This window comes from Rhinoderma darwinii, chromosome 3, assembly GCF_050947455.1.
Source record: "Rhinoderma darwinii isolate aRhiDar2 chromosome 3, aRhiDar2.hap1, whole genome shotgun sequence".
NCBI classification, from domain to species: Eukaryota; Metazoa; Chordata; class Amphibia; order Anura; family Rhinodermatidae; genus Rhinoderma; species Rhinoderma darwinii.
Genome location: NC_134689.1, coordinates 429,269,499 through 429,341,587, shown reverse-complemented (window position 1 = coordinate 429,341,587; position 72,089 = coordinate 429,269,499). Strand labels below are relative to the sequence as shown.

At 43.7% G+C, this 72,089-nt stretch overlaps 2 protein-coding genes across 2 annotated transcripts; both read left to right on the top strand.

Moving 5' to 3' along the window:
- Positions 1–5,682: 5,682 nt before the first annotated feature.
- On the top strand, positions 5,683–6,663 carry LOC142750764 (olfactory receptor 1468-like). Its single transcript, XM_075859742.1, has one exon. It carries the CDS (start codon positions 5,683–5,685, stop codon positions 6,661–6,663), a length of 981 nt encoding a protein of 326 aa, XP_075715857.1.
- Positions 6,664–21,083: 14,420 nt separating this feature from the next.
- Positions 21,084–62,693, top strand: LOC142750763 (olfactory receptor 5G26-like). Its single transcript, XM_075859741.1, has 2 exons — positions 21,084–21,188; positions 61,767–62,693. The coding sequence occupies exons 1-2, from the start codon at positions 21,084–21,086 to the stop codon at positions 62,691–62,693; spliced, it is 1,032 nt and encodes a 343-aa protein (XP_075715856.1).
- Positions 62,694–72,089: the final 9,396 nt, after the last annotated feature.

Sequence of the window (72,089 nt, the reverse complement as noted above, 5' to 3'; positions counted from 1 at the left end):
CTTACAGACTCCAGGCTTCTTAATAGGCTGCTTAGGCTGAGGAGTTTCCTTAAATAAAGCACAAAGAAGTGTCAAAATAAGGCAACTAACAGGAGAAAGTAAGAAGTCACAAAGCAAAATAACTTCAGTTCCCAACTTAGTTTAAGAAGGGAGGGAGAAGCATACAAGAAGGAGGAGGGACATACCGGGCAAGAGGCAACAACAGGATCTGCAGACTTGCGGGGACCTGCCACATCAGAGGAGACCGACATGGCTTGAGAGACGCTGGAATTACTTACCAGCAGACTTTTATTTGGAATCTGTTGCCAGTTCTTTAGGCTCCGCCTCCTGCTGTCTCAGCCAATCCCTGCAGTCCTCTGGGTAACAGCGTGATGACGCCACACACGCGTCATAGGTCCGCATCCCATGAAACATGTGACCGGAGACGCTGAGACCCAGGGGGAGAAGCGGGATTCCTTGCCAAAAGGAATACATGTCCGCCAGGTACCTCGTGCTGTTCCTTCCTGGCTCCCAAGGGAACCATACTCGGGGCTGCCTCCAGCAGAGTACTTCTGCCATAGAGCCGGAGGGAAACTGCAAGCCGCTCATAACCCCACTCACTCCACCAGTCCTCCGGACCTCACATTCGTTAGGGCCGGGCAGAGACAAGACTGGGCGGATAGTATCCCTTCCTGCTCTTCCACAACGGCAAGATGGCCATGCTTCCTAGAGGGACCGGAAACTTGATAAGGTATGGAGGAGAGGCCTTTTATTCCTGTGTCCATGCTGTTTCCTGTTCCTCAAGAGGCGGGGAATCCTCCTATGAGTACCGTTGTGGAGGTGCCAGGAAAAACTGCAATACCATTCATCGATCATTCGTAAACTTCACCTTTAGTGGTAAATTTCCAGAGTCAGAAACGACACCGGTCACTTCCCTGAAGATTTCATTTTTCACTTTCTTTTTTTGGATGTTGGATGCATTGTGTAAACATGGGGTTGAAGTTACTGCGTTCTAGCACCGCATAAAAGAAAGGTCAGGCTACTTTGTCAAATACCTTTCCCGTGTCTAAGATCATCAGCATCTTAATCTCTGTATATATTGTATAGTATAACTATCCTGCCTTATCTAGGCCTCCAGCAGTACAAAGGAGCTGCAATTAAATCCCCTGCTCTGCTGACCCTGTCCTAGTCTACACAGTTAAGTTAACAAGTGAGCTGCAGAAAACAGGAAATATCAGCTTGTTGTACGTACTTTAGTGTCCAATTATGGGTATGTTCACATGTGGCATTTACACTAGAGATTTTTTATTGCAGTTTTTTATGGTGTGGCAGAAAAATATTTATAAAAAATTCACAGAAATAAGGCAAAATGCTACAAAAACTATAAATGTGGACATATTACAAGCTACAGAGAGCTACACCTATACACAGAGAAATACATTTATTTATAAAATATAACATTAAACAATTCATCTTGATAATTTGTTCTTTTTTCTTAGCTTGTTCTTTGAACTTTTGGTAATCACCTCAGAGACCGGCATTGAGCTCGGCAGGGGAATGATTTATTTTTATTTTTTTCTGCAGGTTTAATTCACCAGATTATAAAAGGCCGACCATCAGTCATTGTATTTTCTACAGGAACAATTTCCTTCATTGAAGAGTCGGTTTTATTTTATTTTTCCTTTTGAGAACATGAACCTTGTAAGTATCAACTTCTGAGATGACGGGATTAGGTTAGTTCCTTTTTAAAAAATCAATCCACTTCATTCTAATAAAATAATTTACAAGTGTTGTCCCTCTCTCCTTTTCCATATTTTTGGCAGATTTTTTGAAGTCTATAAATGTAAAATGTCAAATTGTATATAAGGTTCATGCTGAAAACGTCTTCCAGGGACCAGTGGAATGGTTCACAATTCTCTTGTTTTGTTTTTTTTCAGACTTCCTTATATTTATTGTATTGTAATCCTGATTGATGTTTATTCTTAAATGTTTGTTTCAAGTTTAGAAATTTAGATTTGTTTTTTCTTTTTGTAATCAAAGACAGCACATGTGTTGTGTCTGGTTTTCACTTGAATGGGGCAATACAAAATGTAACCAATGGACAATAGAAAAACAAGCACACCCTATTTTCTAATCTCCGACATTCTCTTTGCATAAATTTTATGTTTTCTAATTATAAAACAATATATCATCTAAAGCAGATCTTAGTGCTGTGAATTTTGTCTTTGTCAATTTGCTAGAAAAATAAAAAAAAATCTAGTACAATTGTTGTTTTTGTTAATGTTGTTGTTGTTGTTGTTGTTGTTGCTTTGTTGTTGATTTATAAGACCACTGTTTCTAAGATAAATTCAGGAGGAAATTGACACATGATATTTTATAGAAATATTTTTGAAAGGAAATTCTTAGTAGTATTGCATTATTTAATAGTACAATTTTATTGGACTTAGTATAGGAAATATAAATGACATATAACAGTCAGTAAACTATTATACATAGCATGACAGATTGAAGTTTTAATTCTTTTTAAATAAATTATATAAAAACTTAGTGATTAAAACAGAAATGCTTCTACAGTGAAGGAAATAAGTATTTGATCCCTTGCTGATTTTGTAAGTTTGCCCAATGTCAAAGTCATGAACAGTTTAGAATTTTTAGGCTAGGTTAATTTTACCAGTGAGAGTTAGATTATATAAAAAAAAAAAAAGAAAATCACATTGTCAAAATGATATATATTTATTTGCATTGTGCACAGAGAAATAAGTATTTGATCCCCTACCGACCATTAAGAGTTCAGCCTCCTCCAGACCAGTTACACGCTCCAAATCAACTTGGTGCCTGCATTAAAGACAGCTCTTACATGGTCACCTGTATAAAAGACTCCTGTCCACAGACTCAATGAATCAGTCTGACTCTAACCTCTACAACATGGGCAAGACCAAAGAGCTTTCTAAGGATGTCAGGGACAAGATCATAGACCTGCACAAGGCTGGAATGGGCTACAAAACCATAAGTAAGATGCTGGGTGAGAAGGAGACAACTGTTGGTGCAATAGTAAGAAAATGGAAGACATACAAAATGACTGTCAATCGACATCGATCTGGGGCTCCATGCAAAATCTCACCTCGTGGGGTATCCTTGATCCTGAGGAAGGTGAGAGCTCAGCCGAAAAGTACACAGGGGGAACTTGTTAATGATCTCAAGGCAGCTGGGACCACAGTCACCAAGAAAACCATTGGTAACACATTAAGCCGTAATGAATTAAAATCCTGCATTGCCCGCAAGGTCCCCCTGCTCAAGAAGGCACATGTACAGGCCTATCTGAAGTCTGCAAATGAACATCTGGATGATTCTGAGAGTGATTGGGAGAAGGTGCTGTGGTCAGATGAGACTAAAATTGAGCTCTTTGGCATTAACTCAAATCGCCGTTTTTGGAGAAAGAGAAATGCTGCCTATGACCCAAAGAACACCGTCCCCACTGTCAAGCATGGAGGTGGAAACATTATGTTTTGGGGGTGTTTCTCTGCTAAGGGCACAGGACTACTTCACCGCATCAATGGGAGAATGGATGGAGCCATGTACCGTCAAATACTGAGTGACAACCACCTTCCCTCCACCAGGACATTAAAAATGGCTCGTGGCTGGGTCTTCCAGCACGACAATTACCCGAAACATACAGCCAAGGCAACAAAGGAGTGGCTCAAAAAGAAGCACATTAAGGTCATGGAGTGGCCTAGCCAGTCTTCAGACCTTAATCCCATCGAAAACTTATGGAGGGAGCTGAAGATCCGAGTTGCCAAGCGACAGCCTCGAAATCTTAATGATTTACAGATGATCTGCAAAGAGGAGTGGGCCAAAATTCCATCTAACATGTGTGCAAACCTCATCATCAACTACTAAAAATGTCTGACTGCTGTGCTTGCCAGCAAGGGTTTTGCCACCAAGTATTAAGTCTTGTTTGCCAAAGGGATCAAATACTTATTTCTCTGTGCACAATGCAAATAAATATATATAATTTTGACAATGTGATTTTTCTTTTTTCTTTTTTTTATATATAATCTATCTCTCACTGGTAAAATTAACCTAGCCTAAAAATTCTAGACTGTTCATGACTTTGACAGTGGGCAAACTTACAAAATCAGCAAGGGATCAAATACTTATTTCCTCCACTGTACTTATATTGTTTTTTTCCTAGTGCTTATGCCTTAAGGGGGTGCTCTCACTGTCACTTTCATGCTATGCTTTTAATACTATAGGTACAACACAGCCTTGGGGCTACAGCACTTTCATTAACATTATTCAAGCAGTTATGACTTGGCTTAGAAACACTGATCTAGTTGACCAAATGCCGACTACTGTAATACATTTTTCTAGATGAAGACTTCAATAGTCAATTGTTGTCTCTCAGTAGTGGTGACAGTATTACGATTATTCCTCGGCCTCAGAGCTCACTCTCTACTCACAGAGCTTGTTTGGATGACTGATGAGCTCAGTGTTACAAGAAGCCGTCATTCCTCAACGCTTTTGAGATTCTGGACTGTTTGGTACAAGCCTACATTTTTTAGCTTGATATAGCCGGCATGAGTATACCCGCTGGTGATGCCATGACTGGATGTTCTAAATGTTTACTTCTTGTTACAGTGTACAGAGAATCTAGTGGATATAGAAGTAGATTTCTTTGTTAAAACATCTGTTCTTTTTCCAGACTTTTTCGGTCTTCCTGCTGTCTTCTGTTCTTCAATAACATCTACAGAAACTTTTTGAAAGCAGCATATTTACCTGATTGTAAGAGGGCAGAGTTTTGTCAGATATATAGTCCATCTGTGAACCTATCCTATTTCTAAGGCCTGATTTACACGAGATTGTCTGATTTGCGTCCACACGTAATGGGCCATATTTTTTGCACATGACTATCCGTGTGGTTTCCGTGTGGTGTCATCTGTTTTTCTCCACCATGTTTCCCCTCTGCAAGCACATGACTGGTTCACTTTTCTTTTTTTTGTCTGCATTTCTATAGCAACTGTTGTCTGAAAAACGGGCGGCGCACAGATGTCAGTGTGCTGTCCGTTATTTTTTCATGCACTTTTACACTTTAATGGTCGAGTCTGGTCTGCAAAAACAGACCAGAAGAGGACATGCAGGGAGTTTCTCGTAACGGATACCCGCTCTGTGACAAAACATTGAGGTGTGAATAGCCTCATTGAATTGCGTGGGTCCGTGTGCTGTCCAGAGTAGAAACGGACAGAACACTGACGAGAAACACACTCTTGTGTATAAGGCCGATGTTGGGGATGGTGGGCACTCTGTCCTTTTTTTCCCATAGGCTTTAACACTTTCAATGAGTAAATCTTCTCTGTCTATATATATTATTATGCACAGTATACCGGATATTATATACTGCCATGTAGACATATGGCAGTACATTATGGTTTAAAAATTCCCTAATGGGACTAAAACAAAATACTATTTATTTAATACAATTAAGATGAAAAACAATAATCGAATAACAAACCAGTGCATAACATATACAAACCTGGTGTCATCATAACCATAACACATTATTAATGGTAATCTGTGCAAAAAATGTTTTATTTTTCCCCCATAAGAACTATAAACAAATAAATAATTGTAAATATTTGTATTTATTAATGTTTTGGTTTTAATCAATATCCGTGTTTTATTGAAAATTTCAGATTTTTATAGGGAATGGAAGAGAACAACATAACCTCAGTTCTTCTCCTTGGGTTCCCAGGACTACATAGCTTCAGAATTTTGATTTTTCTTCTAATTCTTATGATTTACTGTGTGACAATCTGTGGGAACCTCTTGGTCATCACCCTGGTGTCCTACAGCAAGAACCTCCACTGCCCCATGTACATCTTCCTCACACAACTCACTATGTCAGACATCATCCTGTCCTCAAATATTGTCCCGAACATGCTTCATGGTGTCCTGAACAATGGATCCTCTATGTCTCTATCTGGATGTATTACACAGTTTTTTTTTTTTGGTTCTTGTGAAGGCTTGGAATGTCTTCTATTGACCGTCATGTCTTATGACAGATATTTGGCCATATGTCGTCCACTACATTATAATTCTTTGATGACTCCTCTGGTTTGCCTCATGTTTGTTCTTTTATCTTGGCTCATTGGTTTTTCTTTAACAATAATTGAAATAATCAATATGTCCAAGCTTCATTTCTGCAGGTCAAACGTCATTGATCACTTTTTTTGTGACTTTGATCCTATATTAGATCTATCTTGTTCTAATATACTGACATTTCAGATTTATGCTCTATTTATTGGCTTTTTTGTAATTGTTTGTCCATTCTTCATCATTTCCATTTCTTATGCTTATATAGTCCATACAGTCCTCAAGATACAGTCCATCATCGGTAGACAAAAAGCCTTCTCCACCTGCGGTTCCCACTTAACTGTGGTGTCAATATTTTATGGGGCCCTATTTTCAGTTTATCTGACCCCAAGAAAGGGAAAATCTATTACTTTACATAAGACTCTGTCTCTCATGTACACTGTGGTGACTCCACTAACTAACCCTGTGATATACTGCTTGAGAAATAAAGACATCAAGGAAGCCTTCAGGAAGGTGTTTTTTTATGTTTTTTATGGTATGTATGAATCTTATAATAAGTTCTTCAGTATAAATATGGGCAATGTAGAAAGGTAAGGGGAATTATGGGATATAATAGTGGCTTCTTGATTATGGTTTAAAAAACATTTTATAGTTCAAAAAGGGACAAGAGTCCCATCCTTTGTATTCCTCTGTGAATGGCAGATAAATGAATGTCCCAAGAAGAGACAAGCAAATTGGTAAAAAATATTGTTATTTATCCTACTATGGAGACATATTTCCCTCACGTACTGCAATGGAGACTGAAATAGGGATCTATATTTATAGTATCTCAGCCTCCATTGTATTATATATAGTAAATATGACTCCGTAGTAGGAAATTTGTCATCCAAACTGTTTAACTGTGTAAATTGGGGCAGAAACAGCAGAGGATTTAATAGCAGTTCTATTGCACCGCTGAAAGCCCAGTTAAGGAAGGATAGTAATACTCTACACACACACAAACACACACACAAACACACACACAAACACACACACACACACACATACACACATACACACATACACACATACACACATACACACACACACACACACACATACACACATACACACACACACACACACACACACACACACACACACACATGCAAACAGTATTAGGAATAATTTAAGTCTCTTTACTCTCTGTGAAAACATGAGGGAACAAATATATTAGCTAGAAGAGTAGAGGGTGTGGGAACAATTCATTCTTTTTGGCCTAATATAATATTGAATTTACTAGAAATAATGGTAGTAAGATCAGAGATGTTAAGCTATGATTAGAGATGAAAGAAAGGTTTGTCCAAGCTTAAGATTTGTGATGTTTGTAGAAGTACAATATTTTTATATTTTCTACTTTGAAATGGTTGGTCTCGCTCCATTTTCCGCCCAGCGAGGACTCTGACAAAAGCTTCGCTTTGGTCTGCTGCTGCTCTCCTGCTTCTAGGACATGTTTGCTAATCTGTGCTTCTTGCGACGAAGAACTAGGCAGCACAAAAAACACGAAACATTCTAAATTCCCAGACATATGCCATAATATACAGAAGATAAATATATATACACTTTGGTCAAAGGTAGGTGGACACTGCACCATCTCAGCTATATTGTTGGATATCCCATTTGTGTAATAATATGGAGTTGGTTCCCACCTTTGTGGCTATCACAGCCTTCACTTTTTCTGGAAAGGTTTTCCACTAGATTTTGGAGTGTGTCTGTGGGAATTCGTGTTTATTGAGCCAAAATGCATTTCTAAGGTCATTCACTGATGTTGGATGAGAAGATCTGACCCACAATTGCCTTATCAATTCATCCGAAAGGTTTGGATAAGGATAAGGTCAGGGGTCTGTGCAGAACACTCAGGTTCCTCAACACTAAACTCCTTATTACAGGTCTTTATGGACTTTGCTTAGTGCACAAGGGCACAGTCATGCTGGAACAGGAAAGGAACTGTGGCCACATAACTGTCTAAAATGTCTACAATTAGCTAAGATTATTCTACACTTGAAAGAAGGGGCCAAAGCCCTAAAAAACAGCCCAAGGTCATTATCCCTCCTCCACCAATTGTTAGAGAAGGCACTTTGCTTTTCAGTAGCGTTCTTCTGGCTTTCTCCAAACCCAGATTAATCTATCAGAGTGCCTTTCAGAACACACTGCTCCAGAGTCCAGTGGTGGCATGCTTGGCATTGTGCATGGTGATCTTAGAAATGTGTGCAGTTTCTTGACCATGAAAAACAATTGTATGAATCTCCGATAGCACAGTTATGGTGCTAATGTATCTTCCAGAGACACTTTGGATCTCTGTAGCGAGTGATGCCACAAAGGATAAGCTATTATTGCACACCACATGCTACAGCACCCGGCAGCCACAATCTTTGAATATAAATGGTCTTCTGCTTTGTAGCTGAGCTGTTATTACTCCTTCTACTTCACAATAATAGCACTTACAGGTGACCGGGGCAGATCTACCAGATAATGACATTTACAGGTGACCAGGCAGATCTAGCAGATAATAATAGCATTTAAAGGTGACCGGGATAGATCTAGCAGATAATAAAAGCACTTACAGGTGACCGGGATAGATCTAGCAGATAATAATAACACTTACAGGTGACCGGGACAGATTTAGCAGATAAAATAACACTTACAGGTGAACGGGACAGATATGGCAGATAATAAAAGCACTTACAGGTGATCAGAATAGATCTAGCAGATAATAATAACACTTACAGGTGACTGAGTACATCTAGCAGATAAAATAACATTTACAGGTGACCGGTGCAGATCTAGCAGACAACAATAACTTTTACAGGTGAAGGGAAAGATCTAGTAGATAATAATAGCACCTGCAGGTGACCAGGGCAGATCTAGCAGATAATAAAAACATTTACATGTTATCGGGGCAGTGCTAGCAGATAATAATAGCACTTACAGATGACTAGGGCAGATCTGACAAATCAAAAATATCACAAAAAGACTTGTGGTAAAGGTGGCCTCCTATAACAGGGCCTTGAGTAAAGTTGATGAGCTCTACAGTATGACCCATACTACTTCCCATTATGGTATTTGGAGATTGCATTGCTGTGTGCTTGATTTTATGAGCCTGTTTTATGGATGTGGCTTACACATGAGTCAAGATTGACAGAAAAAGGCCTTTATATACCTCCATATGAAATCAGAAGCATATGAAGATACGGTATGGCCTCATACACTTCTATGGTTGGCATATTACAACTCAGAACTTGTATAGAGACATAATATGGCTGTAGGTCTGAGACCCCATAAGTCAAAGCCTAATAACACAGCCCATAAGAATAAAGTCGTGTCCAAGCTTCCATGTATAGAATTCATGATATATCGGGGTAGAACATTTTTTTCTTTTACTTTTTTATTAACAATGTGTTATTTTAAACTTATCCTATGTATATTGATGATGATAATTGTAATGATTATATATGTATATGATATAATGTAACTATTATAGTCAGTGTGATATGTATACAGCGACCACCTCACAGGTAACCCCGCAGTTGTCCAATAGCTCACAGCTCCGCTCTTTTCATCCCTCCTGTGATTTTGCTCCCCAGTTTACTCGGCTCATTGGGGGTGCATGTTCTGTGTTTCACGTCATTAAATGATTAGATTTAACACTTATACTGTCATGGTGGGAATACTTATCTTGGATTATTTGTTCTAATAACACAAAAATAATGATGATGTTGTAAAATGTAAATATTTTCTTTAATATTAAACATTAATATTTCATGTTATTTTGTCTCTTTGTCATATCATTAATATTCAGATTTGTGGTTACCAATCACTGACTCTTGTATATGTCCGATTCCCATTAAGCGGCTGAATATTCTGCTGTATAGACCACCCCATCTACTCGATGACCCCGCTCCCCCTTTACTCAGTGCCGCTTACTACTAGTGTAGATCTTATTTTCTCTGACTCAGATTCTCATAGAGGACACAATATTCCTGATGTTATAATGGTTTACACAATTTTACTGATAATGATATAATAATAGCAGCAAATAGAAGCAACCAACATCACTACAACTATTTTTCTCGGATTGCCAGACCTCCATAGTTTCATAATTTTTGGCCCTATGTTCTGCTTGTAACCACATATCCCACAACCTCAAATATTGTGTCACTTTCTTCTATTATTTCATAACAAATTCTGTGATTTATCTGAAAGTCATAATAATATCCTGGTTCTATTGGTTCTAGTCCATGTAATCCTCAAGATCAGGCCAATCACCAGAGGACACCTTCTCCAATTATACAATTATATTTTGTATTTATTTGATCCCAGAAAAGGCTTCAAAGATGAACTCCTTTACATGCAAAATATCTCTCCTCCAGAAGGAAGAAAACGATTTATCTAGTGCTACCTGTAGGTAACCACTCTGTAAGTCAATCTCTAACCCTTTATAAAGCCTACCAACATTTTCCTGGTTAGTAGCCAACCAGAGACCCCATCTGTGGACAGCGCTGTTTTGGAGTTGTTGTTCTTCATCAGTACAGAATCAAGTTCTTGTTGGCTGAAGGTGATTCCTTTGATGCAGATCTTGAAAGGTCCTGATTCTCCTTGCAGAGATTCAGCTAATATGGGGTTTTTAAGGTAATTCTCCTTGGGGGAAAAAAGTATGGTGTTTCTGATTAGAATATTAACCTAAGTCATATTTCAAGGCTCTATGATGGGCTGGACATTGACATACAGGATAGCTCCTGTACACTTATAGGTGGCACTAGATAGACCGTTTTCTTCCTTCTGGAGTACAGCTATTTTGAATACTTTTTCCCAGGAAGCATTGCAACATGTACTCACTGGATCTCCACAAGGAGATTCAGTACCTTTCAAAAGCTACTCATTCATAGCAGCTGTCATGGAACGGCCTCAGGACAAGCAGAGGACAATCATTACAGAAACACAGATGAGGGTCAGTGAAAGCAGTGGTAAGAAAGTGAAGGTCAGAAAACAGGCTGGGTCAAATCCAAATAATGTGAACATAACAAAACCTATACAATCAAGCAGGAACCTTGTTGCTCGGGCCAGGGTCAAGTGTCAGAGGTAGGAAAAAATAGTAAGGGATGCTCATCCATAGGGTGAACGGATGCCAGAGAGGAAGCTTTAGGGTGAAGTTGGCACTTATATCTGCTTGACCTGTTGAAAACAAAGTAGATCTAAGAATGCCTGCGATTCACTATTGATAAATGTCATGTATACCGGAAATATTAGTGCCAATGAATATAATTGGATTTCACAATTTTCCACATCTTATTACAGGTGGTCTTGCTGTGTCTGACCCCATGCAAGCTTGGAGAAATTTAATCTAAGACCCTAGGTTAAAAGCATATCCCAAAGATCATACATATCGAAATCCATACAAGGTTGTGGAGCAGTTCCTTCCCAGAAAATATGCTACTGTCGCTTTAAATGGATATATGTAAGTATGGTTAACCTGTTTTTTTTCTCAACAGATACAGAACCTGGAGACAAGGAGTGTTGCAGAAGTCATTTATGTAGATATTTGTATTTGTTTATTTCATGGTCATATACCTTTATATGCAGGTAATGGTCACTATATGTAGCTGTGTGATGTAGCGCCAGAAAAACACGGTCCGTATACCATCTTTAGTATATTTTCTTTGCTAATAGCAGTGTGAGGATGCAACTAGCGTAGGGATAGAGTGCCTTAAGATTCATAAAAGGCGACCTGGCCTAACGTTTCCTACCTTAGGTGATGTTTCCCAGGAAGCAAATGTTTGTTTTGCAGTGTAACCTTATTTTTGGTGGCAGGTGGAAGGTGTGGCCCTTAGTTGGTTGTGTGAAAACCTGATGCAGGTGTGTTGGGGCAAAGATTATACAAAGCAGATGGTATGTGGCAAACTACACTTTTATTTGACCGGCATTGATGTTGCACATGGCCAACAAGAAGACTTTAGAACTTCTCAATATGAGAGGCACAGAGATTGGAAATGGCTCAGACTTAGTGGATGATGGGTGGCTGTTTAGTAGTTACCATGCACAATGCCAAGGGTGCCCTTCCATGATGCAGGGGTTCGGTCTGGTAATCTTAATTGCTTTCTGCTTACTTGCTGTCATGTCGCAAAGGCTCCTGCCCGCATCCACCACTGCTCCCCCAACTCACACTACTACGGAAAAAATCCTGCTTGTCATGCGCAATTCTCCCCAGGACCACAGGACCAACAATGGTGCCGTTGCTTCTCAGCAGCTTCACAACACACAGCTCTTCAGCAGGTCTCCACAGCAACACTCATTTCTCATGACCCAGCTCAGATCACTCCCAGTCTTACATCTGACACTGTACACAGCTTGGCAGGAACACCGTCATTTTATAGAACAGAAGCCGCCACCAGTGCGACAATGCGGCATGGCCAGCCAAAGTGGCATCTGGGCCATTCATCCTGGGGCCAAACAATCACCTATCAGCAAGCCAATTATCACCACTGTTCCGCAACAGACAATATAATTACATTATGGTGCAAGCTTTCCGCTTCCAGCCATCTCCGACACTCCTCGGACATTTTATGGGCACACATTCTAAAAAATCCTGCAGTAGTACAGCGAAGGTCTCGGCATTGGGTGACCCATAAAAGTTCCTAGATTCTCTGGTACTCACCCCAGGTAATATTCAGCCCTCTTTTGGCCTCCATTGCAGCTTGTCTCTGTTTTGCCATGCGATCAGCTTCCAACTGATACTCCGGAGTAACGACTGGTCCCAGAGCTGCCATTTTCTCCTCGTACCACACCAACCAGGGATGCACCTTCCATGAGGCGAGTTGAGCCTCTGGCTTCAAGCGGCACACTGCAGAGTCTCAGAGGGGGCGGCATTACAGAGCTGCTGGCCCACGTTTCCACCACTTTTCAGCAGCTGCAAGATGTGCTGCCTCCTTAAGAGAACATTTCTCCTGTGCCACCTTAATAGCCCCCCACCTGAACCCCCACCCTGCTCTCCACTCTTCTGTCCCTATCTTAACATGATCCTGCTCAGTGTCGGGACGGAGAGGGTGGCGCGCAGCGTGTCTGAACTGCACTGCTGCCGGCATGAAGGGGCTGAGGGGAAATCCTGCCATGGACTCCGATCCATATAGGCAGCAGCCTGCACGAAAGGTAAATGTAATGTGTATGTGTAGTGGGTACTGTATGTGTGATGTTTGTGTGATGAATGTATATATATATATATATATATTTTGTGAGGGTTTAGCATCAGGAGGGGTTGGTACAGCGGTTTCTTTGTAGCCAGAGACAGGGACACCGTGCATTAAAGTTCATAACAGGGTTTTGCCTGTGTTTTATTCTTGTTAAAGAAACAGCCTCTTGTACAACAAGGCAAAATACAAAAATAAATCCTGCTCGGCTGAGCACTAACTAAACAAGATATTATCTAACTATACCAAGTGCCTTCCTACCAGGCACTGGGCACAAAGTAACACAGGTCTTTACTCACATAGAATACAGGCTTCTCCAGACTTACTAGTCTCCGGTCTGAGTCAGGGGTGAGACTGACACACACTGTGTCTGCACCTTTTTATACACAGGCTGCAGGTGCAGCTAATTGAGCAGCAGCCTTGTCCTACAAACAGAGATGGACTAGGGATTGGGGAACCCGCCCTGCTCTTCCCCAATCCAACTCCAGGCCCTTTTTCCGGCTTTTCCTTAAGCCGAGATTGGAAAGCTAGAGCTTTCTATTGCAAAAAATACTCATTCCCTGGAGCCTAGGATATAATGACAGGATTCTAGGGGAAATGTACTTTCCCACAATGACCTTTACCTGTCACTGTCTCACATACCCTCTTCCTCTGTTCGAGCCCGTGGGATCGGACACATTTAGCTACAAGGCAGTGTGTCCTAGACAAAGCGTCAGCATTGCCCTGCAGTTTTCCTGCTCTGTGTTCCACAGTATATTTGAAGTTCCGCAAAGTAAGGAACCACCGTGTAACTCTTGAATTTCTCTCTTTAGCTTGACACATCCACGTAAGAGCAGAGGGGTCTTTAACCAACCTAAACCGACGACCCAATAAATAATATCTCTCGCACTCAAGTGCCCACTTAATGGCCAAAGCACTCACGTTCAACTATGCTATAGTTTTTCTAAGCCGGGGTAAGCTTTCTGCTCAAATAGGTCACAGGTTGTTCCTCACCACCCACCTCTTGTGACAGAACTGCTCCGAGCCCCACATCAGAAGCATCAGTTTGGACAACAAACTCCTTTTTGAAGTCAGGAGTGACTAAGACTGGTTTGTTACACAGGGCCAGTTTCAACTCGCGCTTTCAGCCTTCGTGTCCCACTTGACCATGACAGACTTACTTCCCTTGGTAAGATCTGTCAGGGGTGCTGCTGTGCTGGCAAAGTTTGGAATGAACCTGCGGTAATAACCTACAATTCCTAGGAAAGCTCTGACCTGCTTTTTGGTTGAGGGCTGGGGCCAGTTTTGGATAGCCTCAACTAGTACTGCTTGTACTTTTGGTAAGTGGCTTTCCCAGTAATCACTAAAGATTATAATGTCGTCCAGATATGCTGAAGCATACCGACGATGGGGTTTGAGGACTATGTCCATTAACCTTTGAAAGGTCGCTGGAGCCCCATGTAGCCCAAATGGTAAACAAATATATTGAACAGACCATCCGGGGTGATGAACACAGTTTTCTCTTTGGCGTCCTCCGTGAGGGTTACTTGCCAATAGCCTTTGGTTAAATCAAGTGTTGAAAAATACCTTGAATGGCCCAGTCTCTCTATTAACTCGTCAACTCTTGGCATTGGGTATGCGTCAAACTTTGACATCTCATTTAACCTGCGGAAGTCGTTACAGAAACGTAATGACCCATCTGGTTTCGGAATCAATACAATGGGATTGGACCACTCAGTAATAATCCCAAGGTCTAGCATTTTCTTGACCTCCTCAGATATGGCTTGTCTGCGAGCTTCAGGGACTCTGTAGGGTTTCAAGTGGACCCAAACCTGAGGCTCGGTCACAATGTCATGTTTTATTATGCTAGTCTGTCCTGGCAGTTCTGAAAACACGTCTGTATTTCTCTGCACAAACTATTTTGTCTCCTGTTTCTGTGGCTTTGCGAGGGATTCTGACACATACACATCTTGGTTACTTTAGGGGGTACTTACTGCCACGAGGGTCTCCCTTTCTTTCCATGGCTTAATTAAGTTTACATAGTATAACTGCACTGTCTTCCTTTTACCTGGTTGGTAAACTTTATAATTTACATCCCCCACCTTTTCAATTATCTCATACGGCCCTTGCCATCTAGCAAGAAATTTGCTTTCTATGGTTGGCACTAAGACCAACACTCGATCACCAGAGTTAAAATTTCTAACTTTAGCAGTTCGGTTATACACCCTGCTCTGAGCATCCTGTAATAGCTCCAAGTGTTCCTTAACTATCGGCATGACCGCAGCGATTCGGTCTTGCATCAACGTGACATGCTCAATTACACTCTTTTTTTTTTTTTTTTAAACATTACATTTTTATTGATTTTAAACATAGAAAACATAGGAAACATTTTTGTACAGAAGCAAATAAATTATATCATCAAAAAGATGTTCACCAAACAGAGTAATATTATCCTGTACAACTGAGGTAGGCAACCTGAAAAACCTTATCTCGTAAGGGAAGGTGGGGAGGAAAGGGAGGGATAGGGAAACAGGGAAGGCTTTCTCAGAACATTCTCATATCCTTTAATGTGTTCCACCATTATTATTAACCCCTTCTCCTCTTATTGCTTTGTAATCCACGTGTGAGTCCCCATTGTACCTTCGCCTGTCCTAACCTGGGAACATGTCAGTCCACCTTTGCCACTGAGCTTCGAATCTATTCATTCTATTCTGACGAAGTGCAAATAATCTTTCATATACACAATGGGATGAGACCTCTTCTATAATTTCCCTCAAAGACGGGACCGAGACTGACTTCCAGTTTCTGGCCACCAATAATTTAACCGACAGACAAATATGGCAAAACAAGGCTCTATCTTCTGGTGAAATTATTCCCATATTTAGAGACAAAAGGGCTAGATCTGCATTTGGTGTCACTTGAACCTCCAACAGTCTGGAGGCCAGATTGAACACTGAAACCCACACCGGAGCGATAATAGGACATTCCCCCTCCAGCACTCCGCGTTAGCCCCTGGGTATATCTTGGAGATCTGAAGGGGGGTATAATACCATCGTAACACCAGCTTATGATATACTTCCAGGAGGTTCGAGTTCACGGTGGAAAATAACGTCCACTTAATGGCCCTGGACCAATCCTCTATGGTATAAGTAGATCCCAAATCCCTCTCCCATTGTAGCACATATTTATTTTTGGCCATCATCATATCTCCCAATAGTTCTTCATAGAAGGACTTTGTTAAGCTAGATTCTATGACTGATGTCTCGAATAGCAGATGATGTATCTTAGAGGGGATGCAAACCTGTGCGTGTTCCCTTGTCGGGAGGAGATGTCGAATCTGCAAGTATTTAAAGAATTCGGAATGAGCCAAGGCAAATTCTTCTCTTAATTCTGAGAAAGGTTTAATGCTATCTTCTCCATAAAGATCTGCCAGCGTTGTCACTCCTAACCTGACCCAGTTACGTAGATTCAGATCAGGAATTAACAGTTCAAGAGCATCTATTGGTAAAAAGAGTTTGTACCCCGGATTAGAGGAGGGTGTCCCTGTCAGGATATGTCTCCATGCTTGTAACGATACTCTTACTGTAGGAAATTTAGGAAGTACCTTCCTTGGAAACTTTGCATGAGCTAATAGTAGCGAGGTCAGGGGAATATCCCCTATCAAGTGTTGCTCAATCGTCGGCCAACTAGAGCCAGAGGATGCAGTGCACCAGTATCGCAATTGTCGTAACACTATGGCCTTATGGTAGGCCTCTAGGTTCGGTACTCCCATCCCTCCTCTCTGTCTATGTATGTATAGACTTTGTCTGGCTACCCGAGGTTTCTTATTTTTCCATATAAACCGCATCAACTGATCTTGTAACTTACGGAGAATAAAAGCCGGTATAGGCGCCACCACTGTCCTAAACACATAGAGTATTTTGGGGAGAATAAGCATTTTATACAGGATTATTCTGCCCATCCAGGATGGTTCCGTATCTGACAAACGCTTTAATTCGTCTTGCAATTTATCCTGAAGAGGAAGAACATTAATATGAGCCAATTTAGATGTTGGCGAGCACAATTTTATGCCTAAATAAGGGATCGACATCTCCTCCCAGCCAAACGGAAACTCCCTCTGTATATCTTTTCGCAGTGTCCATGGTATGGCCAATCCCAATATCTGAGACTTGGAGGCATTAACTTTATAATAAGACACGTTGCCAAATTGTGCTAAAATCTCTGCTACTCTGCGGAGAGAGGACAATGGTTCTGTGAGGGTCAGTATGACATCGTCCGCAAACAATCCAATCTTATGCTGTCTATGTCCTACAGAGATTCCCCGCACCCCCATATCCATCCGTATCAGTTCCGCCATCGGCTCCATTACCATAGTGAAGAGCAGAGGAGATAATGGGCAGCCCTGCCTTGTTCCATTGGTGATACTAAATGGCTCAGACAGCATCCCATTAGCCAACACCCGGGCTGAAGGTGCAGAGTACAGGGCCCCGATTGCTCCTAGGATGGCTCCCGAAAAACCAAATCTCCTCATAGTTTCAAAGGCAAATCCCCAGTGTATCCTATCGAACGCCTTTTCTGCATCCAGAGTAAGGAGAACAGAGGGCGTTCGACTTGCCTCCACCCTGGAAATTAGATTTATAATGCGCCTTGTGCCATCTGGCGCCTGTCTCCCCTTAGTGAATCCCACTTGATCGTTATGAATCACTGTGGGGAGTATTGTCAAAAGACGTTGGGCCAATATTTTTGCATAAAGCTTTGTGTCGCAATTTAACAATGAGATGGGTCGGAAATTGGCTGGGATAGTCGGGGATTTCCCCTGTTTAGGTATTGTTACAATAGTAGCCTGCAACATCTCGGCCGGGAGGCTTCCCCTCTCTATAGCTACATTAAAAATACGAGCTAAGTAAGGGGTCAAAATAGATTTGTTAAATCTGTAATATTCGGATGAAAACCCATCCGGCCCCGGGGCTTTACCTAGTTTAACTAATTTTATAACTTTGGACACTTCGCCTGGTAAAATAGGAGCGTTTAGCTGCTCTAGTTGAAGAGAAGTTATTTTTGGCAACTGAATCTGATCTAGAAATCTATCTATTGCCTCTGCTGTAGGTGGCACTATACTGGGGTCTCCCCGCAAGTTGTATAATTTGGAGTAGAACTGGCTAAACCTATCCGCTATCCCTTGGGGATTCGAGATTTTTGGCTCACTTCCTTCCGCTATCAAAAACGGTATCCTCGACTTCTGCCGTCTTTGTTTCACCCTGTTTGCCATATATTTACTCGCCTTATTGTGTGAGGTGTAGTATGTCATGCGAAGGGAGGTCAAACTTTTATCAAAGTCTGCAATCAGTACTTCTCTCAATTCCCGTCTTAGTTTAGTCAGAGCATCGTGAACCGTAAAAGACGGGGAGGATTGCTGTTGCATCTCCAGGGATTTAATCTGTGCTAGTATGCGGTCTGTGTTCAGCTGTTTTTGCTTTTTATAATGAGAGCTTTGTTGGATCAACAGCCCGCGTATCACCGCCTTATGGGCGTTCCACAGCACAAATGGGTCTATGTCCGGTGAATCGTTTAGGTCAAAATAGTCCTTTATCTGGGAGGAAATACGCCCTCTATACTGGGTCAAGGCCATCAGAAAAGTATTGTTCCTCCATGACCTATGCGGGCGACTCCAGGGTGACAACGCTACCTGCATGGAGACCGGAGCATGGTCCGACCACGTAATGTCTCCCACCTCAGCTTTTATCACCGAATTCAGCAACCACTTATCTACCAAAAACAAGTCTATCCTAGAGAAAGTATGGTGACAAGGCGAGTAAAAGGAGAACTCTCTTGTCGAAGCATTGTGACATCTAAACACATCATATATGTCTTGTTGCTGAATCCACCCTGACAAAGTAGGGAGAGACCTCTTGCTCCTACTGGTAGAGTCCAAAACTCTGTCTGGAATGATATTGAAATCTCCACAGAAAATAAGCTGTCCCTGTTGGATTTTGCGAACTTTCTTTATGGTTTTGTTTAGAAATCTAATCTGAGAGACATTAGGAGCATATATATTGACTAGTGTGACTAGGGTATCATTAATGGAGCATATCAGAGCAAGAAATCTCCCCCCCTCATCCACCCGGGAGTCCACCAATTTAAAATCTATCGTATCTCTGATAGCTATCAAAACTCCCGCCTTTTTTTTCCCCGCATTAGACATAAAAACATGAGGAAATTTAGCATTTGTAAAGGCCGGACAATTCGATTGCTGAAAATGCGTTTCCTGCAGACACATAATGTCTGCCCCAGATTTCAAAGCCTCCTTCCAGGCTGACGACCTTTTGAAAGGGCTATTTAGACCTTTGACATTAAGAGACATTATTTTAACCGCCATAATCCCTATTACAAAGCTGCGATATAACATACATAAGGCACTGAATCATTTTTACATTACATCTTTGGACTGTACTGAAAAGGATATTCTTGAAAAAGCTGCTTGGATAAAACAACCGGGAAGACAACCGGGAAAAACAGAAACATAAAAAAATGCATTCTTTTTTGAAGAACAACATTCTCCGGAACCAGGAACAGTTCCAGTAGGATCCCATCGACCTTGGCGATCCCGTAAAGGTTTCGGGGGTGAAAGTTCGGCTAGATGAGACTCGACCTCTCGTTTAGCCAATAAAGCCAGTCTTTCATCTAGTATCTGTGCTCCTTGACCACTCTGGGGAGATCCTCGCCGGTCCCCTAGGAGATATTTTCCGCTGTGGACCCGGGAGCAGGAACCCCCAGTCTGACATCAATTTTTCTCCATCAGCAGGTTTAAACAATACATGGGTGCGTTCATCTTTCCTTATCAACAGCTTCGTAGGGAAGCCCCACTTATAAGGTATTTTCTGATTCCGAAGTACCAGGGTTACCGGAGAGAAGGCCCTCCTTGCTTGGAGCGTAGCTTGCGAGAAATCCGCATATAAGTGGACCCCTCCAAATGGATCTGGTAAGGGCTGCCTTTTCCGCGCAGCGAACATCAAGGCCTCCTTGACATGATAAAAATGAATGCGGGAGATCACGTCACGTGGTATGTCCGCCGGCAAAGCTTTGGGTTTAGGCAGACGGTGAGCACGATCAATAATCCAATCCGGAGGATGGGTGTCGGGTAATAAGGTTTTAATCAGCTTCTGGAGATACCCCTGAAGATCTGCTTGTGCCACCGATTCCGGAATGCCTCGAAACTTAACATTGTTCCGTCTGTTTCGGTCCTCCATATCCGCCATTTTATTTTTTATAGCTTCCCCCTCCTCTTCTAACACATAGTGCGCATCCACCAGATCATTATGGGCCTGTGTGAAATCACCCATCTTGTTTTCCACGTGATCCACTCTAGTACCTAGATCTTCTATGGAGGTATTTAGTTTGGCAGTGATTTTGGCCATATCCTGCTGCAAAGATCCTCTGAGCGCCATTACAATGTCCTTAATAAACTTCTCTGACACCACCTGATCTGTGGTGGGCAGATTAGATATGGGGTCACCGTCCCCTGCAGCCCCTTCCTCCAAAACCCCTAGACTCTGTCTGTCAGGGTTTGCTATATGCCCGTCTTCCTCTCTTTCCAGCCTCTGATCTTCTGCCCTGTCAGCATGCGATATTGGCCCAGGGCTAGTTGCAAGTACCCCATCTCCTTCTCTCTCCTTAGATCTCTGTCTGGGGCACACCGGAGTGTGTGGTGACTCACCCAGAGAAGCTGCAGGAGAAGCTGGTCCGGAGCCTCTGCCACAGGCGCTGGAGTCTCCTGGAGAAGTCTCGCCGGCGCCATCTTGGATCTCTTCCCGCCTCATGCTGCGGGTGGAGAAGAAGTCCGTCAGACGCTTCGGGCCGGTTTTATTGCCCCTCTTCCTGGTCATCATCTCGCCTGCACTCCGGGACTCCGGTATAAGTCAGGTAAGTCGGCTTTCTGTCGCTTATTTAGTGTCGCTTAGAGGTCTGAGGACGGAGCTCCGAATCAAGCGTCCGCCACAGTCAGCATCCAGGCCACGCCCCCTCAATTACACTCTTATAAGGTGTGGACTCTTGCTCCCAGGTTTCCTTGGCTATGTCCAGGAGACCACGGGGTTGTCTGCCGTATACAAGTTGAAAAGGAGAAAACCCTGTGGATGATTGAGGAACTTCATGTACAGCGAACATCAAATAGGGCAGAAGACAGTCCCAATCCTTCCCATCCTTACTAACCACCTTCCTCAACATGCCTTTTAATGTCTTATTGAATCTTTCGACAAGACCATCAGTTTGAGGGTGATATATAGAGGTACGCAGGGGTTTAATTTTCAGCAGTTTACATAATTCCTTGGTGATTTTGGACATAAAGGGAGTTCCCTGATCGGTAAGGATTTCCTTAGGTAAACCAGTACGGGAAAACATGTAAAACAACTCTCTTGCAATGGCTTTTGAAGAGGAATTTCGCAAAGAGACTGCCTCAGGGTAGCGTGTGGCATAGTCCAACACCACTAGAATATATTGATGTCTTCTAGAGGATTTGACTAAAGGGCCGACCAGATCCATGGCAATTCTTTCAAAAGGGATCCCAATGATAGGCAAAGGCACTAGCGGACTCCTAAAATGTGGCATAGGAGCCGTTATCTGACACTCCGGGCAGGACTCGCAATACCTCTGAACTTCCGTATATACCCCCAGCCAGAAGAATCGTTGTAAGATACGCTCTCTGGTCTTTTCGTAACCTAGATGTCCACCCAGCATGTGTTTATGAGCCAGGTCCAACACCGTTCTACGATACGGTTGGGGTATCACCAGCTGTTCAACAACCTCCCCACGTACGTTATCTATCTGATACAGCAAATGTTGAGGCACTCCATTTAATACCTTAGTATTTTCCCTGGCTTTTACCAATGTGGGTTCGCTAAGTTGAGCAGTCCCAAAATTGTTACGTGATACATTTAACTCTGGTATATCAGAAATTTCCTCCTGCTCATCTGTTTCACCAGCAAAAAAAGCCAGAGGAAATTTATCAGGCTCAGTGGTCACCCCTACTGCTGGCACCTCAGCATCCTCGTTAAAGGGTTCTGGGCTAATCACAGCGCACACATTAATACCATCATTAACATTTACAGTGGAGGTTACATCTTTCTTCCTCCACAAGTCCCAGAACACTGGGAAGTCTCTCCCCAGGATCACACTGTGCATCAGGGACTTGACCACACCCACTTCAAGGCAAGCGGTTCCACAGGAAGTCTCTAGAGTGACCAAAGCGGTGGGATATTCTTTAGTCTCCTCATGAATGCACAGGACCCCTATACTATGTCCTCTGAATGTTCCAGGGTCTATCAGGCTGGCATGCACCAGGGTAACCAGACTCCCAGAATCCAGCAAGGCACTCACAGTACACCCTTCCACTTTTACGACACACATTTGTTGTTCAGTCTCGTAAACCATCTCAGCAGAACAAACAGGACGTGCAAACAAGGATATTCACCTTGCTGCATCACACTCCATTGGTTCAGTAGTCAGGGGATAATTGGCAGCAATATGCCCAGGTCTATAACACCACCAGCACTGTATGCGGCCCCGGTCCCCAACTTGAGACCCTGGTCTGGCCTTCAGTGTCTCTCTGGGATTTCTTCCCTCCGTCTGATCCCCTTCTGAGCCACCTCCCTTAAAGACATTTCTCACCCCTCTAGTAAATGGAACAGTCTTACCGGGTGCTCCGCACGATTTGCTGTTACTGGGGTTAGAACATCCAGGCGGTACTTCTTGGAGTAGATCCTGAGTAGCTCTGTACCTTTCAATCAGGTTCACCAGCTGTTCCGCATCTATAGGATCTCCTTGACCGACCCAACGCTGAACCTTCGGTGGTAAGGAGCGGATGTATTTGTCAAGCACCACTCTCTCCACGATCTGCGCAGGGGTTGATTCCTCTGGCTGTAGCCATTTCCTTGCAAGATGGACAAGATCATACATTTGTGATCGGGCAGGTAGGTGTTCCACAAAAGTCCAGTTGTGCACCCGTCGAGCACGCACATTCATATTAACACCCAGACGGGCAAGGATCTCACCCTTCAGCTTGGAGTAATCCTTGGCATCCTGCTCATTGAGATCAAAGTACGCCTTTTGCGGCTCTCCGGTTAGGAAAGGTGCCACCACTGCTGCCCACTGATCTGAAGATAACTTCTCTTGTTCTGCCACTCGCTCAAACACCATGAGATAGGCCTCAACGTCGTCGGTGGGTGTCATCTTCTGCAGAGATGTCTGTACCGCTGTACGAGTGGTTTGGCGCAAACCATGAGGCCCCGCTGACCTCTCCACTGAGGCCTGAATTTTGTCTTGCAAATAGCGATTCATTTGCTGCTGTTCTTTTAAGGCCAGTCTGTGGGCTTCACCCAGCAGAATATTGGTTTCAGCCTGTGCACGCATGGCTTCCTCATGCACCATTCGCTGAGTCGCGCTGGCTTCTTGCAGAGCTGTGCTTATCTTCCCCTGGTTGATATTAGCCTGAATCAGCTGTTTAAGTATTTCATCCATTTTAACAGTCTCTTTTAGCCCTGTTGCCGCCTTCACCCAAGACATACACTTCCAAGCACTCTCGGGGAGAAAAAACTGTGTTGTTGCCCCTAGCAACGATTTTCCACTTGGAGCAGCAAAAGTCCTTTTAAATAGGTGTATGTCTCTTTAAGACCGTGCCCGCATCGGCCACCATATGTGAGGGTTTAGCATCAGGAGAGGTTGGTACAGCGGTTTCTTTGTAGCCAGAGACAGGGACACCGTGCATTAAAAGTCATAACAGGGCTTTGCCTGTGTTTTTATTCTTGTCAAAGAAACAGCCTCTTGTACAACAAGGCAAAATACAAAATAAATCCTGCTCGTCTGAGCACTAACTAAACAAGATATTATCTAACTATACCGAGTGCCTTCCTACCAGGCACTGGACACAAAGTAACACAGGTCTTTACTCACATAGAATACAGGCTACTCCAGCCTTAGTAGTCTCCAGTTTGAGTCAGGGGTGAGACTCACACACACTGTGTCTGCATCCTTTTTATACACAGGCTACAGGTGCAGCTAATTGAGCAGCAGATTTGTCCTACAAACAGAGATGGACTAGGGATTGGGGAACCCGCCCTGCTCTTCTCCAATCCAACTCCAGGCCCTTTTTCCGGCTTTTCCTTAAGCCGAGATTGGAAAGCTAGAGTTTTCTATTGCAAGAACTACTCATTCCCTGGAGCCTAGGATACATATGACAGGATTCTAGGGGAAATGTACCTTCCCTCAATGACCTTACCTGTCACTGTCTGTATGTACTGTATGTTTATATTTGTGTAATGTATGTGTCACGGACACAGGGTATGTGGACCCACTAGACCGCTCCGCCGTAGCGGGGAGGCAGCTGATCCGGTCACAGTCTATGCGAAAGTCAATGGCAGACAGTAATGCTTGGGTACCTAAAATAGTCCGGACGGTGGCTGTGGCTACAGCACGGATGGAGGCTGGTGCGGCAGGTGGCGCGAGACGTATGCGATGAAGCAGACGACACTGGACGTGGCAGACGACACTGGACGTGGCAGAAGACACGACTCCAACGCTGGTAGGCACAGGAACTGGAACAATACGGATTACAGGAACGGGTAACAGGGCATGGGTAACAGCTGGAACGGGAAACACTAAGGGATCATTTGCGAGACAGACTGGGATAGACTAACAATGCTCAGGTAAGGATTAGAAGGCCTGGGGCCTTCTTATAGACCAGTAAATCGTGGTAGTTGATGATGATGACGACTTCCTATTTGCGCGCGCTGGCCCTTTAAGCCCGGGCGCGAGCGTGCACCCTATGGGACACAGCCGAATGGAGCGGAAGTGAGCGCTGGCGTCTCCTAGGAGGGAGACGGGGACCAGCGCTCACGGATCCATGGCTGCGGGCGTCGGGAGGTGAGTAAACCCGACGGCCCGCGACCATGGACGCTACAGCATCCCCCCTCTTATGCCCGCTCTTCTAGGGGCCAGAGCGAGAGAGGAATTTTTTAATCAGAGCAGGAGCGCTGAGGTTCTCTTCTGGCTACCAGGATCTCTCCTCAGGACTAAACCCTCTCCAGTCCACCAAATAGAAAGTCCTTCCTCCTACCCTTTTGCAGTCCAGGATCTCTTTTACCTCGAATACATCAGAAGGACCGCTGGGGGCAACTGTGGAACTAGAAGTCTTGCTGTAGCGGTTCAGGACCACTGGTTTCAGGAGGGACACATGGAAGGATTTAGGGATTCTTAGGGTAGGAGGCAGCCGCAGTTTATAGGAGACAGGGTTGATATTTTGCAGAATCTCGAAAGGACCAAGGAACCTGGGAGCGAACTTGTATGAGGGTACCTTCAAGCGAATGTTCCGAGAGGACAGCCAGACTTTAGTGCCCGGAAGATATTGAGGCGGCTCTCTTCTCTTAGTACCTGCCTTTCGCTTCATGCGATCTACTGCCAGCAAAATAGAGGACCGGGTTTGTTGCCAGATTTGCAGGAAGTCCCCATATGCAGAGTCAGCAGCGGGTACCTGAGATGAAGTCGACACAGGAAGAGGGACTCTGGGATGTTGACTGTACACGATGTGAAACGGAGTGGAAGTGGTGGACTCACTTGTGTGGTTGTTGTATGAAAACTCGGCCCATGGAAGAAGCTGTACCCAGTTATCGTGCTGTGAAGAGATGAAGTGGCGGAGATAATTTTCCATGATCTCGTTGATCCTCTCAACTTGCCCATTGGATTGGGGGTGATAGGCAGAGGAAAAGTCCAAACTCACATCCAGGAGTTTAAGAAGGGCTCTCCAGAACTTAGAGGTAAACTGAACTCCCCGGTCGGACACAATGTGAAGAGGCAAGCCATGCAAGCGAAAGATGTGTAGAATCAAGAGACTCGTCAGTCGGGGAGCAGAAGGTAGGCCGGTCAGCGGGATAAAATGTGCCATCTTAGAGAACCGGTCCACCACCACCCAGATGGTGTTGCATACCGCTGAGGGAGGAAGGTCTGTGACGAAGTCCATCGCGATGTGCTGCCAGGGGGCACTGGGTACAGGCAGAGGTTGAAGCAGGCCAGCAGCCTTAGAGTGAGTCACTTTGTTAGAGGCACACACAGAGCAAGCAGAGACAAAGTCCAGAACATCTTTAGGTAGCGTGGGCCACCAGAAGTGACGGGCAATCAGGTTTTGGGTTTTACGGACACCAGCGTGCCCAGCTAGTTTAGTTTGTGTCCACAGCGGAGAATTATTTTTCTGTCTGCCAACCGAACAAAAGTCCTCCCCGGAGGGATATTTCTAAGCTGCAGAGGATTAGCGGTGACAATGCAGGATGGTTCTATGATAGTCTGAAGGGACTCCACCGTGTCTTCCGTCTCAAATGATCTAGACAGGGCATCGGCCCTCACATTCTTGTCAGCGGGACGGTAGTGGAGCAGAAATTGGAAACGGGTGAAGAACAGCGACCACCTGGCTTGACGGGGATTTAGTCTTTGAGTGGACTGAAGGTAGGTGAGGTTCTTGTGGTCGGTGAAGATCAGGATGGGGTGAGCATCGCCCTCCAGAAGATGTCTCCACTCCTCCAGGGCCAATTTGATAGCCAGTAGCTCCCAATCTCCAATGGAGTAATTGCGCTCAGCAGAAGAAAACAGTCTTGAGTAGTAGCCACATACAACTGCCTTTCCTTTGGAGCTCCTCTGGAACAGAAGTGCACCTGCACCAACTGAGGAGGCGTCCACTTCTAGTGAGAACTGCCGAGACACGTCAGGGTAATGGAGGATTGAAGCTGAAGTGAAGGCTTTCTTGAGGCTAATGAATGCGGACTCTGCCTCTGGAGTCCACACCTTGGCGTTCACACCCTTCTTGGTAAGGGTAGAGATGGGAGCCGTCAGAGAAGAAAGGTTCGGAATAAACTGGCGGTAGAAATTGGCGAATCCCAGGAACCGTTGTATGGCCCTTAAGCCTTGAGGACGTGGCCATTCCAGGACAGACTTTAGTTTCTCAGGGTCCATCTTAAGGCCTTGATCTGAGATGACGTAGCCCAGGAAGGGCAAAGACCTCTTTTCAAAGGTGCACTTTTCCAACTTGGCATACAAGTGATTCTCTCTTAGTCGCAGAAGAACTTGACGAACATGCCTCCGATGGGTCATCAGATCTGGGTCGAAAATTAAAATATCATCGAGATAAACTACAACACACATATAGAGGAGATCTCGGAAGATATCATTAACAAACTCCTGAAATACTGCGGGAGCGTTACACAGTCCGAAGGGCATCACTAGGTATTTGTAGTGCCCATCGCGGGTGTTAGATGCCGTCTTCCATTCATCACCCCGGCGAATCCGGATTAGATTATAAGCCCCCCGCAGATCTAGCTTAGAAAAAATGTTGGCTCCTCGTATGCGATCGAAGAGCTTGGAAATAAGTGGCAACGGGTATTTGTTCTTGACCGTGATCTGATTGAGACCACGGTAGTCAATGCATGGTCGAAGAGATCCATCTCTCTTTTTAACAAAGAGGAAGCCTGCCCCGGCCGGGGAGGAAGATTTTCGAATAAAACCCCTCTCCAAGTTCTCCTTGATATAGGCTGACATCGATAAAGTCTTTGACAAGGAGAGAGGATATACTCATCCACGGGGAAGAGAAGCATTGGGGACCAATTTAATGGGACAGTCATAATTCTGATGAGGAGGCAACGTCTCAGCATCTCGTTTGCAAAATACATCCGCAAAACTGGCATACTGAGATGGTAGACCAGAAAGTGACTGAGGCAGAGGGGGCACAACTGGACAGACTTGTGACAGGCAATGGCTATGGCATCTGGAACCCCATTGAAGAAACTCTCCAGAATTCCAGTCAAGTGTCGGGGCATGTAGACGGAGCCATGGCAGATCCAGCAGGATAGGATTGATAGCCTTGGGTAGTACCAGGAAGGTGATCTGTTCAGAGTGAAGAGCTCCGACCCGTAGTGTCAATGGCTCTGTGATGAGCATGATCGGATCAGGCAATGGTAGACCATTCACGGAGGCAACAGCCAGGGGTCTCTCCAGACGGACTGTGGGTAGACGAAAACGATCCACTAGATCCTGCTGGATGAAATTAGCAGCCGCTCCAGAGTCAAGATAGGCGGAGGAAGGATGTGATGTCTCTCCGGTGACGATGGCCACAGGAATCGATAATCTGTAAGAGGTTTTAGCGTTTGGAGACGTTCCACCTAGAGTTGCCTCTCTAATCAACCCTAGGAATTGGAATTTCCCGGTTTCTGTGGACATTGGCGCACAAAATGACCCTTGAGGCCACAATACATACATAGTCCAGATGACCGTCTGCGCTGCTTCTCCTCTGTCTACCTGCATGGGTTCTTAAGGAGTGGACAATAGTGGTCTCTGGACTGATGGTGCTGGTCTGTGGACCCGGCTCTCCTGTCGAACCTCTTGAGAGCGCTCCCGGATTCTCATATCAACCTGGCTGGCTAACAGGATGAGGGCATCCAAGGTAGAAGGAAGGTCGCGGGCTGCCAGTTCGTCCTTGATGTGAGATGACAGTCCCTGCCAGAAGGTCGCCACCAGTGCCTCATTGTTCCATGCCAGCTCGGCTGCTAGGGTACGGAAGGAGATAGCATACTCCCCTACAGTGGAGCCTTCTTGCTTGAGGGTCAACAGAGTGGCTGCGGCAGAGGATGTTCGACCCGGCTCCTCGTACACGGCACGAAAGGACTGCATGAACAAGGCTAGGTCCGCGGATACAAGTCCTTGTTGCTCCAAGATTGGGTTCGCCCATGCGAGGGCCTTTCCAGCGAGGAGGGAGATAATAAACGCCACTTTGGCTTCCTCGGAGGGGAAGAGATGTGGCCGTAGCCTAAAATGCACCGTGCATTGATTGAGAAATCCTCTACATGCTCTGGGGTCACCGTCGTAGCGAGGTGGAAGAGGCAGAGGAACTGTGGATCCGGGACAAACAGGAGGAGCAACGGGCAGTGGCACAGCAATAGCTTCAAGAGGAAGAACCGGAGGTGGAACAGCGAGTCGATCCAGTCGGACCAGGATAGAATTCAGCACCTCAAGGAGTTGATCCTGACGTGTGCATAGGTCATGCATCTCTGTCTGAACCGTCTTGGGCTGGCCAGCGGGTTCCATAGCCTGAGCGTACTGTCACGGACACAGGGTATGTGGACCCCGTAGCGGGGAGGCAGCTGACAAGGTCACAGTCTATGCGAAAGTCAATGGCAGACAGTAATGCTTGGGTACCTGAAATAGTCCAGACCGTGGCTGTGGCTACAGCACGGATGGAGGCTGGTGCGGCAGGTGGCGCCAGACGTGGCGGGCAGTATGCGATGAAGCAGACAACACTGGACGTGGCAGACGACACTGGACGTGGCAGAAGACACGACTCCAAAGCTGGTAGGCACAGGAACTGGAACAATACAGATTACAGGAACGGGTAACAGGGCACGAGTAACAGCTGGAACGGGAAACACTAAGGGACCAGGAGGGAGGGAGGTCAATGTAGAAAAAAAAGGGGTAGCTAGGTTAGAGAGGGGTCAGACTATATTGGTGGGGGGAGAAACAGAATGTGGGGAGAGGACTAGACAACAAGATAAGGAGATCCTTTCATTACAAAACATCAGTGTAAATAAAAAGGCCCAATTAATGTCAAATCACATTTCTGATAATAAAAGTGAAAAACTGACAGGCAAGTTAAAGTGTATGTTCACAAATGCCAGAAGTCTAGCAAGCAAAATGGGGGAGCTGGAGGCCTTGATACTGGAAGAAGATATAGATATAGTTGGTGTTGCTGAAACATGGCTAGACTCTTCACATGACTGGGCTGTAAATCTACAGGGTTTTACACTTTTTCGGAAAGACAGGACAAATAGGAAAGGTGGTGGTGTATGTCTGTATGTGAGAAATTATATGAAGGCGAGTGTGAAAGAGACAATAGTGGGTGAATACTGTGAGGAGGTTGAAACCTTGTGGGTGGAACTAGAAAGGAAGGTAAACACTGAAAAAATTACCTTTGGTGTAATCTATAGACCCCCCAATATAACTGAGGAGATGGAAGTTCAGCTATATAAACAGATGGAGCGGGCTGCACAGGCAGGTACTGTAGTGATAATGGGAGATTTTAATTTCCGGGATATTAATTGGTGTCATGGTTCAGCTTCAACTGCAAAGGGGAGACATTTCCTCAACCTGTTGCAGGAAAATTTTATGGGCCAGTTTGTGGAAGACCCGACTAGAGGTGAAGCTCTGTTGGATCTGGTCATTTCTAATAATGCAGAGCTTGTTGGGAATGTCAATGTTCGTGAAAACCTCGGTAACAGTGATCATAATATAGTTACATTTTACCTATACTGTAAAAAACAAACACAGGCTGGGAGGGCAAAAACATTTAATTTTAAGAAAGCCAATTTCCCCAGGATGAGGGCTGCAATTCAGGATATGGACTGGGTAGAACTAATGTCAAATAATGGAACAAAGGATTAATGGGAGATTTTCAAATCTACTTTGAGTTATTATAGTGCAAAATTTATTCCTATAGGTAACAAGTATAAACGGCTCAAATTAAAGCCCACATGGCTTACATCTTCTGTGAAAGGGGCAATACACGACAAAAAAAGGGCATTTAAAAAATACAAATCTGAGGGTACAGCTGTAGCCTTTGTAAAATATAAAGAGCTTAATAAAATCTGTAAAAAAGTAATAAAATTAGCAAAAATACAAAATGAAAGGCAGGTGGCCAAGGATAGTAAAACAAATCCCAAAAAATTCTTCAACTATATAAATGCTAAAAAGCCAAGGTCTGAACATGTAGGACCCCTAGATAATGGTAATGGGGAGTTGATCACAGGGGATCAAGAGAAGGCAGAGTTACTAAATGGGTTCTTTAGCTCTGTATATACAACAGAAGAAGGAGCAGCTGATGTAGCCGGTGCCAGTGCTGTTAATATATCAGTTGATATACTGAATTGGATGAATGTAGATATGGTCCAAGCTAAATAAAATAAAATAAATGTGCACAAGGCCCCGGGACCAGATGGGTTACACCCTAGAATTCTTAAAGAGCTTAGTTCAGTTATTTATGTCCCCCTTTTCATAATATATTTAGAGAATCTCTAGTGACTGGTATAGTGCCAAGGGACTGGCGCAGCGCAAATGTGGTGCCTATTTTCAAAAAGGGCTCTAGGTCTTCCCCGGGTAATTATAGACCAGTAAGCTTAACATCCATCGTGGGGAAAATGTTTGAGGGGCTATTGAGGGACTATATACAGGATTATGTGACAATAAATAGCATTATAAGTGACAGCCAGCACGGTTTTACTAAGGACAGAAGTTGTCAAACTAACCTAATCTGTTTTTATGAAGAGGTGAGCAGAAGTCTAGACAGAGGGGCCGCTGTGGATATAGTGTTTTTGGACTTTGCAAAGGCATTTGACACTGTCCCCCATAGACGTCTAATGGGTAAATTAAGGACTATAGGTTTAGAAAATATAGTTTGTAATTGGATTGAGAATTGGCTCAAGGACCGAATCCAGAGAGTTGTGGTCAATGGTTCCTACTCTGAATGGTCCCCGGTAATAAGTGGTGTACCCCAGGGTTCTGTGCTGGGACCACTATTATTCAACTTATTTATTAATGATATAGAAGATGGGATTAATAGCACTATTTCTATTTTTGCAGATGACACCAAGCTATGTAATATAGTTCAGTCTATGGAAGATGTTCATGAATTGCAGGCAGATTTAAACAAACTAGGTGTTTGGGCGTCCACTTGGCAGATGAAGTTTAATGTAGATAAATGTAAAGTTATACATCTGGGTACCAACAACCTGCAGCATCATATGTCCTAGGGGGAGCTACACTGGCGGATTCACTTGTTGAGAAGGATCTGGGTGTACTTGTACATCATAAACTAAATAACAGCATGCAATGTCAATCAGCTGCTTCAAAGGCCAGCAGGATATTGTCGTGTATTAAAAGAGGCATGGACTCACGGGACAGGGATGTAATATTGCCACTTTACAAAGCATTAGTGAGGCCTCATCTAGAATATGCAGTTCAGTTCTGGGCTCCAGTTCATAGAAAGGATGCCCTGGAGTTGGAAAAAATACAAAGAAGAGCAACGAAGCTAATTAGGGGCATGGAGAATTTAAGTTATGAGGAAAGATTGAAAGAATTTAACCTATTTAGGCTTGAAAAAAGACGACTAAGGGGGGATATGATTAACTTATATAAATATTTTAATGGCACATACAAAAAATATGGTGAAATCCTGTTCCTTGTAAAACCCCCTCAAAAAACAAGGGGGCACTCCCTCCGTCTGGAGAAAAAAAGGTTCAAGCTGCAGAGGCGACAAGGCTTCTTTACCGTGAGAACTGTGAATCTATGGAATAGCCTACCGCAGGAGCTGGTCACAGCAGGGACAGTAGATGGCTTTAAAAAAGGGTTAGATAATTTCCTAGAACAAAAAAATATTAGCTCCTATGTGTAGAAATTTTTCCTTCCCTTTTCCCGTCCCTTGGTTGAACTTGATGGACATGTGTCTTTTTTCAGCCGTACTATGTAACTATGTAACTATGTAACCATTTGCGAGACAGACTGGGATAGACTAACAACGCTCAGGCAAGGATTAGAAGGCCTGGGGCCCTCTTATAGACTAGGAAATCCTGGTAGTTGATGATGATGACGACTTCCTATTTGCGTCTGCTGGCCCTTTAAGGCCGGGCGCGAGCGTGCGCGCGCACCCTAAGGGACACAGCCGAATGGAGCGGAAGTGGCGTCTCCTAGGAGGGAGACGGGGACCAGCGCTCACGGATCCATGGCTGCGGGCGTCGGGAGGTGAGTAAACCCGACGCTACAGTATGTATGTATGTATGGACACTATGGCCTTCCGCACACAACCGCATTTTCACGGCCGTAATTTATCTGCATATTTGCGGATAAATTGCGTATCCATTCATTTCTATGGCCCTACGCCCACAACCGTAGTTTACATGGATCCGTGTGGGGGTCGCAAATCCGGACCGCAAATCCGGACCGCAAAAACTCAAAACAAGGTATTTTACGGTCCGGATTACCAATATTGGTGAATTGTTGTGAATCCGTGAATCATAACGATACACGAATGCACAACTAGCCAGTGCGGTCCTGTGCATGTGTAATGTGCGTGTGTGCGTGTGTGTGTGTGTATATATATATATATATATATATACAGTCCAATGGTAGATGAACACAGCACTCCAATGATTTCCAAAAAAATCAGGCCATGTGCTCGTTACCTGGGGGTGAATCAATTCCCCAATAAAATAGAGAAACACACATAGACCACAGCAACGGCACCAGGACTTCAGAGTAGATGAAAGCAAAAAGTGGATTTATTCACCTCAATACAGCAACGTTTCGGTTCAACAGGAACCTTTCTCAAGCCATAACAAACTAAACAAAGTGTCCGGTATTTATAGGAAGAGTATACATAAATTGGCAATCACACAATTAAATGCATAATACCATCAAAACATATACATACAAATGTGTCAGTTATATAAAAAGACATATAAAACATGTGCATAGTTCTCCCACTGTAAAGCATATAAATATCATGAAATACATACAACAGTGTAGTGATAGACAAACAAAGTGCTATGATTAGGGGCAATAATGGATGATTGGAAGCAGGCAGAGACTCATTAAATCTAAGTAGAAGTGTACTTACTGTACAGACGTTAATCCATGCCGAGAATAGGGAATTGCGCCCGACACACACGTGTGTCAACTACGCATGTCCCAAGATAGCGCCCAAACCGGATATTAAGTCCTGTGGAACGCATCTGGCAATAAATCCCCACTGCGCATGCGCCACATCGGAACATGCGTTCCACCTCTATTGCGCATGCGCCAGCTGGGATCTATAAAAAACGCAGAGCAGAGATTGCTTAGTATTAAGAACAAGCCTATTATTTGTCATGATACACATGATATCGTGGATTATCAGGTTCAACCCCCACAAAGTTATATGGGTTTTGAACCAAATTTCCACACATCGGGAGATTTGGATAAAGGGAGCTGAAAGGACACTACTGATAGTGTACTCTGGCGCCCCCTACTGATAGAAACAAAAAATTGTATGTCATAATGGATCACTATTGTTAACTATGATCACCAATGGGGTAAAAAATGAAAATATTGTGCTATAAGGAAGGTTAGCACTCAAACAGGAATAAAACACATTCCCACGTGAGTGTCACCTTCAAGGAGAAACGCATCTGTCTGAATAAGACAGTATGCGTTAAATATAAATGCTGCACCCACATTTTGAAAAAATAATAAGACATAGATATAAAATGCAGATACGAACGTCCACAGTATAAGGACCAAAAAATCCAAATATATAATTCTCCACGACCCATGTTATTTTTAATAAGCTATCTCATATGGCTCAGTACATATATATAATCCAAACATGAATTTGTCGTTTTTGTAAATAGAAACAAGAAGACTTCTGCCGCTTTCCAATATCTCTCAAAAATTGCTTGACATGTGATTGTGTATCTGAAATATACAAGAAGGAGATACACAATGTATATGACATATAAAAACAAATTTAAAAATGCATGTTAGAAAGAGGTCAAAATAGGACCTCAAAAAACATACAACAAGAACACACAATTACACCTTTGAGGACGTCAACCAATCATATCTCTATCGATCTTAGGGAGAGAATAAATGGCCCATCCTTATATATGTGGACCACAAGGATATTCTATATTCAATCCCTTAGGAGACATGGTCTCTAATTTAAAGATCCACTCGACCTCTTTTCTTTTAAGCATCCGGCCCCTATCACCGCCACGTCTCAGCTGAGGCACAGAGTCAATGACTCTGAATCTCAACTGTGACAGGCTGTGTCCCTTCTCAACAAAGTGTCTCGACACTGGTAAATCCTGCCTTTTAGTCTTGATGTTTGATTTATGGTTTCTCAACCTGAGACGTACTTCTGTAGTGGTTTCACCCACATAGTGGAGCCCACATGGGCAGGTCAGCAAATAAATGACATATGAAGACTGACACGTAAAAAAGCCTTTTATGGTAATTGGTCGACCCGTTTGGGGCGGGAGGAAACATAGGAGGAAGAATGAATGCCAACAGAACCCGAGGCAGATCGACTCCAGCACGGGGGATACAGCAATATCCGACCAGGAAGAAAAACCCCCAGACCTAGTGGTGAATATTTCGTCATGTATATTATCTGACCCACAGGTCAAAGTGCTTAATCGTGGTCTGTCTTTTTGTCCAAATAACCCTATAGATTGGTTTAAATTAAATTTAGATCTTGAATGTTTTTTTAGGTCATTGAGACTTAAGGTACATTTTTCTGAACAGTCTCCACCTGGCAATGATATCTCTATAATTCCAGTTAGTGATATGTTTCATCTTAGGGATTATGGGTTGTATAATAAGAGCAAATTTCAACCTCCCCAAAATATACATGCTGTTGAAACATATATCTCACTTGTTAAAGAACAGATCAAATCATTGCGGGAAGTGCAGAGGGGTAGTTTCAGTCAGAAAAATTTGACACGTAGAGAACACATGGCACTTAAAGAACTAATGGATAATAAGGATCTTACTATCAAGCCGGCAGATAAGGGGGGTGCCATAGTAGTTATGGACACCTCCCTTTATCTGGAAGAAATGACAAGACAACTGAATGACATTAATGTTTATGCTGTTCTGTTGGGTGATCCTAAGTTCACGTATTTACGTGAATTGGATAACCTAATAGATAATGCATTTAAGAGCAAAATCTTTCTAACATGCATTTTTAAATTTGTTTTTATATGTCATATACATTGTGTATCTCCTTCTTGTATATTTCAGATACACAATCACATGTCAAGCAATTTTTGAGAGATATTGGAAAGCGGCAGAAGTCTTCTTGTTTCTATTTACAAAAACGACAAATTCATGTTTGGCATCATATACAGGGAGGCTGTGTGGCATCATATACAGGGAGATGTGTGGCATCATATACAGGGAGGCTGTGTGGCATCATATACAGGGAGATGTGTGGCATCATATACAGGGAGGTGTGTGGCATCATATACAGGGAGGTGTGTGGCATCATATACCGGGAGGTGTGTGGCATCATATATGGGGATGTTTGTGACATCATATACAGGGAGGTGTGTGGCATCATATACGGGGAGGTGTGTGGCATCATATATGGGGAGATGTGTGACATCATATACAGGGAGGCTGTGTGGCATCATATACAGGGAGGCTGTGTGGCATCATATACAGGGAGATGTGTGGCATCATATACAGGGAGGTGCGTGGCATCATATACAGGGAGGTGTGTGGCATCATATACAGGGTGGTGTGTGGCATCATATACAGGGAGGCTGTGTGGCATCATATACAGGGAGGCTTTGTGGCATCATATACAGGGAGGTGTGTGGCATCATATACCGGGAGGTGTGTGGCATCATATATGGGGATGTTTGTGACATCATATACAGGGAGGTGTGTGGCATCATATACGGGGAGGTGTGTGGCATCATATATGGGGAGATGTGTGACATCATATACAGGGAGGCTGTGTGGCATCATATACAGGGAGGCTGTGTGGCATCATATACAGGGAGATGTGTGGCATCATATACAAGGAGGTGCGTGGCATCATATACAGGGAGGTGTGTGGCATCATATACAGGGAGCTGTGTGGCATCATATACAGGGAGGCTTTGTGCATCATATACAGGGAGGTATGTGGCATCATATACCGGGAGGTGTGTGGCATCATATATGGGGATGTTTGTGACATCATATACAGGGAGGTGTGAGGCATCATATACGGGGAGGTGTGTGGCATCATATACGGGGAGATGTGTGACATCATATACAGGGGAGCTTTGTGGCATCATATACAGGGAGGTGTGTGGCATCATGTACGGCAAGGTGTGTGGCATCATATACGGGGAGGCTGTGTGGCATCATATACAGGGAGGCTTTGTGGCATCATATACAGGGAGGTGGGTGGCATCATATACGGGGAGGCTGTGTGGCATCATATACAGGGAGGCTTTGTGGCATCATATACAGGGGGTCTGTGTGGCATCCTATTCAGGGAGGCTGTGTGACATCATATAGAGGGAGCTGTGTTGCATCATACACATGGAGGCTGTGTGGCATCATATACACGGAGCTGTGTGGCATCATATACACGGAGGTGTGTGGCATCATATACAAAATCATATACAGGGAGGTGCATCCATTACTAAGGCTGGGGCTTAGTCTTAGCCAGTAAAAAGGCTAGCACCAACCTCCCATTATTACCCCAGTACCCACTGCTATCAGGGGACCAGGAAGAGCCGGGTACGATCCAGGACCCGACATCTGTAGGTGCCTGGCCGTCACTTCAGATGTTCAGGTATTGGATTGTACCCAGCTCTTCCCGGTACTTCTGGTGGCGTTGGGTACCGGAGTAATAATGGGAGGTTGGTGCTAGCCTTTTTACTGGTTAACAGTAAGCCCCAGCCTTGGTAATGGATGATGTCAATCAGATAGCGGCCATTACACTGGCGATAATAATGTATTAAAAAAAACAGATGGACATAAGAAACATTTTTTAATTGAAATAAAAACTCCCTCACACAACCCACTTTCACCATTTTATTTAAAAAAATTAATTAAAAAAACATAGATCGTGAAAGTAGTCTAATAAATCTACGGCGTAGTCCAAACGACTTATTGAAACCACCCGGAAAAAAAAAAAGTGTATGAAAAAGAAAAAAGTATACACTTTCCTTCTCCCCTGCAACGCACTAGAAACTAGAGGTCAAAGAAAAACAATACCCCATCATGTAAGTCTGCTACCTGTCAACTGAAAAGTCATTTGCCAGAGGGAAAAATTTATATTTCTACTGTCTGTATGTGAGTTGTGTCTTTTGTACTATTATGTGTATTGCCCAACTATTGTCTGCCACAGCCAGGATGAGGACACAGTGGGGGGGAGATAATTGGATCTGCTTGGTTTGCTGGTCTCTAGCTGAGTGAAGGTGGTGCCTCCTGATGATCCCCTGTGGAGACTGAACAATGAGGACACTTTATGTCTTGTGGCTGCACCTCTGACTCATCTGATTGTCCATATGCTGCAGACCTGTGGTACCTCATTACAGAATCATTCCTCTCTGCTGAGGGCTCACAATAAACCACACATAATGCACCTCACCTCCACCTTAGGGTATGTGCACACGATGAGAGGCTTTTACGTCTGAAAAGACAGACTGTTGTCAGGAGAAAACAGCTGCCTCGTTTCAGACGTAAATGCTGCTCCTCGTATTATGCGAGGCGTCTTTGACGCCTGTAATCTTGAGCTGCTCTTCATTGACTTCAATGAAGAACGGCTCAAATTACGTTGCAAAGAAGTGTCCTGCACTTCTTTGCCGAGGCAGTCCATTTACGCGTCGTAGTTTGACAGCTGTCAAACGACGACGCGTAAATGACAGGTTGTCTGCACAGTACGTAGGCAAACCCATTCAAATGAATGGGCAGATGTTTGCGACGTATTGTAGCCCTATTTTCAGACGTAAAACGAGGCATAATACGCCTCGTTTACGTCTGAAAATAGGTAATGTAAACCCAGCCTTACATGTCTTGAGCTGCTTACTCCATTTCCTGACCACGCAGCATTTTTTGCGCGTTGCACTTCCATGTGTAATAAGTGTTTGGTGCGTGGCTGAGTGATTTTGCGCATATGGCATCGTTATGACACTCTGTTTTTATGTTTAGAAATTAAGGAGGTGCTTTTATTTTTCCATTCATTTCTTGAACAACTGTTGCGCGAATCACGCGCAGCACACGGAAGTGCGTCCGTGTGCCGCGCGTGATCTTCACGCACCCATTGACTTCAATGGGTGCGTGATGCGTGAAAACCGCTCAAGTATAGGACATGTCGTGAGTTTTACGCAGCGGACACACGCTGCATGAAAATCACGGAATGTCTGAACGACCCCATTGAGTTACATAAGTCCGTGCGACGCACGTGATTTTCACGCGCGTATCACGGAAGTATACTACGCTTGTGTAAATAAGGCCTAAGGGAGACACATAAGAGTGGGAAAAAAATGTCCGGGCTCCTGTATTCCTACACCCTGAGAAGAACATCAATTACTGATTTGAAACTGAACCATGGGTTCCGATGGACGCGAGCTAGGCGTCCATTCATTCACCTTACAGAGCCGAACAATATGACACCTGACTAGGTCATCTTTTCTAAAAGGGTACACCTCTTTTGCCCAATAAACATGGTGAAATTCCCTTACTTTTTATTAAAAAATTAAGATCTCAAAAACTAACTGTGAAATATCTGATATATTTATTACACCACCGATGAATGTAAAATAAGTGCAGTATCGATTGCACAGTGTTTTTTCACAGATCCATCTGAAAACAGATTTGACACCGTATTATCACACAAGAAAGCTATTTAAAGCCCCATGGCACATATAGCACCCAGAGTGCATTTTTTGACATGTCGGGGTAGTGACCCCAAAATGTGAGTCAGTCGTCCCCCCCTAGTCTCTTGTGAGGGTTCATAACACTTATTTGAGTGTATCCCATAACAGGGCTTAGGGAGGGGTGTTAGGCATGCATGTAAGAGCTGTTTGGATGTGGATTTTTGAAATGACCGTTTTTCTGGTGAAACATCACTGATGAATGTAAAGTAAGTGCAGTATCAATTTCACTGTGTTTTTTCACAGATCCATCTGAAAACAGATTTTACACTGATTTGAAACTGAACCGTGGGTCCGATGGACGAGAGCTAGGTGTCCATACGTTCACCTTGCAGAGCCGAACAATATGACACCTGAATCGGTTGTCTTTTCTTTTGTGCGACGCGTGCTTAGCCCAAAAAAGCCTCATCAGCAACTCCTGTTTTTACGCATGTTCAGACCGGTTTTTGGTGAAACACCACTGATGAATATAAAATAAGTGCAGTATCAATTTCACAGTGTTTTTTTTCCAGATCCATCTGAAAACAGATTTGACATGGTATAATCACATGAGAAAGATATTTAAAGCCCCTGGGCACATATAGCACCCAGAGTGAAAGTTTCCTGTGAGGGCTGAGATCACTGCTGTGAGTATACCTCATCAGTCATGTATCAGTGGGTACAGTTTTTAATCACCTTTATGTGCTATTTTACTGTGAGCTCTATGTGAATCACCGGAGATCCATGAGTGAACCTGGTAGTTAATAATAGGAGAACTGCTCGTTCCAGTGCTTCAGAACTTTCATCCTGTAACCATCAACATCTGTTAAGGATCTGCCAGGCACAGCATCTGTATCCACGCCCATAGGTAATCAGTCTGCACCTGCTTCTATGTCTGTGAGACTGACTCCATTTTCCACCACTCAGGATGGCAGGCTTAGGAGTGGGAGAGCCTATCACAGCCTGGCCAGACTGAGCTAGCTCCCGCCCTCTGTCTATTTATACCTGCCTTTCCTGTTCCTCCTTGCTTGTGATTCTTGTTTTGTTTCCTGGCCCTGCTGCAGCTTCTTGTACCATTTGACCCTGCTTCATATTGACCCTGGCTTACTGACTACTCTCCTGCTCTGCATTTGGTACCTCGTACACTCCTGGTTTGACTCGGCTTGTTCACTACTCTCCTGCTCTGCGTTTGGTACCTCGTACACTCCTGGTTTGACTCGGCTCGTTCACCACTCTTGTTGCTCACGGTGATGCCGTGGGCAACTGCCCCTTTTCCCTTGCTTCTGTGTACCCTTGTCTGTTTGTCTGTCGGGCACTTATTGAGCGTAGGGACCGTCGCCTAGTTGTACCCCGTCGCCTAGGGCGGGTCGTTGCAAGTAGGCAGGGACTGAGTGGCGGGTAGATTAGGGCTCACTTGTCTGTTTCCTTACCCCCACCATTACATAATCACAAGCCCATATACCTAGTCTACCCTGGTCCCTCACACTACCATGGACCCCCTTGAGACCCTGGTTCAGCAAATGCAGGGTCTCTCCCTACAGGTCCAGGCCCTGGCTCAGAGGGTGAACCAGCCTGGTGCTACCATGGTAGTGCCCCTCCCCTCACCTCTTGAACCCCACCTCAAGTTGCCTGACCGGTTCTCAGGGGACCGGAAGACTTTTCTCTCCTTTCGTGAGAGTTGTAGGCTCTATTTTCGTTTAAAGCCCCACTCCTGAGGTTCTGAGAGCCAGCGGGTGGGTATAATTATGTCCCGGCTCCAGGAAGGGCCCCAAGAATGGGCCTTCTCCTTGGCTCCTGACGCCCCTGAACTTTCCTCCGTTGATCTTTTCTTTTCTGCTCTCGGACTCATTTATGACGAGACTGACAGGACTGCCTTTGCCGAGAGTCAGCTGGTGACCTTACGTCAGGGTAAGAGACCTGTTGAGGAGTATTGCTCTGACTTTAGGAAGTGGTGCGTAGCTTCTCGGTGGAATGACCCTGCCTTAAGGTGCCAGTTTAGGTTAGGCCTGTCGAACACCCTGAAAGACCTGCTAGTTAGCTATCCCTCTTCTGACTCCCTAGACCAGGTTATGGCTTTAGCCAGAGGCGTAGCTAGGTTCTCCAGCACCCGGGGCAAAGATTCAGATTGCCCCCCCCCCCAACCTCTTTCATCTCCTTCCTCTTCGCCGTGTTTGTTTTCTCTACCAATCAACGTGTCATTTCTTTTTATGTAACGCGAGCATAAACTGATTTGTACATTTCACAAGCAATATGGTTCTATACACAACACCAGAACCAAGCTCATTACATATATACAGCCCCAGAACAAATACAGCTCTATTTAGTGCAACCCCTGCCGTATAGGTTTGTACGGCGTAAAACTACAGCTCCCAGCATAGCCCGAACAATGGTGAGAATATGCTGGGAGATGTCGTTTCACAAAAAATAAATCCTATCATAATCACACCACCCATCATCTTGCTGCAGATCATACAGTGACTACATTACTGATTAGAGGCAGAGTGAACATTTACATTAAGTGACTCACCGGTGACGTCTCAGATTCTAGTTCTTTTTCTCCATCCGATCCAGACCTCTATGATGACTTCTCCCGGTCCATTTCTGCAGTTTGCCGCTCACATGTCTTCAGCTTCTCACTTTTCCAACATTTCTGCACCTATAAATAAATATAAAGTTATCATTATACCACACACTACGCCCCTAAATATAGTAGTGACATACACTGCACCTCTAATTATAATAGCACCATACACCGTGTCCCACACACACACTGTGCCCCCTGTAGATAGTGCCTGCCATAGAGCCCCCTGTAGATAGTGCCTGCCATAGAGCCCCCTGTAGATAGTGCCTGACATAGAGCCCACTGTAGATAGTGCCCCGATATAGACCACCCCTGTATATAGTGTCCCACAAATAACTCCCCCTATAGTGCTCTACAGATAGCCCACCCCTGTATATAGCCCCCTGTAGATATAGCCCACCCCTGTATATAGAGCTCTACAGATAGCCCAACCATGTATGTAGCCCCCCTGTAGATATAGCCCACCCCAATATATAGTGCTCCACATATAGTCCACCCCTGTATATAGTGTTTCACAGATAGCCCACACCTGTATATAGCCCCCCTTGTACATATAGTCCACCCCTGTATATAGTGCTCCACTAGATAGTCCACCCCTGTATATAGTGCTCCACAGATAGCACACCCCTGTATATACTATATACAAGGGTGGGCTATCTGTGGATCACTATATACAGGTGTGAACTATATGTACAAGGGGGCTATATACAGGGTTGGGCTTTCTGTGGAGTACTATAGGGGGAGCTATTTGTGGGATACTATATACAGGGGTGGGCTATATCGACAAGGGGGACTATATACAGGGGTGGGCTATATCTACAGGGGGACTATATCTACAGGGGGACCATATCTACAGGGGGACCATATCTACAGGGGGACCATATCTACAGGGGGGACCATATCTACAGGGGGGACCATATCTACAGGGGGACCATATCTACAGGGGGGACCATATCTACAGGGGGGACCATATCTACAGGGGGACCATATCTACAGGGCTGGGCTATGCACAGGGCTGGGATATACACAGGGGGGCTATATCTACAGAGAGGGCTATATCTACAGAGGGGGGCTATATACAGGGGTGGGCTATATACAGGGGGAATATATCTACAGGGGGCTATATCTACAGGGCTGGGCTATATCTACAGGGCTGGGCTATATCTACAGGGCTGGGCTATATACTGGGGTGGGCTATCTATGGAGCACCATATACAGGGGTGGGCTATATCTACAGGGGGCTATATACTATATAGCCCACCCCTGTATATGGTGCTCTATAGACAGCCCACTCCAGTATATAGCCCCCCTGTAGATATAGTCCCCCTGTATATAGCCCCCTGTAGATATGGTCCCCCTGTAGATATAGCCCAGCAGATATAGCCCCCCTGTATATAACCCAGCCCTGTAGATATAGTCCCCCTGTATATAGCCCCCCTGTAGATATAGTCCCCCTGTATATAGCCCAGCCCTGTAGATATAGTCCCCCTGTATATAGCCCAGCCCTGTAGATATAGTCCCCCTGTATATAGCCCAGCCCTGTAGATATAGTCCCCCTGTATATAGCCCAGCCCTGTAGATATAGTCCCCCTGTATATAGCCCAGCCCTGTAGATATAGTCCCCCTGTATATAGCCCAGCCCTATAGATATAGTCCCCCTGTATATAGCCCAGCCCTGTAGGTATAGTCCGCCTGTATATAGCCCAGCCTTGTAGATATAGTCTCCCTGTATATAGCCCAGCCTTGTAGATATAGTCCCCCTGTAGATAGACACCCCCCATAGATAAAGTTCCCCGTGTAGACAAAGTCCCCCCCCCCCGCAGATACAGACACACACTTCTATTACAATGTAAAAAAAAATACAAAAATTTCAAACTCACCTTATTCCCGCTCCCACGCCGTCCGGCAGCCATGGAGACCTGCTCTCTTCTGCGCAGGTCTCCAGGGGGTTGAACGCAGCGTCTATGAAAGGCGCTGATTGGCTGGGCAGGATGACTTTCCCTGTCAGTCAGTCAGCGCCTTTCATCGACGGAAGCGTCACTGGTACAAAAGGTAACAGTCACTTCATTCGTTTAAAGGCGCTGAATGGCCGGGCACGGAACGTGTCCGGTCATTCATTGCTTCTAATTGTACCTGTGTCCTTGCGACACAGGTACAATTATAGTGCAGGAGGAAGTGGCGCTGGCGCCCCCCTCTGAACTGCGTCCGGGGCACATGCCCCGCTTTCCCCCCCTAGCTACGCCCCTGCTTTAGCGGTACGACTTGACCGACGTCTCAGGGAACGACAACGTGAACATTTTTGTGTTTTCTCCTCTGACTCCCCCATGATGCCTCCCGAGGTACCGTTGCTTCGCTCTTCCACGGAAGACTCGGAGGTACCTATGCAACTCAGGGCCTCCGTGTCCCCCCAACAACGTAGAGAGTTCCGCTGGAAGAAAGGTCTCTGCTTCTATTGTGGGGATGACAAGCATCAAGTGAACACCTGTCCTAGGCATAAGAATAAGCAGCCGGAAAAATTCCGCGCCTAAGTGATCATCGGGGAGGTCACTTGGGCGCACAGGTATTTCCCGTAAATATGAAACGTAATCAAATCTTGCTTCCCTTTCAGGTCTCTTTTGGTGGTAGGTCTGCTACCGGCAGTGCCTTCGTGGATTCAGGGTCGTCTGCTAATATCATGTCTGTGGAATTTGCTATGTCTCTAGCTATGCCTTTGATTGATTTGCCTAAACCTGTCTCACGGTAGTGGGTATCGACTCCACTCCTCTTGCAAATGGTTATTTTACACAGCATACACCTGTTTTTGAACTCCTTGTTGGCTCCATGCATTTGGAGCAGTGCTCTGTACTGTTGATGCAGGGATTATCGTCCGATTTGGTTTTAGGCCTTCCCTGGTTGCAGTTGCATAATCCCACGTTTGACTGGAATACTGGGGATCTTACCAAATGGGGTAATGAATGCTTGACGTCATGTTTTTCTGTTAATTCTATTTCTCCCCCTGAGGAGGTGAACACGCTACCTGAGTTTGTTCAGGACTTCGCTGATGTTTTCTCTAAGGAGGCCTCCGCAGTGTTACCTCCTCATAGAGAATACGATTGCGCTATCGATTTGGTACCAGGAGCTAAGCTCCCTAAGGGTAGTATATTTAATCGCTCTTGTCCCGAACGTGAAGCCATGAGAGAGTATATCCAGGAATGCCTGGCCAAGGGTTACATTCGCCCCTCTACGTCTCCGGTAGGTGCTGGCTTCTTCTTCGTAGGGAAGAAGGATGGTGGTCTTAGGCCATGCATTGACTACCGTAACTTGAATAAGGTCACTGTAAGGAACCAGTATCCCCTTCCTTTGATTCCTGATCTCTTTAATCAGGTTCAGGGGGCCCAATGGTTCTCTAAGTTTGATCTACGGGGGGCGTATAACCTTATCCGCATCAAAGAGGGGGATGAGTGGAAGACTGCGTTTAACACGCCCGAAGGTCATTTTGAATACCTTGTCATGCCCTTTGGGTTGTGTAATGCTCCCGCGGTCTTCCAGAATTTCATAAATGAGATTTTAAGAGATTACCTGGGGGTATTTCTTGTAGTGTACCTTGATGACATAATTGTGTTTTCCAAGGACTGGTCCTCCCACATTGAGCATGTCAGGAAGGTGCTCCAGGTCCTTTGGGAAAACAAACTGTTTGCAAAGACCGAAAAATGTGTGTTTGGGGTGCAGGAGATACCATTTTTGGGTCAAATCCTCACTCCTCATGAATTCCGCATGGACCCCGCCAAGGTCCAGGCTGTGGCGGAATGGGTCCAACCTGCCTCCCTGAAGGCGTTACAGTGCTTCTTGGGGTTCGCTAATTATTACAGGAGATTTATTGCTAACTTCTCGGTCATCGCTAAGCCTCTTACAGACCTCACTCGCAAGGGTGCTGATCTCCTCCGCTGGCCTCCTGAGGCTGTCCAGGCTTTTGAGGTCCTTAAGAAGTGCTTTATCTCGGCCCCGGTGTTGGTTCAGCCCAACCAAATGGAGCCATTTATCGTGGATGTTGACGCGTCCAAGGTGGGAGTGGGGGCTGTCTTGTCCCAGGGTACCAGGTCCCTCACCCATCTCCGTCCCTGTGCCTACTTCGCCAGGAAGTTTTCGCCCACTGAGAGTAACTATGATATTGGCAACCGCGAACTCTTAGCCATTAAATGGGCATTTGAAGAGTGGCGCCACTTCCTGTAGGGGAATAGGCACCAGGTAACGGTCCTTACCGACCACAAGAATCTGGTTTTCCTAGAATCTGCCCGGAGGCAAAACCCGAGACAAGCTCGATGGGCGTTATTTTTTACCAGATTCAATTTTTGGTTACCTATAGGGCTGGGTCTAAAAATATTAAGGCTGATGCACTGTCGCGTAGCTTCATGGCCAGCCCTCCTTCGGAGGAAGATCCTGCTTGTATTTTGCCTCCAGGTATAATCATTTCCTCTATTGATTCTGATTTAGTCTCTGAAATTGCTGCTGATCAAGGTTCAGCTCCCAGGAACCTTCCTGAGAACAAGCTGTTTGTTCCCCTGCAATTCCGGCTAAGGGTACTTAGGGAAAATCATGACTCCGCACTATCTGGTCATCCAGGCATCCTGGGTACCAAGCACCTCATTGCCAGAAACTATTGGTGGCCTAGCTTGCCTAAAGGCGTTAAGGCCTACGTCGCCGCTTATGAGGTTTGTGCTAGGTCCAAGACTCCCAGATCCTGACCAGCGGGCTTACTATGTTCTTTGCCCATTCCCCAGAGACCTTGGACCCATATCTCCATGGATTTTATCACCGATTTACCTCCATCTCAAGGCAAGTCGGTGGTGTGGGTGTAGTAGACCGCTTCAGTAAGATGTGCCACTTTGTGCCCCTCAAGAAACTACCCAATGCTAAGATGTTAGCTACCTTGTTTGTCAAACACATCCTGCGTCTCCATGGGGTCCCTGTCAATATTGTTTCTGACAGAGGGGTACAATTTGTTTCTTTGTTTTGGAGAGCCTTCTGTAAAAAGTTGGAGATTGATCTGTCCTTCTCCTCTGCCTTCCATCCTGAAGCTAATGGCCAAACCGAGAGGACTAATCAGTCTCTAGAACAATATTTAAGGTGTTTTATCTCTGACTGTCAATATGATTGGGTCTCATTCATTCCCCTCGCCGAAATTTTCCCTTAATAACTGGGTCAGTAACTCGTCAGGGGTCTCCCCCTTTTTCTGTAATTTTGGGTTTAATCCACGGTTCTCCTCCGTTTCACCTGTTAGTTCCAACAATCCCGAGGTAGAGGTCGTTCATCGGGAACTGTGCACAGTCTGGGCCCAGGTTCAGAAGAACCTAGAGGCATCCCAGAGCATACTAAAAACTCAGGCAGATAGAAGACGTTCTGCTAACCCCTTGTTTATGGTCGGGGATCTGGTGTGGCTATCGTCTAAGAACTTGCGCCTTAAAGTCCCGTCCAAGAAGTTTGCTCCCCGGTTTATAGGGCCATACAAGGTCATTGAAGTCCTCAATCCTGTCTCCTTCCGACTGGAGTTTCCCCCATCTTTTCGAGTACATGACGTGTTTCATGCCTCCCTCCTTAAACGCTGCTCCCCGTCCTTGGCTCCCTCGAGGAAACCTCCTGTCCCCGTTCTCACCCCTGAGGGGGTAGAATTCGAGGTGGCCAAGATTGTGGACAGCAAGATGGTCCAAGGCTCCCTCCAGTACCTGGTCCATTGGAGAGGATACGGGCCTGAGGAGAGGACTTGGGTACCCGCCCGGGATGTTCACGCTGGGGTATTGGTCAGGAGGTTCCACCTTCGTTTCCCCAATAAACCAGGTCCATCTAGAAAGGGTCCGGTGGCCCCTCATAAAAGGGGGGGTACTGTTAAGGATCTGCCAGGCACAGCTTCTGTATCCACGCCCATAGGTAATCAGTCTGCACCTGCTTCTATGTCTGTGAGACTGACTCCATTTTCCACCACTCAGGATGGCAGGCTTAGGAGTGGGAGAGCCTATCACAGCCTGGTCAGACGGAGCTAGCTCCCGCCCTCTGTCTATTTATACCTGCCTTTCCTGTTCCTCCTTGCTTGTGATTCTTGTTTTGTTTCCTGGCCCTGCTGCAGCTTCTTGAACCATTTGACCCTGCTTCATATTGACCCTGGCTTACTGACTACTCTCCTGCTCTGCATTTGGTACCTCGTACACTCCTGGTTTGACTCGACTTGTTCACTACTCTCCTGCTCTGCGTTTGGTACCTCGTACACTCCTGGTTTGACTCGGCTCGTTCACCACTCTTGTTACTCACGGTGTTGCCGTGGGCAACTGCCCATTTTCCCTTGCTTCTGTGTACCCTTGTCTGTTTGTCTGTCGGGCACTTATTGAGCGTAGGGACCGTCGCCCAGTTGTACCCCGTCGCCTAGGGCGGGTCGTTGCAAGTAGGCAGGGACTGAGTGGCGGGTAGATTAGGGCTCACTTGTCTGTTTCCTTACCCCCATCATTACAACATCAATGTACTTTCACTACCCCCTCACTGTAAAGCCCGCGCAGCAGACCAAAAAAGAATGCCTTTTCAATCAAATAGGTATAAATAATCATTTTAATGACAGGGAAGGGAGACAGACAGGTGAGCCCTAATCTACCAGCCACTCAGTCCCTGCCTACTTGCAACGGCCCGTCCTAGGCGACGGCGTGCAACTGGGCGACGGTCCCTACGCTCAATAAGTGCACGACAGACAAACAGACAAGTGTACACAGAAGCTAAGGGAACGGCAACACCGTGAGCAACAAGGATAGTGAACGAGCCGAGTCAAACCAGGAGTTTACGAGGTACCAAACGCAGAGCAGGAGAGTAGTCAGTAAGCCAGGGTCAATATGAAGCAGGGACAAATAGTTCAAGCAGCAGCAGCAGAGCCAAGAAACAGGAGAATTACAGGCAAAGGAGGAGCAGGAAGTGAAGGTATAAATAGACAGAGGGCGGGAGCTAGCTCCGTCTGGCTAGGCTGTGATAGGCTCTCCCACTCCTCAGCCTCCCAGCCTGATTGGTAGAAGGAGGGGTCACATGATCAGACAGACTAACCGCGGGCGTTGACACAGAAGCTGTGTCTGGCAGATCCTTTACAATCATATTTCCACAATGCTGTCCCAGAGAATTTCACACCCATTTCACAACCAGTCTGATGGAATCGACCTAGGCGTCTATTCGTTTGACTTACACAGACAAATAATAAGATACCTGACTCGGTCATTTGCTGTAAATGGGGAACCCTCTCTTGCCCCAGAAACATGGCGCAGTTCCTTCATTTATAGCTGAATTTCAGCGGTTTTACCTAAATACTTCCGGAACTGTTTATTGTGAAGTTCCGAGCCCTGGAAAGTTCATGCATCACCATGTCCTGAGTATGTCTACCACAACTCATGAACCTGCGTTGTGCGGTTCGCCCAGAAAAACCTTGTCACGACGGCTGTATTTTAGGCTCATTTACAATAAAGAAACAATATCTAATAAAGAAACAATATCTGAGAAACGAATCGTCCAAAACCCATAACATTTTATATACTCGTAGTCTTTGACACTCTTACCTACCCCCCTTAAAACCAGGGCACCTAGACAAACGTAGCCCACGCAGCAAGCCGAAAAAACCTGCCCTTTTCATGAAATTGGGTACAAATAATCATCCCTAATCTCTGGGTTCCTCCACATGACTACAGATCATTGCATAGAAACCTAAAGGCTGTTTAGGTCTCTCCAGTGCATTGCAAACGCAACATGGCACAGAAATCTATTCCAGTAAAATCTGCGCTCCAAAATCCAAATGGCGCTCCTTCCCTTCTGAGCACAGCCTTGGGTCCAAACAGCAGTTTATTGCCACATATGGGGTATTTCCGTAATCTGGTGAAATTGCTTTACAAAAGTTTTTCCAGAAAAAAAAGGAGATTTTCATTTTCACAGACTAATTCAAATAAATTTAGCAAAAAATCTGTAGGGTAAAAATGCTCATGATACCCCTAGATAAATTCCTTGAGGGGTGTAGTTTTCCAAATAGGGTCACTTTTGCGTGTTTCCACTGCTTTGGCACCACAGACCTCTTCAAACCTGACATGGTGCCTAAAATCTATTCTAATAAAAAGCAGGCAAAAAAACCACTAGGTGCTCCTTTGCTTCTGAGGCCGGTGCTTCATTAGGACACTAGGGCCACATGTGGGATGTTTCTAAAAACTGCAGAATCTGGGAAATAAATATTGATTGCATTTCTCTGGTAAAACCTTCCGTGTTACAGAAAAAATGTATTACAAATGAATTTTGGCAAAAAAAAAAGAAATTTGTAAATTTCACCACTACTTTGCTTTAATTCCTGTGAAACACCTAAAGGGTTAAACACTTTCTTAATTATTTTTTGAATACTTTGAGGGGTGCAGTTTTCAAAATGGGGAGATTTAAAGGGAAGGTGTAATTAATTCTTTTTTTATCATATTGCTTTTAATATAATATTTTAAAACATTTTAATTTATTTGTGTTCTCATGTTTTACTTTTTAATGTTTTCTGACTTTTACTTCTCTATGGGGGCTGGCATTTTTTTTTAATCTCTGTATGTGTCGATTAACGACACATATAGAGATGGAATACGGCACATACAACCCCATAGGGAATGCGAACGGGAGCCGTTCCATTCTCAGGTGCGTGCACCATCTGTGTGGAAACGGCGCATGCGCCGCTCCCACACAGACCAAAACAAAGCTCGTTCGCAGAGCGAAATCCGGCGCCATTTTCATGTGGACCGGAAGCCGCTGCCGGACAGTAAGATCATGACTTCCGGCTGCAGCTTCCGGCCATATGTTCAACGAAGCAAAAGCACAAGGAAGAGGAGCGTAGACCAGCGGAGGCGGCGGCAGGAGCAGGTAAGTTATGTTCGTGTATGTTCGTGTGTATTATGTTCGTGTGTATTATGTTTGTGTATGTTCGTGTGAGCCCTGTATCTAATCCTCCTACACTGTGCAGTTGCTAAGAAAATTGTCACACACAGTGTAGGAGATTTGAAGACATTCAAACCCCTCCTTCTCCTGGCACTAGCCAGAAGAAGGGAGGGGGGATTGTGTGAGGACACTAGAGGAGAGTATGTCCACCCCAAATATGCAGCATACATCAATGAGTTTGCTTTACCACAGTGACCATGCTGCAATTTTGGGAACTGCTCTCTCTAGTGGCCATCACATGGAAATTAGAATCTAATTTATAATATTTCCTGACTTGTAAAAAAAATAAAAAAATTAAAACAATGTGTAATCCCTTAAATACTAAGTGTTTAACTGAAAAAAAATAAAAACTTTTCTAGCGACACATTCCCTTTAAGGGGGTTTCTAATATATGGGCCCCTCAAAGCCACTTCAGAACTGAACTCGTCCCCGAAAATATAGCATTTTGAAATTTTCGTAAAAATGTGAGAAATTGCTGCTAAAGTTCTAAACCTTATAACGTCCTAGAAAAATAAAAGGATGTTCAAAAAACGATTCAAACATAAAGTAGACATATGACATATGTGAAATAGTAACTTTTTGGTGTGGTATTACTATCTGTTTTCCAAGCAGATACATTTAAATTGAGAAAAAACATAATTTCTTCAAATTTTCTAAAAAGTACAATATGTCACGAGAAAACAATCTTCAAATCACTTCTATAGGTAAAAGCATTCCCAAGTTATTACTACATAAAGTGACACGTGTCAGATTTGAAAAAATGGGGCTGGTCCTGAAAGCCAACATGAGCTTGGTCCTGAAGGGGTTAAGTGATGAGTATTTACCTGCTTTATTTTGAACTTATAGTGCTTTACACTTCTGTATAATTCATTATTCTTTGTGCCATCATTTCTAGGTCCCCAAGTCTGACCGTACAGGGGCTCCCCTGTCCTCTATCACATTAATGTGAGGCTTGGTGACCCAATCAAAGGGGGAGACCATTTTGATCATGACGCAGTCATTGTTGACTGAATGACCGGGACTGAGGGTTCTTCGGATTCCGTGCGTTAGTTCTACAGCTAAACCGTCAAATTGTGGTGCACCAGGGCGCCACAGGACACCAGTACAGGGCTCATTCTACTGCACCATGAAAAGATGTTGCGATATAATAAGGCCGATGACCACCATCAAAAGGAATAATGGCAATCGTGAAGATTTTCCAAGCTTCAAAAAAAATAATTTGCAGCTGCCTATGTGATGGCATACTGAAAAAAGCCCATACTCAGCTTTTAGTCCCCCTGCTTGGGCGCCACCAGTTCAGTGTTTCACTGCAAGTCTGTAATGAAGCGACAAAGCATTTTCGGCACATGACTACTCCAGCCGATCACTGGTTACAATGATTCCCTCAGTATGTATGACACACGTCATCGCTTCATCAATGAAAAAGAGAATGGAAGGAAAACGCCGGACCGGAGGCGTTGAAGCGGAGTGGAGTGGATTGAAATGTTGTTGCATATACAAAAAAAACTTTTTCATCCATTTGATAAAGTTTTACTTTTTACTACGGAAACTTTTGGCATCTTTTGAAAACAACTAATTATAACAAGTTTTCCTCCTCAGTGACTGCAACACAAGAGACACATGAGGTCATGGCAAAAAGTTTCCAGAGAGTTGTCTTCCGCAGTCCGTTCCCTTCACTGTGTATAAATACAGGTAGTGAACTTACAGTTATGGTATATGATCTGGTCATGAGCCTGATCATGTCCCTCGCACAAGATCACTACATTGGAAGCTTCTATCTTATTCTGATTGGATTTGTTTATTGTTATTTCATTATTTCTTGATTTATTATTATTTTTTATTATTATTATTATTATTAATAATTATAATTTCCCAGAACAAAGAAGAAAATTGTTTCTCTGACAGAATAATGGAAATATTTCAGGTAAGTTCATATTAATCTCAGTCACGTCATACGATTTATGTCAAGAGACAGGATAAGGGTTGCTCTCATATTCTTTGTGTCTACTTGATATGATTATTACAATCTTTCAGTCACCAGTTTGTAAATAATATTTCTATAAACATCACATTCTGATACCAGGACCTGATGATTATACAGAGATAAGCGACATTACATATGTACTGCTCATCTCTTCCTGCAAATACAATCTCTATCAGGAAGTTACTTCATCTTCTCCTCCATCCTTTCTGTCCCAGCTTCAGCAGGTTCTCACAACACACCACAACTGCTGCAGAACCACATGATACACACCACAGCTGCTGCAGAACCTCAGAATACACATTTCAGCTGCTGCAGAACCTCGATGATTAGGTGGTTATTTGAGTTTTTTCTAGTAATGAATTAGAGAGGGGAGGTGGTGGTGGAGGTAGATCAGGTGGTAGAGCTACATGAGAGGTGGTGGCAGAGGTAAAGAAGAGGAGGTGGAAGAGATATATGAGAGATGGTGGTGGAAGTAGAGGAGTGGAGGTGGAAGAGCTATATGAGAGGTGGTGGAGGAGGTAGAAAAAAAGAGAGAAAATAGCTATAAAAAAGGTGTTGGCGGAGGTAGAGGAGATGGCAGAGCTATATAAAAGTTGGTGAAGGAGTTAAAGGAGAGGCGGTGGAAGATCTATATGAGAGGTATTGGTGAAGGTAGAAGAGAGGAGGTGGAAGAGCTTTATGAAAGATGGTGGAGGAGCTAGAGGAGAGGATGTGTAAGAGCTATATGACAGGTGGTGGAGGAGTAGATGTAAAGGATGTGGAAGAGCTATATGAAAGGTGGTGGAGGAGGTGGAAGAGCTATATGAAAGGTGGTGGAGGATGTAGAGGAGAGGAGGTAGAAGATGTATATGAGAGGTATGGGCAAATGTAGAGGAGAGGAGATGTAGGAGCTATATGAAAGGTGGTGGAGGAGGTAGAGGAGAGGAGGTGGAAGAGCAATATGAAAGGTGTTGGAGGATATAGAGGAGAGGAGGTGGAAGATGTATATGAGAGGTATGGGCGAAGGTAGAGGAGAGGAGGTGTAGGAGCTATATGAAAGGTGGTGGCGGAGGTAGAGTAGAGTAGGTGGAAGAGCTATATGAAAGGTGGTAGAGGAGGTAGAGGAGAGTAGGTGGAAGAGCTATATGAAAGGTGGTGGAGGAGGTAGAGGAGAGGAGGTGGAAGAGCTATATGAGAGATGGTGATGGAGGTAGAGGAGAGGAGGTGGAAAATGTACAGTATATGAGAAGTATGGGCGAAGGTAGAGGAGAGGAGGTGGAAGAGCTATATGAAAGGTGGTGGAGGATATAGAGGAGGGGAAGTGGAAGATGTATATGAGAGGTATGGGCGAAGGTAGAGGAGGTGGAAGAGCTATATGAAAGGTGGTGGCGGAGGTAGAGGAGAGGAGGTGGAAGAGCTATATGAAAGGTGGTGGAGGGGGTAGAGGAGAGGAGGTGGAAGAGCTATATGAAAGGTAGTGGAGGAGTAGATGTAGAGGATGTGGAAGAGCTATATGAAAGGTGGCGGAGGAGGTGGAAGAGCTATACGAAAGGGGTTGGAGGATGTAGAGGAGAGGAGGTAGAAGATGTATATGAGAGGTATGGGCAAATGTAGAGGAGAGGAGGTGTAGGAGCTATATGAAAGGTGGTGGAGGAGGTAGAGGAGAGGAGGTGGAAGAGCAATATGAAAGGTGCTGGAGGATATAGAGGAGAGGAGGTGGAAGATGTATATGAGAGGTATGGGCGAAGGTAGAGGAGAGGAGGTGTAGGAGCTATATGAAAGGTGGTGGCGGAGGTAGAGGAGAGTAGGTGGAAGAGCTATATGAAAGGTGGTGGAGGAGGTAGAGGAGAGTAGGTGGAAGAGCTATATGAAAGGTGGTGGAGGAGGTAGAGGAGAGGAGGTGGAAGAGCTATATGAGAGATGGTGATGGAGGTAGAGGAGAGGAGGTGGAAGATGTACAGTATATGAGAAGTATGGGCGAAGGTAGAGGAGAGGAGGTGGAAGAGCTATATGAAAGGTGGTGGAGGATATAGAGGAGGGGAAGTGGAAGATGTATATGAGAGGTATGGGCGAAGGTAGAGGAGGTGGAAGAGCTATATGAAAGGTGGTGGCGGAGGTAGAGGAGAGGAGGTGGAAGAGCTATATGAAAGGTGGTGGAGGGGGTAGAGGAGAGGAGGTGGAAGAGCTATATGAAAGGTAGTGGAGGAGGTAGAGGAGAGGAGGTGGAAGAGCTATATTAGAGGTGGTGAAGGAGGTAGAGGAGAGGAGGTGGAAGAGCTATATGAGAGGTGGTGGAGGAGGTAGAGGAGAGGAGGTGGAAGAGCTATATGAAAGGTGGTGAAGGAGGTAGAGGAGAGGAGGTGGAAGAGATATATGAGAGGTGGTGAAGGAGGTAGAGGAGAGGAGGTGGAAGAGCTATATGAGAGGTGGTGGAGGAGGTAGAGGAGAGGAGGTGGAAGAGCTATATAAGAGATGGTGGTGGAGGTAGAGGAGAGGAGGTGGAAGAGCTATATGAGAGGTGGTGGAGGAGGTAGAGAAGAGAAGGTGGAACATCTATCTGAGCGGTGGTGTCAGAGAAAGAGCAGAGCAAGAGGAGGTGGAAGAGCTATATGAGAGGTGGAGGTGAAAGTCCTTTTGTCTACCATGGATATGGTGATGTCAGGAAAGAATATGCGGGACATGTAATTTTTATGTTTAGTGAAGTCTTTATTGCTTTTTAATGTGACTGAAATCTTGTTATTCACTATTGTTCACGTTGAATTAGAGTTCACTTTCTCCTAGGTGACCTCTGCCAAGATTTACAATTTTTTTAAATCTGGGTTTTAACCCCTTCCCGCTTAGCTCAGTACTATTACAGTTTTTACATGGCGTGTGTTTGAGCTGTGATACCTGCTGTTTCCGACAGCAGGCTATCACAGCTCAGTGTGCAGGGACCGATCATGGTGGTCCCCGCCGATTACCCCTTAGAAGCTGCATTCAATAGTGATCACGACTTCTTAGGGGTTAAAACACCATCGATGGCCTCCGGCTATGCCATCTACAGAAGGACAAAGTCAGGACCCACTCAGCTTGCTGTCTGTGAGTAGCTGACAGCTCTAATACACTGCACTACGCATGTAGTGCAGTGTGCTAGAACTGCGATCAGGGCATCCTGCCCTCAAGTAAAGACAAAAAAAAAAGTAAAAAAACAAGTTGTAGAAAAAATTATTTAAAAAAAAAAGTAACAAGAGTAAAAATCTCCCTTTATTCCGTTATCAGTCCTTTATTTTTAAATAAATAAATACTAAATAAATAAACTATACTTATCGTATCGCCGCATCTGTATCGTCCTGAACTACAAAAGCATTTTGTTATCTATCCTGCATGGTGAACACCGTAAAAGAAAATAATAATAAACCGTACCAGAATCACAATTTTTTTTTGTCACTTCACCTCCCTAAAAATAGAATAAAAAGAGATCAAAAAGTCACATGTACCTAAAATTTAATACTGATCGAAGCTACAGTTCGTTACACAAAAAACAAGTCCTCGCACGGCTTTCTTGATGGAAAAATAAAAAACTTCTGGCTCTTAGAATAAGGAACACAAAAAGTGAATGATATTTTAGAAAAAGTATTTTATTGTGCAAACTCCATAAGACACAAAAACCTGTGGGGTCTAAATGCGCACTATACCCCTCCATAAGTTCCTTGAGGGGTGTACTTTGCCAAATGGGGTCACTTTTTTGGGATTTACACTGTTTTGGCACCACAAGACCTCTTTAAACCTGACATGGTGCCCAAATAAAGTAAAAGGAGGCCTAAAAATCCTCTAGGAGCTCCTACTTCTGAGGACTGTGCTTCAGTCCATTAGGGTATGTTCACACGGTGGGGGTCCGTAACGGCTGAAATTACGGGGATGTTTCAGCCTGAAAACATCCCCGTAATTTCAGCCGTACCGGCATGTGCAGGCGCTTGAACGCCGCGTCAATTACGGCCGTAATTAGCTCTGCTATTCATTGGAGTCAATGAATAGCGGCTCCAATTACGGCCAAAGAAGTGACAGGTCACTTCTTCTACGCGGGCGTCTATTTACGCGCCGTCATTTGACAGCGGCGCGTAAATATACGCCTTGTGTGAACAGACAAACGTCTGCCCATTGCTTTCAATGGACAGATGTTTGTCAGCGCTATTGAGGCGCTATTTTCGGGCGTAATTCGGGGCAAAAACGCCCGATTTACGTCCGTAAATAGGCCGTGTGAACATACCCTATGGACACTGGGGCCACATGTAGGATATTTCTAAGGACTTCAGAATCTGGGCAATGAATATAGAGTTGTTTTTCTCTGGTAAAACCTTCTGTTTTATGGAAAAAAAATGGAATAAAAAGGATTTTCTAACAAAAAATTTGTAAATTTCACCTCTACTTTGCTTTAAGTTCCAGTGAAACACCTAAAGGGTTAAGAAACATTCTAAATGCTGTTTTAAATATTTTCAGTGGTCTGGTTTTTAAAATGGGGTGATTTATGGGGGGTTTCTAATATATAAGGTGCTCAAAGCCACTTCAGACCTGAACTAGTCCCTGAAAAAAAAAGGCTTTTAATATTTTATTCAAAATATGAGACATTGCTGCTTATGTCCTAAGCCTTGTAACGTCCTGGAAAAATAAAAGAATGTTAAAAAAAACAATGCAAACATAAAGTAGACATATGGGATATGTTAACTAGTAACTATTTTGTGTAGTATTAATATCTGTTGTACATGCAGATACATTTAACATTCAGAAAAATTATTTTTTTTCCATATTTTCTCTAAATTTAGCTATTTTTCACAAATAAACACTTACAATATTGACCAAATTTTACCACTAACATAAAGTCCAATGTGTCATGAGAAAATAATCTCAGAAACTAAGAATATAAATATAAATTTTGTTTTGTCCAGAATAATTTTATATATGAATGTTTTAGAGGGAAATGGAGCATGGGCATATACATCATTCAGCCATAACATTAGAAACCACTAACTGGTGAAGTAAATAACACTGATTATCTGGTTACAATGGTGCCTGACACAGAGTGGGGGATATATGAGGCAGCAAGTGATAAGTCAGTTCTTGAAGTTGACGTGTTGGAAGCAGGAAAAATGGCAAATCTAAAGATCTGAGCAACTGTGACAAGGACCAAATTGTGATAAACGACTTGGTCCGAGCATCTCTAAAATTGCCGGTCTTGTGAGGTGTTCCCAGTATTCAGTGGTTAGTACCTACCAAAAGTGGTTCAAGGGAGTACAACGGGGGAACCAGCGACAGGATCTTGGGTGTGAAAGTCAAATTGATGTGCACTGGGAGCGGAGGCTACCATGTCTCGTCCTATCTGACCAGTTGATGTGTTGGAGGCAGGAAAAATGGGCTAGTGTAAGGATAAAAGCGACTGTGACAAGGGCCAAACTGTGATAAACTACTGGTCCAAAGCATCTCCAAAATGGACAGTCTCGTGGGGAGTTCCCAGTATTCAGTGGTTAGTACCTTCCAAAAATAGGTAAAGGGAGTACAACCAGTGACACGGTAACAGGATCATCGGTGCCCAAGTCTCATTGATGCTCCTTGGGAGCATAGGCTAATATATCTAGTCCTAGCAGTGACTGAAAAAGTACTGCTGACTATGATAGAAAGGTGTCAGAACAAGCAGAGCATCGCAGCTTGCTGTATATGGGGGCTGGGTAGCCTCAGAATAGTCAGAGTGCCCACACTGACCTCTGTCCACCGCCAGAAGTGCCTACAATGTGCACGTGTGCATCAGAACTGGAGAATGAAGCACTGGTAGAAGGTGGCCTGGTCTGATGAATGGCGTCTCTTTTACATCATGTGGACTGCTGGGTAGGTGCGCGTCGCTGATCTGGGGAGGAGCACCAGAATATACACAGGACAAAATAATATTGAAAATATATTATATGGGTGCTTATTGAATGATAAATGTTTTTAAAATACATAAAAAAAGAGATAAATGACTCACAAAAAGTTGGCTGTGTAAGATCAATATATATCTATTGCAGACATAGTAAAAAGACAGCAATTATATGACCGAAAGTACCGTATAATAGGGCAGTCTACTGATTACTGCATATAAAGATGGCAACACAACATATATTAAATGCATAGCAGCCAAACAATAGAGCAGCCAATAGGAATCTATAGATGTAAGAGCTTACAGACCAGACCCAGGACTGCAGCCCCCACACACGTTTCACTATATGCTTTGTCTAGGGCAGTGGTTCCCAATCGGGGTGCCGCGAGAGCCGTCCAGGGGTGCCGCGGCTCTCAGCTCATCCACTGCAAAAAAATAATAATATTTTTTTCTACAAGCTCCGCCCCCGTAGCAGACGTGACGCGCGGACGTCTGTTACGAGTGTTGCCTACCGCTTCCCACTAGAAGCCTGATGGAGGGAGAGGAGTTGTTAACGCTGGGCAGGGTAAGTATTTTTTTTCTTTACTTTGTTAGCAGTTGTGTGAGAAATGGAGCCAGAATACGGGAAGTTGTAGTCCTCTCCTCTTATACCTCCTCTCTGTAATGTCCTCTGATATCCCATAATAACAGCCTGGATATGGTGGAAGTTGTAGTTCTCTCCTCTTATACCTCCTCCTCCTGTAAACGTTCTCTGATATCACATAACATCCTGGACATGCTGGGAGTTGTAGTTCTCTCCTCTTATATCTCCTCCCTGTAATGTCCATTGATATCACATAATAGCCTGGACATGCTGGGAGCTATTGTTCTTATACCTCCTTATTTATTCCCTCCCCAGGAGTAAGCACACTTTCTCTCTGTGATGGTCACTTTACTAGAGGGGCAGATGGTCATTTTATCGGGGGGAGGGGGGTGACGACTGAGGCTGATGGTGGCTTTACTGGAGTGGGCTGATGGTCATTCTACTGGGGGGGAAAGGAGGCTGATGGTGACTTTACTTGGGGGGCTGAGGCTGATGGTCTCTTTACTGAGGGGTCATTATACTGTGAGTGGGGGGCTGATGGTCATTACTGCGAGTGGGCGGCTGATGGTCATTTTACTGTGAGTGGGGGGCTGATGGTCATTTTACTGTGAGTTAGGGGCTGATGGTCTTCGAGTGGTTTCCGCCTCTGACCTCCCATTTAAATTAATAAGAGGCAGAAAAAACCTGTGGCGCTCGTTTGGTGCTTTTTTTGTCTGCGGTTTTTGCATTCGCCTCAAATGTGGGCAAAAATACACAGCAAAAAAAAAAAAGTCAAACAACACTGTCAATTTAAAATCTGTCTCAAAATTCCTAAATGAATTTGGAGGCAGATTTTTAGTTTCTGCCTACAAAAAAACGTTGTGTGAACATACCCTAAGAGTGTAGTGCTTGTTTTTAGCCATTTTTTGTCGTTTTCTAAACAATTTTTTTGTTAGGGGTGCCCGGAGAATTTTTTTTTTTTACTGGGGTGCCTCAAGCCTGAAAAGGTTGGGAAACTCTGGTCTAGGGGTTAATGGAGTGTCAAGTGGGTCTGGATATTTAACAGGCCAATAACCAATCATAACACAGGTAACGCAGCTGAAATAACTTACATGATAATCCTACCTCAGGTGTGTGCATCTTATGAGCATCTAGATCTACCTGGAGAAGAGATGGCACCATGGGAAGAAGGCAGAGGCAGGGTGATGCTCCGGGCAATGTTCTGCTGGGAAACCTTGTGTCTTGGCAGTCATGTGGATGTTACTTTACACATACCACCTACCTAAACATTGCTGCAGACAAGTCCACCCCTTCATGGCAATAGTTTATCCTAATAGGAGTGGCCTCTTTCAGCAGGATAATGCCCCTGTCACACTGTGTTAAAGGGCTGGGGTAATGGTGGGGTTCTTTCACTGCACAATCACACTGTAACAATGGGCTGGAACAATGAGAAGTCTATGATGCTGATTGGTCACTGATTGGTCGCTGATTGGTCAGCGTCATACACTGCTCTCCACAACGCCCAAGTTGGTAAAAAGTAAAAACACGCTCTGTTGTCTATTAAAATACAAATTAGCATAAATCTAAAATTGTTTATAACTTGGTCAAAAATGATTGTTTTTCTAAATAAAAAACCACTGTTACCTACATTCCAGCGCCGATCAGATTATGTAGGAGATAGGGCACTTATAATCTGGTGACAGAGCCTCTGTATTACTAGGACCACTGCTATCTACATTACAGCGCTGATCAGATTATGTAGGAGATAGGGTACTTATAATCTGGTGACAGAGCCTCTGTATTACTAGGACCACTGCTATCTACATTACAGCGCTGATCAGATTATGTAGGAGATAGGGTACTTATAATCTGGTGACAGAGCCTCTGTATTACTAGGACCACTGCTATCTACATTACAGCGCTGATCAGATTATGTAGGAAATAGGGCATTTATAATCTGGTGACAGAGCCTCTGTATTACTAGGACCACTGCTATCTACATTACAGCGCTGATCAGATTATGTAGGAAATAGGGCATTTATAATCTGGTGACAGAGCCTCTGTAAATTTACATTATTATTTTACTTGCAGAGAAATCTGACTGTGGTCACCGAGTTTTTCCTCATCGGATTTCAAGGCAGTCACCTCTTAAGAAATGTACTATTCCTTTTATTCCTTATTGTTTTTGATGCAACAATATGTGGAAATCTCCTGATCATCACCCTGGTGTCCATCAGCAAGAACCTCCACACTCCAATGTACTTCTTCATCTCACAACTGTCCATCAGCGACATCTTATTAACCACAAATATTGTCCCCAACATGCTCCATATTCTACTCGTAAATGGAGGAACCATCAGTTTTATTGGTTGTATGACTCAGTTGTATTTTTTCAGTGTCTTTGAAGTATTTGAATGTCTTCTCCTCACAGTGATGTCCTATGACAGATATGTGGCCATCTGTAATCCCCTCCGTTATACTTCTATCATGACAAGGTCCTATTGTGGGAAATTAATCATTGACATTTGGGTTTTATGTTTTGGTGTTTCAATCGTTATCGCCATAACACCATCAAAGCTGGTCTTCTGTGGACCAAATGTCATTGACCATTTCTTCTGTGATCTTGTTCCCTTAGTGGACATTGCCTGTTCTGATACCTTCATTGTCCACCTTGAGATGTATTTACTGAGCATTCCTCTAATTATTGTTCCTACCCTAATAATTATAGAATGTTATATTAATATTATCGTGAACATCTTAAGGATTCCATCCAGTACTGGAAGACAGAAAGCCTTCTCCACCTGTAGCTCCCACCTCACTGTGGTCTCCATATTTTACTGGACTATGTTCAGTGTTTATGTTTTCCCAACAAGAGGACAATCATGGACCATCAGTAAGATCCTATCCCTGCTCTACACTGTATTTACGCCGTTGATTAACCCCATTATATACAGTTTAAGAAATAAAGATATTCAGAAATCTGTACAAGAAACACTTCATAAATATCTAACGAGATAAACTTTGATGGACCTAAATATCTACTATGTGGAAGTATATTCAGAAGCAACACCCACATTACAATATACTTTTTTTTTCTAAAGAGACATGCTGGGTAATGTAATTCTGGTATCTCTGTTGTAGTATTTCATAATAGGCTCATATTTATAGGATATTTAAAATGTATACACATATAACATGCAAGAAATCACAAAATCTTTTATTCACCAACAACATTTTTATTTTTTTTTAATCTAAAAAGTGCCAATATTCTGTGCCAATTAATTTCCTGATATATCTTTATGGCAGTCAGAGCTCTGTTTTTCTTAATCTGAGCTCCAAATCTGCTGTATAGACTTAGAGTTAAAAGATAATATTCTGGCTGCCTTTTTTGCCATTTTTACGATTGATAATCCATTTGGAAGTTATTTAGAATGGTACGGAAGGTACATTGATGACCTCCTCATGATCTGGAAGGGTGACGTGTCAGTCATACCAGACTTCATTAAATATTTCAATAACAATATTTGTAATCTCAAATTCACCTATTCAATTGAAGCTGACACCATTTGCTTTTTAGATCTTGAATTACTAGCCACACCAAGAAATACCATTCAAACTAAAACATACAGAAAACCAACCTCAGGAAACACTATCTTACATGCCAAAAGCAGTCACACAAAGCACACCATCTCATCTATACCAGTAGGAGAAATGGTTAGGGCAAAAAGGAACTGCAGCCAAACACATAACTTCCAAAAAGAACAAACACAGATTTGTCAAAGATTACGTAGCAGGGGATACCAACAGTGGACCCTGGATAGAACTGTGGCAATAGTGGATACCAAACCAAGGGAACAGTTACTCTATAAAAATAGGAACAAATATAACCATACAAATGAAAGTTCCAATAACCAAATTGAATCACAACAAAGTGACAATTCTGACAGGCCAACTTTAGTGCTAGAATACAGCAACCAATTTACAGAGATCAAAAACATCATACAGAGATACCTTCCCATCCTCTATGAAGATGATAAGCTAAACAAAATCTTAAAGGATGGGTACCGCATCGTTTCACGGAGGGCACCTACATTAGGGAATACACTATCTCCCTCCTTATTCTCATCACACACAATTAAGCCCTACTGGCTACAACAAAAAGGCTTCTTTAAATGGGGTTCACACCCCTGCAGGACATGCTGTTTTGCCCAACCCACTAAAAACTTCCAGGATTCAGAAGGAGCTAACAGCTTCCCAATTAAATCTTACATCAACTGCAATACTGACCATGTCATATATGTTATCGAATGCACAGAGTGCAACCTCGAGTACGTGGGCTGCACAACGAGGAAATTAAAAATTAGGGTCCTGGAACATTTAGGGTACATTAGGAACCCGAACATTACCGGCATCTCGAATGCGGTGAGACATTTTATTACAATACATAATCGGTCCATCAAAATGTTGAAAATATATGCCATTGAAAAGGTGACATGTCCCATACGAGGTGGAAATAAAAAACAATTATTATTAGATAGAGAAGCATTTTGGATCTTTAGGTTAAAAACTAGATTCCCCAATGTTCTAAATTTAAGACGAGAACTCATGTTCCACTATTAACCCAAATATATTAATCATAGTACATAGTTTTTGAAAACTTCTAATATTTTCACCGTCTGTCAATAATCAATTATTATATGCCTGTTCCCAATCACACATTTACTACATTATACGTATTAATCTCTATTAATGCTGACATATTTCAGCTAGCTAAGCTCATGTACTTTAAGATCATCAAAGAAATTCAAACCAGCACTGTATACATGCTTTACTGTTTGTTGTATATTCTGTTTAAATATTATATAGAAATAGAGTTTCTATGGGCATTTTCCTCTGTATGTTTATACTGTGGATCATTATCCACTATCCATCATCTATATTACATTGTGTTTCATAAACCATTACAAGTAATATATGTTATTCCATATTTTGCCTATATATGCAATATCATCCATGGTACTGCCTATGTAACAACCGAGACATATTTGTTCATGTTTTATCCTTTATGTCTGTTGTCGGAGTCTCGTAATTATTTTTCTCCGCAACATACTTCATGTTTTTACTTCTGTTTTAAATCTTTGTTTCTCTTCTACTTATTGTTAATTGTCTAGCCTATTCCCTGCAGGTGTTCTGAGTTCACACCTTGCTCCTTTTTTCTACTGTATATATCTCAAAATTAAATATTTTTCTAAATAATAACCAATAATACACATAAGATAACCGATACCTAACCTCTTAAAAACCAGGGAGTTAAAAGTTCTCCTCCATTTAATCCCCCTCGAAAGGAACATCATTGTCCCAGGTACATTCGCAATTATGCTTAAGTGATAATTATTAATTCACATATTCAATTTATAATTTTTGTATGCATGATTTCATTCAAATATCCGAACGAACTTCGTTGGTAAAAATATCATTCTCACGCCTTATACTGTTATCAAGTTTCAAATCACTCTACTTTCACAATTATATACAATAAACTAATAACAATCGCTAGTACGTTTACCGGCTTTCTGACTCTTTGACCTCTGGAGACACAGCTGATGAGTCATTTTCTCTTTGAACACTCAACACCGGAAATAAAGGTCAGGAGTGAACTCGGAGTATTCATGCATGCCATGAATAAGGACATGAGACGTGTCAGAAACGCGTAGGCACATTCCAACAAGGAAAACTTTGATCCTTTACCCATCACTCATCCCTGTACTCTTCACATTGCAGAACTATCCTATTTAGTTATTTTTATTGTTATACCAATAAAATTGGAACAGGAGTTCCTTTTTACTTTCACCCAGGGCTGGATTTCGATCCACTTTTTTCTCCAAACACAAATATTGTCCCCAACATGCTCCATATTCTACTCGTAAATGGAGGAACCATCAGTTTTATTGGTTGTATGACTCAGTTGTATTTTTTCACTGTCTTTGAAGTATTTGAATGTCTTCTCCTCACAGTGATGTCCTATGACAGATATGTGGCCATCTGTAATCCCCTCCGTTATACTTCTATAATGACAAGGTCCTATTGTGGGAAATTAATCATTGACATTTGGGTTTTGTGTTTCAATCGTTGTCGCCATAACACCATCAAAGCTGGTCTTCTGTGGACCAAATGTCATTGACCATTTCTTCTGTGACCTTGTTCCCTTAGTGGACATTGCCTGTTCTGATACCTTCATTGTCCACCTTGAGATGTATTTACTGAGCATTCCTCTAATTATTGTTCCTACCTTAATAATTATAGAATGTTATATTAATATTATCGTGAACATCTTAAGTAGAGATGAGCGAACTTATGAAAAGTTCGGTTCGGCTAGTTCGCCAAATTTCACGAAAAAGTTTGATTCTGACCGAACTAGTTCTGAACGAACCTGTAATTTCCGTGCGCCGAGCATGTACTGTCCAGGGTGCTGATAGAGTTAATGGGCTGCACTAACTCTTTCAGCAACCTTGACAGTACATGCTCGGCGCGCGGAAAATACAATTTTAATGTAATAAAAAAATAAATAAAATACGTTCATACATTCCTCCTGTCCGGCCTCCAGCGATGACGTTTCATCCATGTCGCCGCTGCAGCCAATCACAGGCTGTAGTGGCGGTCACGCACGTCAGGATGACGTCAGAAGGCCGGCCTCCAGGGATGACGCTTCATCCCACGTGACCGCCTCTGCAGCCAATCACAGGCTGCAGCGGCCTCTGCAGCCAATCACAGGCTGCAGCGGCCTCTGCAGCCAATCACACGCTTATCTCCTGAAATACTCTGTGCTGCCTTAAACTCTGTGGACAGGTCAGGATCTTGTTTCTTTTAAATGCTGCTGGGGAACCCGCTCGATCCACTATATAAGGCTGCGCTACAGTGCAGCATTTAAAAGAAACAGGATCCTGACCTGTCCACAGAGTTTAAGGCAGCACAGAGTATTTCAGGAGATGAGCGTTCGGATCTTGTGACGGGTGGTGACTTGCCAATCATGTGAAGGTGTTATTGAGGACAGGAGTGGAGGAAAGGTAACAGACTGAGAGCTACGTAATGGTAAGAGCAGAGTTCACAGCAGCACAGAATCTGCACGCTCCTCTCCTGAAATACTCTGTGCTGCTGTGAACTCTGCTCTTACCATTACGTAGCTCAGTCTGTTACCTCTCCTCCACTCCTGTCCTCAATAACACCTTCACATGATTGGCAAGTCACCACCCCGCACAAGATCCGCACGCTCATCTCCTGAAATAATCTGTGCTGCTGTGAACTCTGCTCTTACCATTGCGTGGTGACTTGCCAATCATCTGAAGGTGTTATTGAGGACAGGAGTGGAGGAGAGGTAACAGACTGAGAGCTACGTAATGGTAAGAGCAGAGTTAACAGCAGCACTGAATCTGCATTCTCATCTCCTGAAATACTCTGTGCTGCCTTAAACAATGTGGACAGGTCAGGATCCAGTTTCTTTTAAATGCTGCACTGTAGCGCAGCCTTATATAGTGGATCGAGCGGGTTCCCCAGCAGCATTTAAAAGAAACAGGATCCTGACCTGTCCACAGAGTTTAAGGCAGCACAGAGTATTTCAGGAGATGAGCACGGCCGGCCAAGGGCAGCCGGTCGTTTTTCCGAGCCGTGCTCCAATTATAAAGTATAGGAGCACGGCCCGTAAAATAAAAAAATAGAACATGTTCTATCTTTTTAACGGCACGGGCACTTTCCCGTGAGAAAATGGGAAGGTACCCGTGGCTAACAGAAGTCTATGGGCCCGCTATTTCGGGTCGTAATTACGACCCGTAATAACGGGTGTTTTTACGGTCGTGTGCATGAGGCCCCGTAATGACGGGTGGCTACATGTGTGCACCCGTCATTACGGCAGCGTTGCTAGGCGACATCAGTAAATAGTCACTGTCCAGGGTGCTGAAAGAGTTAACTGATCGGCAGTAACTGTTTCAGCACCCTGGACAGTGAATTCCGATCAGAATATAGAGTAACTTGTAAAAAAAAAAAAGGCGTTCATACTTACCGAGAACTTTCTGCTTCCTCCAGTCCGGTCTCCTGGCCGTTGCCTTGGTGACGCGTCCCTCTCGACATCCGGCCCGACATTCCTGGATGACGATACAGCCCATGTGACTGCTGCAGCCAATCACAGGCTGCCGCGGCCTCTGCAGCCAATCACAGGCTGCAGAGGCCTCTGCAGCCAATCACAGGCTGCCGCGTCAGAAAAGAAGGTCGGACTGGAGGAAGAAGAGGGACTCGTCACCAAGACAACGACCGGGTACGTATGAAATGCTTTTTATTTTATTTTTAATCAGCAGCCTCTTTTCTCTATCAGTGATTGATAGAGATAAGTGGCTGCCGATTTGTATAATATTTTTGACCGGGTTCGGTCAAAACGGGTTTGGCCGAACCCGGTGAAGTCCGGATTTGCTGCGAACCGAACTTTTCCCGATGTTCGGACCAAAACCGGGTTCGGTTGTCCCGGTTCGCTCATCTCTAATCTTAAGGATTCCATCCGGTACAGGTAGACAGAAAGCTTTCCCTACCTGCAGCTCCCACCTCATTGTGGTCTCCATATTTTACTGGACTATGTTCAGTGTTTATGTTTTTCCAACAAGAGGACAAACATCGACCATCAGTAAGATCCTATCTCTGCTCTTCACTGTATTTACTCCGTTGATTAACCCCATTATATACAGTTTAAGAAATAAATATATTCAGAAATCTGTACAAGAAACACTTCATAAATATCTAATGAGATAGACTTTGATGGACCTAAATTTCTGCTATGTGGAAGTATATTCAGAAGCAGCACCCACATTACCCACATTACAATATACTTTTTTTTTTTTTAAAGAGACATGCTGGGTAATATAATTCTGGTATCTCTGTTGTAGTATTTCATAATAGGCTCATATTTATAGGATATTTAAAATGTATACACATATAACATGCAAGAAAAAACAAAATCTTGTGCTCACCAAGAACATTTTTTATTTTATTTTTTATCTAAAAAGTGCCAATATTCTGTGCCAATTAATTTCCTGATATATCTTTATGGCAGTCAGGGCTCTGTTTTTCTTAATCTGAGCTCCAAATCAGCTGTATAGACTTAGAGTTAAAAGATAACATTCTGGCTGCCTGCAGCCACCACTAGAGGGAGCTTATGATCTTGCTGCATACTGATGTGTCCAATGAACTTAATAATAACACAGTATGCAATAAACTCATAAGCTCCCCCTAGTGGTGGCTGCAGGAGAATAGCATTTATAATCCAACTCTATGTCTATGCAGGGAAAGTGGAGCTCTGACCACTGTAAAAATATATTATGAAATTAAACACCACAATATTTTAAGATTGTTTTGGTCTTTTCATGAGGATGCTGTAACATAAAATTTGAAGAGGCAGATATTTATATACCAAGGAGAAAATAAACCCCTTGTCATAGTACAGCTTAAAACTCTCTATTCTGATCAGGAAAAAACAAGACAAAAAAAAAAACTGTACAAATAAAATTAAATGAAAAAAACCAAATAACAAATATTATAAATAATTATCTATTGTTGTAAATATTTTTAATATAATAAAATATTTCATAATTATCTTTCCTAAAGCTCAAATAGAAGTAAAATAAACAAAAAGTGAAAAATATAAATAAATGAATATATTATTGTTTTTGTAAATAAAGGCTATTTAATGTCATAAAAACTAAAGCTGCAGCGGTCACATTTTTGTGGACCCTACGTGGTTGACCATTTCTTTTGTGATTATCCATCTATATTAGAGCTCTCCTGCTCAGATGTCTCTTTAGTCCAGATGGAAGTTCTGTTCTTGAGTTTCCCAGTTCTCGTTCTTCCATTTGGAATCTTTATGGTGTCCTATGTTTATATTATACAAGAAATCCAAAAAATTCGATCAATCATTGGAAAAAATAAAGCCTTCTCCACCTGTAGCTCTCACCTCATTACAGTGTCTCTATTTTATTCAACTTTGTTTTGCATTTATGTCCTCCCATCTGGACAGTTGTTGACCGCAAGCAAAAACGTATCTTTGTTTTATACAATAGGAACCCCACTGATAAACCCAATTATATACAGTTTGAGGAACAAAGACATAAAAGAAGCATTTAGAAAAGTTATCAAGAACTGTAAATTGTTCTTTTTCATTAACATATGCAATAAATGTAATTTGAAAAGCCTTATGTTTTCTAAAAGGTCGAAAACTATTACTTAGAATGTTTCAAAACAATTTTATTATAAACCTCATGTCATCCATAGCCACTTACCATAGCAGTCCCATCAAACTATAGACACCCCTTCAAATTCACATACTCAACAGGCCTTCTAGATCTCACCAAAGCAATGGACGGGTAAAATTGGCGCCTCATTCTCCTTAAATTGTATGCCCTTTTCTACCTCACTCTCTCATTTTTAATGCTCACTCCTCACTCATATCTCAACTTTATTTTTCATATTATCACAATGATCTCTATTTCAATGACAATGGATACTGGCAAAATGTTTTTATATTTACAGGACTCAAGCAGAAAGCAGTGGAAGGGGCCAGGATATCGCCACCTATAGAGCTCCCACAAGTCATGCAGCACAAGGACCTGGACTTGGGGTGTAATGGACTGTTTAGATGTGGTAGCTGAAAGTAAGTGTCCTTGCATCGTGGAAGCAAGGCAGCTATCCTCAATTGTGTCAGCCTAGAAATTATTTTAGGGAACATCGCATGATAATGGGCCAAGTGCCAGGGCCCTTGCACAGGGTTCCTGGGTGGGTGAAGGCAAAATGATCCCATTGTGGCCTCATAATCTGAACATGGGCGAGGGGCACCTTAAGGGTTGCCAAAATGTTTACAACACAGGGTACTGGCACAATGTTTGTAATTACAAGCACGTCTGGACATAAAGAGCAGCAGAGAAGTCACTATGGGGACCACCGGAAGGACAAGATGTCAATATGACTGAAAGTGAAGCAATGGAGGAAGAAGACAAATGCAGCTGGTTGAGTCTGATTCTGATTTGTCAGATGAGTATGAGTGGTCTGATGTTGAGGATAGAAGGGGCGACGGGCAAGCTGTTGTAGGTGCTGTAAAAAATGTTGAAAAATAATGAAGGAAAAAGGTAAAGGTGAGGGGCGAAAAAACTAAAAGCCAATCCTTTAGAGGAAAGAAAGGTAAAAGTTTGGGGCCAGGACACTTATACATGTTGGCTGATCTCTATCTACTCACACTTGTGCCAGGAAGTGTTGGGAAAGATAAGGAAGGAAAGGTTCGTCTATTTTTTTAGATGTCTAGGGAGGCTGTTGCAGCAAAAGAGGTTGGGTAGCTCTCAAGGGGAAGAGGAGCAAAGAAGGTTATTAGGGATTGGTCAAAGGTTTTTTTTTGGGTATTGCAGTGTTATAGTGGTGGAGCAGGATCCCCTTTTTTGATCAGGTGGCAATAAAAAGGGATGGTTCCAGTAAAGAAGGCTGGTAAGTAGAATAATACATCTGTCACATCTAAAAGAGGCATCAGTAAACGATGCAATGAACAAGGAGTTGAGTGAGTTGCATTACTCAGGCAGGATCTGCAGGCATGGGTGACAATGGATACTTGCCGAATGTTTTTGTGCCTACAGGACTCAAGCGGGGAGCAGTGGAAGGGGCTAGGGTATCGCCACAGATAGAGCGTCCACATGCAGCACAAGGACCTGGACTTGGGATGTAATAGACTGTTTGGAGGAGATGGAGGTGCGCAAATGGTCTTGTATCATCACTTCACCGGGCCGAGTATTTTATTGAATGTTTTTCTATTAAAGTCCTCACATTGTCAAGTGGATAACTGGACCATATTTTCTTCTGTTTGCTGTACACTTATTGGACAGTGGTGGTCCCATTGTCAAGAAGATTGGTCAGGGTGATCAACGGCTACCTGGGCAGGGTGCCAGCTGGATACACGTGGACACGGTTGGCCCTAGAAGCTGGATTGGTAGCCCGGTGGTGTAACACAAGAGCTTGGGATGCAATGGATGGTTTAGAGAGCATGGTGTACATTGGCCGGGCATTGGTCTTGATCTTTTAACAACCTGCAAGTGTGGAAGAAATGGTTTAAAAAATGTGTAATTGGTGGGTCAAAGTAGAGCAGTTGCAGAATTTGTTTTTACGTCCCGGCTATTTACATAGGTCAGGTCCAAACCACGAGATTTGAATTACAAATAGTAAATATGATCCCATTCAGCACACCCAAAAATTAATACAGACCACACACCAAACCGCCTATAGACATACATGCATTCGTCACTATATATAATAAGAATGGAGGACATTGTATATAATAAGGGACGGCCCAGTAAATACAATAATAATAATAATGGAGGACGCTCTGTTTAATAATAAGGAGAG

Bases quoted from the DNA above. Each gene is read 5' to 3' on its own strand.
- LOC142750763 (XM_075859741.1), top strand. From the start codon at position 21,084: ATGCTGCGGGTGGAGAAGAAGTCCGTCAGACGCTTCGGGCCGGTTTTA. The intron at 21,189-61,766 runs GTAAGTCGGCTT...TTTTACTTGCAG, and splicing joins GGGACTCCGGTATAAGTCAG to AGAAATCTGACTGTGGTCAC.
- LOC142750764 (XM_075859742.1), top strand. From the start codon at position 5,683: ATGGAAGAGAACAACATAACCTCAGTTCTTCTCCTTGGGTTCCCAGGA.